The sequence below is a fragment of the Macrotis lagotis genome, chromosome 2 (assembly GCF_037893015.1).
Source record: "Macrotis lagotis isolate mMagLag1 chromosome 2, bilby.v1.9.chrom.fasta, whole genome shotgun sequence".
NCBI lineage: Eukaryota > Metazoa > Chordata > Mammalia > Peramelemorphia > Peramelidae > Macrotis > Macrotis lagotis.
The window spans coordinates 316,606,558-316,673,487 of NC_133659.1; the positions used below are offsets into that span (position 1 = coordinate 316,606,558).

A 66,930-nucleotide genomic window follows, 5' to 3' on the forward strand; every position below is an offset into this window, starting at 1 on the left:
AAAAAGCGCCCAAGTCAACAGGCCCTTTTTGTTAGAAAAAAATAATTTTTATTCCTATCTGAGAGTCCACCTGCAGTTTATGATTTCCTTGGTTAGAATCCTGGTATTGTACAGATTACAGGAGCCTGGAAGTTTCCCATGACCCTCCCTTGGATTCAGCTTTCCTGTGATTTCCCTTGAAATTTTAAAAATGAATAATTTTTTTAAAAACATACTTATATAACACCACCAAAAGCCTAAAAAAATGCCAACCCATCTTTCTATAGTCCTCCTGAGAACCCACTTTCTTTGCAAATGCATTACTGAGGAGCATTAGAATAATCATTTCTTATGAGCTATCTATATTACCACAGATTTTCCTGGCAGCTTACCCAGGACAATAGGGATGTTTCCTGTTCCCTGCCAGGTTTAACAAATGGCAAGGGAAAAAAAAAGGTGTCCCAACTTCCCCCCAAAAGTTTTTATAGAGAGCTCTACTCCTAACCTGAAGTGGATCAGACCTTACTGGGAGATTCCTAGGCATAGTCCTGAACCAGAAATGAACAAAGATCAAGCCAGATCCTCCCTGGATTGCTCCCCATCAAATCCCTGAAAACCAAACTGAATCAAATCAGGATCAGGTTCTCTAATCAACTAACACTCACATCAAATTGCCGCCACTCCCTCTCTGCTATAATTAATAAGCCAGTGGTAGCTCCTTGAAGCTGATAACTCACCCCCTTATATAAACATTCTCCACCCTTCTAGAATTTCCTGCCGTATGTACGTGGTGATTTAAAACACAGCCTACTCAAAGAAGAAAAATATGAAAAAGTATACCTTCTGTTTTCCTTGGAGAGGGATGGGACTACATTTTTAACAGCAAGATGATGGTAATGGATGCACTGATCGATGAGGAGGCAGTTCCTAGTCTGATGCATTCTACTGAGCTTGGACTCTACATGTCTCATTCTAATATATTGGTGAGCCAACCTCTAGCCTTCAGCCACTGATCACCTGGGTCTTCTTCGTATTGAGTTTTCCTACTGGTTGAGGAGCTGGAAGTACTAATGATTAGGAAAGGATGAGTTGGAACTAGAAGTGTCTACAAAAGGTTTAGAGGAGCCAGTCTGAGGACCACCATGATCTGCTCAATAGAAGAAGCTGCTTTTCCTCCCATCCGGCCATCATGTGTATCTGAGCACATGGTACCTCTGTTTCTTTTGTGATTATTCTTTACTGATCTTAGGCGTATGAGTATCCTGAGACAGAACCTACCAAATGAGCAGCAAGTTCAGGAAATCCACCAAAGCTAGAAGTAGTTGCAACAGGAATTTGAATTAGTAATTAAGTCAATTGGAGGAGTAGTTGGTAATTCAATATTTTTTTTTCTTCCAAATACATGGAAAAACAATTTTGGCATTCTTTTTTCAAATTTTGATTTCCATTATTCTATCTCCCTTGCCTTATCCCCCAGCCAGTGAGAAGTCAGGCAATTTGACATAGGATATACATGTGTAGACATATAAAACACATTTCCATGTTAAGTCATGCAATGAAAGAAAGGATAGAAAAAAAGAAAAAGAAAGAAAGTAAAGAAATCTTCGGTCTACATTCAAGTTCTAGCAATTCTTTCTCTGGAGAAAAGCACCTTTCACCACCCATCATCCAGAATTGTCTTCAATCATTGAATTCCTGAGAAAAGTTTAATTATTCAAAGCCAATAATCATATAATAGTGCTGTTACTATAGACAGTGTTCTCCTGGTTCTGTTTATTTCACTCTGTATCAGGGCATGTAAGGCTTTCCTGGTTTTTCTTTTTTTTTTTTTAGGTTTTTTTGCAAGGCAAATGGGGTTAAGTGGCTTGCCCATGGCCACACAGCTAGGTAATTATTAAGTGTCTGAGGCTGGATTTGAACCCAGGTACTCCTGACTCTAGGGCTGATGCTCTATCCACTGCTCACCACCTTTTCCTGGTTTTTCTGAGAGCATCCTGCTCATCACTCCTGGAAGCACAGTAGTATTCCAATCCAATCACATGTAACTATCTGTTCAGCTATTCCCAATTAAAGGAGTGGCCAGCAAGAGAGAAAGTACCTAAAGGTGGAGCTGGCAAGATTGTGCCCCAAGGGATGGGCGACAATTCCAGTCATCTTGATTTATATCTTTCCACTGGACCCAGTGGCTTCAGAGGAGAAAGTGAGGCTGGTAACTTTGCACAGCAGTAGATTCAGGGATCATGTCAGAGAGAAGTGTTGACTCTGTATTCTAGAAAAGGACTCAGAACCAAGCAGAGGTACAGCTAAGGAGACTCTCATAAGGACTCCCTGAAAAGAGAATTCCTTCAGGAACCAAGAGCTGAGAGGAATCCCTTGGCTTCATGACTTCCCTACATAGGAAGACTTTGGGTTGAGAGATAACAGAATTCTCTCTCTCGCTCTCTCTCTCTCCATATATATGTGTGTATATATATATATATATGTATACATATATAAATATATATATATATATATATATATATATATATATATATATATATATAAAAATAGATACAACACACATTCAGCCTCTAGCAGTTATTTCTCTGGAGATGGAAAGCACCTTTCATCACACATCATCCAGAATTATCTTCAATCATTGAATTGCTGAGAAAAGCTAAATTATTCAAATCAGATCATCATATAATAGTGGTTATATATAATACATATATATATGTATATGTATATAGCTGGAAATGACCTTAGAAGCACTGCAGTACAATCCTCTAATTTTATAGAAAAGGAAACTAAAATTGAGGTAAATCATTGACTTACTTGACTTACTTGCCAATAATCAAAGAGGTCATGGTTGAGTTGGTATTGGAATCCAGATGTTCAGGTTGTAGAACTATAGTTCTTAACCTTTTTTTAATCTTAGGTCCATTTGCTTATCCAGTGAAACCTATGTCAAAAATCACATTTGAAGGTCTACATTCATATTTAATGATAAATGCTAAATTTCAGTTAATCATTAAAACCATAAAGATGTGGGGGTTTTTTAACCACCATAATTCACAGACCCCCTGGAATCTATCTATAAACATCTTAGAGGTCTGTGGACCCTAGGTTAAAAATCCTTGCCCTAAAATCAGCATGCCTATCAATGGGTCACACTGAGTCAATTCCATAAATGCCAGTTTTTCCAGACATTTTGCCAAGCCATCAACTTAAATAAAAGTTAATTTAATTAATTCATTAATTTATTCATTAAATCAAGACCTTGAATGCAACCACCTTGGAAATGCTTTTGGTTGGATGCCATTGGCCATAATCCTGGGAAGAATAGGGAAAGGGAAAAAGCATTTATTAAGGATCAACTATATACTAAGTACTTTACAAAACTTCATTTGTACCCTGGAGAAATTCAATTTGGTAACTACTCCTTCAGATGTCCTAGCTACTGGGGCAGAAAAGAAAATACTTAATACCAAAGACTTTGGCATCTTATTGTCATAAAAGTCCTTGTCAGTTCCCACCCAAGATCTTTGGTCATTGAGACAGTGACCCAAATTATTGGTTTCTACAAGCCTAATTTTATAAAACCAATTGGGCAACTAGGGGACACAGCTCTAGACTTTAAGCCAGGAAGACCTGGATTCAATTGTGTTCTCTGACACTTATTAGAGGTGTGATCCTGGGCAAGTTGCTGAACTCTGTTTGTCTCTGTTTCCTCATCTGTAAATGAGCTGGAGAAGAAGGCAAATCACTCCCAGTATCTTTGCCAAGAAAACTCCAAGTGGAGTCACTAAGGGCCTGAAATGTGAACAACAGCTACAAACAACAATTAATAAATTGATTGTGCTCAGAACCAGGTTCAGTCGCCTACTCAGGAAACACAAAACAAAGGGCTCCAGGCATTAGGTAACCTAGCTGAGTCTTCCCTCTAATGAGGAGGATGACAGAACCCTGGAGGGAAGAGTCAAAACAAAGTGTTCTATGTGACACACAGGAGCATGGAAGTCAATAGGCCAAGCCAAAAGCTGTCTGAGCTATTAGCTGAGGGTTTCCACTGCCAGTGCCCCCTCACCCTCCCTTAGTTGAGGGAATATGTGGAGTGCCTACTCAGGGCTTATCACATCATTCTAAAGAGCAAAGTTCTATTGGTATGGGGGGGGGGGGCAGCTAGGTGACCCAGTGGATAAAGCACCAGCCCAGAATCAAGAGGACCTGAATTCAAATATAACACTTAATAATTACCTGTGTGACCTTGGGCAAGTCACTTAACCTTGCTGCCTTGAAAAAAAAGTTCTATCAGTACTAGATTACCAATGGCTCCAGAAGTCACTGGAATAGCAACTATGAGCATGCTCCATAGAGTTGATTTTCCTTTCTTTTTGTTTTTGCAAGGCAAATGGGGTTAAGTGGCTTGCCCAAGGCCACACAGCTAGGTAATTATTAAGTGTCTGAGACCAGATTTGAACCCAGGTACTCCTGACTCCAAGGTCGGTGCTTTATCCATTACACCACCTAGCTGCCCCTCATTTTCCTTTCTAATACATGTAAGAGGGGTCAGGCTAATCAGGGGTATATGAAATTATCTTTTTTAATATTTTTATTTTTAATTTAGTTGTTTCAGTTGTGTCCTACTCTTGAGGACCCCATTTGAGGGTTTTCTTAACAGATGCTAGAGTAGTCTACCATTTCCTTTTCCAGCTCATTTTACAGATGAGGGAATTAAAGCAAGCAGGGTTAAGTGACTTAACCAGGGTCATACAGTTAGTGTCTAAGGCTGGATTTGAATTCAGATCTTCTACGCCCAGTGCTTTATCCATTGCACCATCTAACTGACTCCTATAGTTTTATAATTGCATTTTAATTAGCCACATGAAGGGCAGTGGAGAGGTTAGTTCTAGGAGAATCATGATGATCTATAAGGGAAACCTTAGAGAATATGGAGTATTCATGGACATTTTATAATTGGTTCTGGTTAAGATAATTACATTTTGAAAGGGAGGCTCTTTGTTTGGCTTCTGAATAGTTTTAAGTCATATTCAACTCTTTGTGACCCCATTTGGGATTTTTTTGGCTAAGAATTCAAGACTGCCTTCAAAAACATTCTATTCATTTTTCAGCTTAGACTCCCAAGATCAGTACTTCCAAACTTCTTCCAAACCTGGTAACAAAAATCTTAGTGGTGACAGGTTACAAAATAGAGCAAAAAGGCCTACTTTTTTCACATGGAAGCAAATAAAATTAGCATTTATTGGGTGCCTATTATGTGCCGGTCACTGTGTTTACCACTACAAATATCTCATTAGATCCTCCCAAAAACCCTGGGAAGTAGGTTGCATTATTATTTTTATTATTATCACCCTCATCATTTCACAGATGGAGAAGCAGAAGTTAAATAACTTGTGCAGGATCACATAGACAGTTAAGTGATCCCCTTGCTTCCAAGCCCAGGACTCCTTGTACCACTTAGCTTCCTAGACTAGCTAATTTAAGAAGATCCTGGGGAGAATTAAGAATCTCAGGTAGCTCACATGCCCAGGTAGGTAGACTACATTTGGTCCATGAAGCTACATGTTAGAGAACCAAATGTAATCCATGCTTTATACACATGATGAACTTTGGGCCCAAAATAAAAAGAATCACGCAGCTGGGTGGTGCAGTGGATAGGGGCCTGGAGTCAGAAAGACCTGAGTTCAAATCCAGCTGCAGATATTTACTAGTTGTGAGATCCTGAACAAGTCACTTCACCCTGTCTGTCTCCATTTCTTCATCTGAAAAACGAGCTGAACAAAGAAATGGCAAACCACTCCTGTATCTTTGGCAAGAAATCCCCAACTGGGGTCATAAAAAGTTAGAATCGCTAAAAAATTTACTCCAGGGGCAAATCTGACCCTCTGGCCTCTTGATTTCCAATATTTCACTTAATATTAGATTTTCCAGGTCTCTCTAGCTTCAAAAATCTATGATCGTGTGCTAATACCACTCTACCAGCCCCGCTAAATTCTACTTTATTTCCATTTCATTCAATCTTTCAAGTAAGTTATTGACTTTATTTTACCCCAATGCAATCTTTCTCTAATACTTCTGTAGTAAAAATGAGACTTTTCCAGTCACTAAAATACAGCACTTCTATCAGGTGGATAGACATAATAAAGAAGGGTCAAGTACAGAGGAACACTGAGAGAAATAATAAAAACCAACACAAACTTAACTCCCTCCACTTGACTTGGAGGTGAACTTGGGCTCTCAAAGCAAAGTACAAAGACTATGTTGTCTCTACCAAGCTAGTGAGGTTTTAAGTTATAGGCATAGAAAAGGACTGTCATAAATTTAGAGATGTCTCTGCTCCAAATGTACAAATGTGCCTGCCCTGGGGTGGAGTCTTCCCATTGCTGACTGGTTTCATCAGCCACCGTGGGACACTGTTTGTCACTGTCTGACCCTGTGCCCTGACCCCAACACCAAGATGTTATTTTGGGTCTCTCTTGGAACAAAGGACAACAGTCAATTATCCTAGGACCGAGTCCTAAGGGCAGAGTTCAGAAAGGCTCCCTTTGGTGAGATGCCACTAAATGAGGATTTTAATTCATTTTTCAACTTAGACTCCCAAGATCTGAGCTCATAGCTTCACTTTGTGTGAACTCGCCCAAAGACCCATCCTCTGGGTCTCATCTGTAAAATGAGGAGGGGATGGGGCTTGACAGAGAGGGGATGAGCCCGAGAGACAAAAGGAGGCAGCCAAAGTAAGAAGAATTTGTTTTCCTTTGCTCTATTTTTGTCACAAATTTTTTTTTTCATTCTCTGAGAGAAGAGTGGGTGGGCAAAGAGGGATAGGTAAGGGGTGGAAGACAAGCAGGAAAGGACAGGGGCATGGAGGAGGCTGACGTCATGGATACTTGTCTTCACCTTCAATTTGGGCTCAATTGTGGGTTGATCAATGCTTATTTTAAAAACACGATCACACTCCTCTCCTCCATTGATTATTTCTCCCAAGAAATCAACCCCGAGGCCTGCGATGGAGGCCTCTGAGCTCTGGCTTCCAGACATGCTAACCCTGAGTTAGTCCTGGCTCTCCATGGAGTCTTTGTTCCCTTTGCATTCGTACACACACACTTTGGCCGCAAGAGGGAGCTGGGAAGGCTAGCATTTTTCAAATCTTAAACCAATGAAAAAACGGAGAAAACAGTCAGACATGTGGAGTGGGAGGGGGGGGCCGTTGTGGCATACACCGCTTTACTACAGTGGAAGATGGATTATTATGTTTTTAAGGACCTAGAAATAGGAAACTACTCAGCAAGAACTCAGTTTCAGCTCAGTCAACCACTGGGGCCTGTTAGAAGACCAGGGCCTGGGGAAGGGGTCACAGCCATGGCCAAGGGCCCCCCGTTCTCCCTGCCCCCCCCAGACCGTACCAATCACCCAGCAAGCAGGCCTTGGGAAGCAAGTGGGACCATATGCTGTGTGTGTGTGTGAATAAACAGAAGGGATTGCTGGAGGTGTCATTTTATTTTTTTCCCAAGATACAGGCCTGGAATTTTACACTAAGAACATGCCAGAAATAGTATCATGGGGCATGGAGTCAGAAGAAAAGTTGGAGGTCATTGAGACCAACATCCTTCATTAATTTTATTATTGGTGGTCTTATGATTATTGCTAAATTGTTGTTTTCATTTGGGAGTTTTATTGTTGGTCTTCAGATCTATGATAACACCACGATGGGGAAATCCAGGTGCATAAACTCCCTACGCCGATGGAAGTCTGTATCTCCTCAGCAATAATTCCTCCAAGCAGGAATGTTAACTATGCAAGATTTGGACTACAGTATAAATTTATTTTCACTACTTCAAAGCAATTTTAAATAAATCACCACAGCAGGGGGGAAAAAGTGGGATTTTAGTTGAGAGGCAAAGCCTTAGATGGATAAACAGTCTGTGATTCTGTGATCTTGTGCTCCAGTAGGGTTGTTGAAAACATATGTTCCTTTCCAGCCTAATGTGCCATCAGTGTCATTAAGTTATGTAGGTTTGAGATCTGATCACCCTAGCCAAAAACAAGCTTTCATTAGGTGTATAACATATGCTTGGCTCTGTGCTAGTGCTGAGAATACCAAAAAAAGGGGGGGAGAAAGAGAAAAAAAAGTTCCTCCCTTCCAGAAATATTCCACTGAATTTAGAATATATGGGAAAGAAAATATGGGATAAGGCTAATGTAATAGTAACCTGCATTAAGAGAAGCCCAGGGTCTACTGTGAATGAATAAGAACCTTGCTGCATGGGTTCAAAGCCACTTTGAGAAACTTAAGAACTCTGATCAAAGCAATGGCTAGGCAGGATCCCAGAGGACCAAGAAGGACGCATGTTACCAGCCTTCTGACAACCTGGCAAAGGATTCAGGGGCTGAATAAGGCAAACATTTTCAGACCCAATCAATGTGGGAATCTGTTTTGCTTGACTGTGCAATTTGCTTCAAAGCTTTTGCTTTTGTTTTTAGAAAGAGAAAAAAAGGAAGGAAGGAAGGAAGGAAGAGAGAAAAAAAGAGAAAACAAGGAAGAAAAGAAGGAAGAGTGGAAGGCAGAAAGTCACTAATTCATTTTTTAATATACAGAAGATCAGAAAAAAATTACAAAAAGGATACCTTTGAAAGAAACATGTTGACTTTGTTATATACTTAAAAACAAAAGCAAACTCTTCATAATAGTCACTGTTTCATGTACAATCATTTCTTTGTTCTTTCATATATATGAAAATCATTTTAAGTTTGTTAATGAATTAATGAATCTTAATGAAAGAATTTTTAAAATAGAAAAAAAAAACAAATAAATAGAGAAGTTAAAAAAAAAAAGGTTTGCATTGGGTCCAGCTCTGAATGCCACATTTTATGGATCACATCTAGAGGATGGGGACCAAAATAATAAAAAATGCTCTCAATCAGGCCATGAGAATTAGGGTAAGGAAACAGCAATATTTAGGCTATGAAGAGAAGCCTGGAGTCTTGGTGGGTTTCAAGTATCTGGAGAATTATCATGTGGAAGAGGGACTATATATTTTTTTTCTTTTGGGCCCCAGAGGGCACGATTACAGGAAATGGGAGTAAGTTACAAAAGGGACGTTTACTTAGGCTTGATGTCAAAAAAAATTTCCTAACAATTTTAACTTTATCAGGAACATTCCAGCACAGCCTGGATGAACTTTTGTCTAGGGTATCCCACAGGGGAAGCTGATTCAGAAAAAGGGCTGGAGTTGGCATCTTCTGAGGACCCTCAGAACACTGAGATTCTGTAATTCTGTGATTCTTGAGATCACTTTGTTGGATTCTCTGATTTCTCACTTCTCTCTCCTCTGAATGTTGCTAGCACTGGACTGGGAAATGGGAAATCCGACCTCCTCCATGGATTCACCCAAACCTCATTTCTATGGGCTTTGGTTTCCTGAACATTAAAAATGAATTTTGGACCCCAAGTTCTCTCAGAGATCTCTTCCAGCTTTGATATTCTGGTACCACTGTGGCCTGAGAGCTGACCTAATCTAGGAGGCAAAATGATGAAGAGGCAAAAGAGCTCTCCTGGAAGTGAAGAAGGCCTGGGTTTGAAACCTGCCTCTGACTCATGCGACTCGGAGCAAATTATTTAATCTCTCAGAGTCCCCAGGAAAGTCTCCGAAATTCTAACTTACAGAAAAGTTGCTGATCTTGGGGAAGCCAAGACCAGTTGCTGATCAAATTAGGAGAGTTCCTCCCTACCTGTAAATCTTGAATCTCCTGTCAACTTGATCTCTCTGGGCCTCAGTTTCTTCAACTGTAAAATGAGCATAAAAGAAATACTGTAGTCCAAATCTTGCATAGTTAAAATTCTTGTTTGGGGTGACATTTGGAATGACTAAGAAGTGACATTCCAGCTCTAAATCCATGATCCGGTAGACTGTTTAGAGTAAATTAATCAATTCATTTATCTAAAATAGTCAAAGTAAAACTTGTTTAATTGTTGAAATAATTATAATTCCAAGATCCAACTAGTCCCAGGCTGACAATGGGGTGGCCCTAGGGATGTCCAGAGCTTTTCCTAGGCGGGCCGCCCATATTTTCTGAGCTCACCACAAAACACCAAAAGAGAGCCAGGTTCCAGCTCCCCAGTGCTCCAGTGGGCGGCCTCCTGATTTAGTCCCAACCACTCCTTGATGAGAAACACCCTGATCATGAAGTTGTTTTTGAGTTCTTTTTTGGATTGCCGTGTCTTTGTTCCAAACAGGGAGTCTGAAATCTTAAATTATTGCACAGCATCTGGTCTAAAGAAGGTGCTTGCTGAACTAGATGGGGGTTGCATTATGGTGCATTGGCTGCAGAATTGGTAGACCTGAATTTGAATTATATTTCTGTTATTACTGATGTGATCTTGGGCACAACCTCCCTTGGATGTGAGCTTCATCTGTGGACTAGAAGGTCTCTGATGTCCCTGTCATCTGAAATCAAACTGAATTTTGAGGACAGCCTAAGTCCTTGAACGACTTCCAAGAAATGTTTCGTTAATTTTTTTTTTGTATTTTTTTCTTTGTGTAAGGCAATGAGCTTAAGTGACTTGCCCAAGGTTAACAGGTAGGTAATTAGTAAGTGTCTGAGATCGAATCTGAACTCTGGTCCTCCTGATTCCAGGGCTGGTGTTCTATCCACTGCACCACCTAGCTGCCCCTCATTAATTTATTGAATTAAAAGGGAGAAGGAAGAGAAGAGAGGACTTCATACAATAAACATTCCTTCCTGGGGTTGGCTATGCAAAAATCATTTTTTCTTTTTAATATTTCATTTTTTTTGCTCAATTGCATGTTTAAAAACAGTTTTTAACATTTGTGGGGTTTTTAATTTTGAGTTAAATTTTTCCCCTCCCACCTCTTGGAGGTGGTGAACAATATGAGAGAGGTGATGCATGCGCAATCATGTAAACCATTTCCATATTGGTCATCTTGACGGTTCTTCCAGACTATCCCAGATCATTGGCTCATGGACAAGAGCCAAGTCATTCCTGGGTTATCATCACTTCTAGGTTGCTGTTCCTGGGGATAACTTCCCCTAGTTCTGCTCATTGCACTTTGTATCAGCTCAAATCTTCCCAAAACATCATTTATTTTTAATGTTCTCTGAGCCTCAGTTCACTCACCTACATAATGGAGGCAATAACACTTGATCCTTAGTCATTCACAAGCAGATGATGAAAAAGCATTGAATTTAAAGTTGGGGAGCCCAGGGTTCAAATACTACAACTCTGCTTCTTAGGACTTGTATGATCTTGGTTAAGTCTCCCAATATCTCTGGGCCTCAAGGCTCCCCTGCAGAAGATTATGCAAGGCTGTGGAAAGAGACTGGATCTTGGAATAATAGGGCTTGAGTTCAAATCCCTACTCTGCTACTTACTGCTCATGTGACCCATCCTCTCCCTGCCCCCCCATATAGAAGTCATCTCATCTCTTTGATTCTGAGGAGCTGGGTTCGATGACTTCTCTCATAGAAAGAGAAAAGTGTGGTCCAGAGAGGTGGTGGTAACTCTGGCAGGTCATATGGGCAGTAAGTGTCCAAGGGGGCATCTGGAAGGGAAGGGCAGAGGTGGCTCAGATGCAGGAGCGACATTCTACCCACCAGAGCATGCTTGGGGAGGGGTAAGGATTAGATCTGTTCTTTCCCTTTTGACTCTAAATCTATAAACTTTTGATCCCCTCCCCCACAACACCCTCACACATTGACTAGCTGAACAATTCTAGGCCTCTCAGTTGAGGTGGTTAATATTTGACCTCCCCATCCTTACTAGATTCCAATGAACAAAACCTTTTGTAACCCTTAGAGCGGCACAAAAGTGTGAGCCCAGGATTACCACCAAACACGAATGTAAGATGACCTTCTTCCCCTAATCGCCTTCGTGTTATTTTTCCCCTAAATATAGCACTGTGTCCTCGGAGCCTGAGATAGATATTCCAACTTAGCCTATCATTGGCTGATGGTGGATTCATTTCACCCCTGATCCTAAACGCAATAAGTCTCTCTTTCTCCTTCCTTTTTAGGAAGAAGAGTGACAGGTGGGTGATGTCCGTGTTCCCTGCTGCTGATACAGGCCTCTCCGGAGGTCCCCTGGGTGCTAGAGATCATACTTCCACACACATCTTCAGGATGGTATAGGGTTGCCAGTTCTTAGTCTGCAGAATACAAGCCTTTCCAGAGATTCCCTTCCCTCAGCCCCACTGCCACCTCTGAAATTGGGTGCTTTCCCCCTCCGCAAATGGTCCACCTGAAATGCACCTTTTATCTCCATGGTTTTCTACCTGGTGATATTTATCTTAGAGCCGGTTAGGTGGTGCAGTGCATGCATGGACAGAGTGCTGAACCTGGGAAAATCAGAATTCAAATCTAATTTGAGATGCTTATTATGTGACCCCTGTGCCATCACTTCCTCTCATGTTTCAGTTTCCCCATCTGTAAAATAAGGATAATATATGCCCTAAGCTTCCAGGGATGTCATAAAGAAAAAATGAGATATTTGCAAAGGGTCTGGAATAGAGTAAGCACTTAATAAATGCTAATTCCCTTCCTCTTATCTGGGTCTACTCGTGGAATTTGTCACCTGTTTCTACCTTCCAAGTAAAATGTAAACACTTGAGAGTGTAGGAACTGAATTTTTTTTTAATTGTAGTAACTGGGTCTTCAATGCCCTAGGAGTATCTTGTTTAAAGTAGGTAATAAATTATCGTGATCTAGTGGAAAACATGATTGTGGGTTTATCAAATCAGAGGGCCCCAGATTTAAATACAGCTCACTTTGGAATTCAGTTTCCTGAATTGTAAAGGTGGGGAGTGTCACGTTCAATGGCCTTTAAGTCTCTTTTATCTCTAAATGAATACCAAATATATATATATATATATATATATATATATATATATATATATACATATATATATATGTATATATATATATGTATGCTGTATGTAGATATCTATGTACAGAAAGAGAAGAGAGACAGAGACACTTTTTTCTCCCCTTTAGTGCCCTGGAGAACTAAAAGTTGGCTTCTTTTCACTGCTTTCAGAGGGATGTATCTAACTGAACTCAGATACTGGAACATTCTATTTCTTGGGGTCAAAAGCAGAAAAACACATTGAAATATGAAGTAGGTACTGGATCTATCCTCTGAAGAGATGTTGAAAAGGGCAAAAACATCGATTGTACAAAACTATTCTTAGTAGCCCTGTTTGTGGTGAAAAAAGAACTGGATCAATTTGGGAATGACTGAATAAACTGTGGTCTATGTATGTGATGGAACACGATTGTTCCATTAGAAACCAGGAGGGACGGGATTTCAGGGAAGCCTGGAGGGATTGGCATGAACTGATTGAGATGAGCAGAACCAGAAGAACACTGTGCACCCTAACAGCAACATGGGGGTGATGATCAACTTTGATGGACTCACTCCAGTGCAACAACCAGGGACAATGTTGGGTGATCTGTGATGGAGAACGGCTGTCTGTATCCAGAGAACGTATCCTGGAGTTTGAAAAAAGACCAAACCAACATGTTATGTTATTATTTAAATTTACTATGTCTTATACTTTATAAGATTTCTCTCTTATAACATTCAACTTGGATCAATGTATACCGTGGAAGCAATGTACACACTAACAGACGGCCTTCTGTGGGGAGGGGGACATTGTAAAATTCTAAATAAATTTTTCAAAAACATCAAGTAGACCTATGCCTGATACAGGGTAGGCGGGAGAACACTGTTCCGTTCCTCGCTGGGTGCTCGGCCGACCCCCTTACAGTCTCCCCGAAGCCTGGCCCCGGAGGAGCCTGCAGCAGGGTCTTCCAGGGCCGTGATCCCTGTTTTGACAGGTCAGGAAACTGAGGCTGGCGTCCGAGTCAGAATGAGCCGGTCCGCTCCAGGTGCGCCGCGGGGGGGCAGGGCGGTCTCCGTCTTGTCGGGGTTTGGGGAGGAGGGGCACGCGGCGGCCCGAGGCCGGGTGGCACCCCGCGGCGGGCCCGAGGCCGGGTGGCACCCCGCGGCGGGCCCGAGGCCGGGTGGCACCCCGCGGCACGCGCCGGGCACGAGGCCGGGTGGCACCCCGCGGCACGCGGCGGGCCCGAGGCCGGGTGGCACCCCGCGGCACGCGGCGGGCACGAGGCCGGCCGGGGCCCTCACAGCCCGAAGCGCCGCTGCGCCTCGTCCGCGATCACCTCGCCGATGGCCAGGGCCGCCGTGGCGGCCGGCGAGGGCGCGTTGCGCACGTGCAGCACCCGCGCGCCCAGCGGGCCCGCGCCGCCCTCGAACACGAAGTCGTCCAGCAGGTGCCCGCTCGGGGCCAGCGCCTGGGCCCGCACCCCCGAGGGCCCGCGCGCCACGTCGGCCACGGCCAGCTCGGGCACCAGGCGCCGCAGCTGGCGCACGGCGGCGGGCAGCCACAGCGCGCGGTGCAGCTCGCCCAGCCCCGCGGCCAGGTGCGCCCGGGCCAGGCGCAGCACGCCGCTGTGGCGCAGCGCCTGCCAGGCGTCGCGGGCCGAGAAGTCCAGCCGGCCGTAGCCCTCGCGCTTCCAGGCCAGCACGGCGCTGGGGCCCAGCCACACGCTGCCGTCCACGCGCGGCGTCAGGTGCGCGCCCAGGAAGGGCAGCGCCGGGTCGGGCACCGGGTAGATGTGGCCGCGCACCAGGTGCGCGCGCTCGGGCCGCAGCCGCAGGTAGTCGCCGCGGAAGGGCACAATGGCGGGCTGCGCGCTGCCGCCGCTGAGGCGCGCCACGCGGTCCGCCTGCAGGCCGGCGCAGGCCACGGCGCAGCGGGCGCGCAGCGCGGGCCCGCGGGCGGGCAGCAGCAGCAGCGGCGCGCCGGGCAGCTCGGGCGCCAGGCGCAGGCCGCGCAGCTCGAAGCCCGTCAGCACGGCGGCGCCGGCGCGCGCCAGGTCCTCGGCCAGCGCGGCGGCCACGCGGCCGTAGTCCACGCTGCCGGTGCCCGGGCACCAGAGCGCCTGCAGGCCGCGGCAGTGCGGCTCGCGCGCGCGGATGTCGGCGGGCGCCAGCAGGCGCAGGCCGGGCACGCCGTTGCGCAGGCCGCGCTCGTACAGCGCGCGCAGGCGCGGCAGCTCGGCGCGCGCGGCCGCCACCACCAGCTTGCCGCAGCGGCGCACGGGCACGCCGCGCCGCTCGCAGTAGGCGTACAGCAGCGCGGCGCCGCGCACGCACAGGCGCGCGCGCAGCGAGCCGGGCGCGTAGTACAGGCCGCTGTGGATGACGCCGCTGTTGTGGCCCGTCTGGTGGCGCGCCACGCCCGCCTCCTTCTCCAGCACGGCCAGGCGCAGGCCGGGCCGCCGCAGCAGCAGCGCCCGCGCGGCCGCCAGCCCCACGATGCCGGCGCCCACCACCGCCACGTCGTAAGCGTCGGCCCGGCCGGCCGAGCCCCGCGCCCCGAGGCGCGCCAGCAGGCCCCGGCCCCGGCCGGCCCCCGGGAGCAGCGGCATCGTGGCGGCGACCGGAAGGAGGCGGCCCGACTTCCGGCGGCGGCGGCGGCGGCGGGGGGGGGGGGCGGGGGGGCGGCGCCGGCCGCGGCTCCTCGCTAGTCTTAGTGGTCAGTATCCCCGCCTGTCACGCGGGAGCCCGGGGTTCCGCTCCCGGACGGGGAGAGCGGGCCCCGCCTTTTGGGGGGGCGGGGGAAACGAGCATGCGCGGGCGGGCGGCGGCTTGTAAGCGCCCGCGCGCGCCTCAGCCCAGCAGGACCTCGTGGCGCAACGGTAGCGCGTCTGACTCCAGATCAGAAGGCTGCGTGTTCGAATCACGTCGGGGTCACGGCTCTTTTTGGCGCGTCCTTTTGGCCGGCCTTGTTGCTGTGAGGAAGACTCGGGTGCGGCGGCGAGCACGGCAGCCTTGGGGCCCGGAATGCTGACACGGATGAAACTCAACCCGCTCACTTTTAGGGGAAAAACCATGAAAAGGAGCCATTGACCTCACTGAGGAGTGAGAACGCCCCGTGACCCCTTATAACGGGAAAAACGGCGCCCCCCCCCCGAGATTGGGGGGACTGCACGGCCCGGCAAGGCCCGCCTTGTTGAAACCGCAAAGTTTAAACTTTCTCTTCCTAGGCTCTGTTTCAACATTGATTTGAGGGGGGACAAAGGAATCCATTCAGAAATGGTGATATGTAAATGAAGGAGACTAATAACTTTTTAAGAGCAAAGGCCTGTGGGAATAGGGGAGAGAGGGGGTTCAAAAGAAATCAATGATGCTGAAGGCGGCAAATTGTGCTTTTGGAGGAGCGAAAGAGCAGACAGGAAGAACAGAATCCAATGACAGTTTACTCCTTTTCTTCAAAGGAAGCAAACGTAAAAAGCGGAGTCCGACTACAGACCGAAGCACAATTGTTTTCTTTTTCTCTCACTTTTCACGAGGTCTATCTTTATGGGGGAGGGGCAGTGGTGTTTTCTTTTACAAGACTATTGTAAAAATGAGGGAATACATTTTTAAAAAACACTTCATCATACAGAATTTTAAAAAAGAAGCTCTGTTGGACATCAGCTACTTTGCCCTGGCCATCTTTGAGAAGGAAGGACAAACGTCATCCCCATAAGTAAAATTTCTCCTTCCTATCTTGCAACATGTATTACTCTATTAAACTACCTCAATATCATAAAATAAAATTAAAAATAATCAGTTGGATTCCTTTTTTTCTATTTGTTTTTGCAAGGCAATAGGGTTAAGTGGCTTGCCCAAGGCCACACAGCTAGGTCATTATTAAGTGTCTGAGGCCAGATTTGAACTCAGGTCCTCCCGACTCCAGGGCCAGTGCTCTATGGATTACTTTTTCTCATTAAAATAACAAACTTTTCTTTTGATTTATGACATAAAAATCTTGTTCTTGTCATTATATTGTTTTGGGTAGCATCTAAAATTTTCTCAACCAAGAAATTTGTGAGAGGCCTAATGCATATGTATGCTTTGCAAACAATAAAGAGGCTGGTATGGTGCCAAACACTGACAAGTGCCAAAGCCAGACCTATAGTTAGGGATACCCCTTTGGCAGTTAGGTAGAGGATGCATTCATGGTGAGCTGGAAAGCCAGCTAAGGCACCATTTCAATTTGGAGGCCATTTCAGTATTCCAAGAGAAAAGAGTTAAAAGCTTGAACTAAAGGACTTTATGAGTTAAAGGGAAAGGTAATGATTGCTAGAATCAATAAGAATTTGCAACTGATTTGATACAGACATTATATATTAGGTGATAGAATCAATTTACAGGGTGTCCCGTCTTAAACTATATATAGACTATTAAAGCTTAAAACTTCACTAAGACTTTGGGGACACTGTATATTAGATTGATAATCCATCTTTTATTCTCAGAGCTTAGCCCAGTCCTTACTCACAGTATGGACTTAGTTCATTCTTATACTGTATGAGAAAAAGAGAAAAGTTAATGAGAATTCCATAGTTATGAAAGGAAAATGTTGAAGTTTTATGTAAACTGAGAATTTAGGGAGAAGAGTGTGCTTTGGATAAAGATAAGGAAAGATGCCTATTGTAACTGGGATGCCCAGTTAGAAATGTCCAAAAAGCAAATGTCAGGGGAAAGACAAAATCTTGTTCAGACTAGATGTAGGTGCAATCTCCAAAGACACTACAAGCTTACCGAGATCACTGGGAGAGAAGAGGAGTGAAGGTGTAAGAGAGCCTTGGGCTGACTGGTGAGGATTCAGCTAGAGACCAAGAAAGAACAACCAGAGAGGGAGAAGGAGAGTAGGCATGAACAGAGGTGTCCACAAGGAGAAGCAGGTCCACAATGTCAAAAGGGAATGAGGATTGACTGATAGGAGATTTGGAGACAGCAGCTTCATTGGAGTGATAAGATCAGAAGCCAGACTTCTGATTGAGGGATTGAGAAGAGAGGGAGGCAAGAAAATGGAGACAAGCAGAAACAGCTTTTTTTCCCAAGTATGTCTGGAAAAAGGAAGAAGAGGGATTTGGGAGTGTGCTGGAGCCAGCAGAAAACTGGCTAAGTTAAACTGTCAGTGTGAGCATTTACACCTTAAAAATTGGAAAATTGCCTTTATGGTTTTGTTGGCTCAAGACAATAATAGAAAAAATGTGAATAATGCAAATTAAACTCAAAAGTGTATCCTGCCATACATTTCCCTCTCTGCCTCTCTTAAAAAAATCTATCAGCACACTCCTATGACAACTTCAAGGGATGGTAGGATCAAGTCCTGAAAGTTGGCTTTTCTGTTTGTTTTTTTAAAAGTTTGGAGACGCATGTTTGTACGGTGGAGGGAAGAAACTGAAAGTAGGGAAGGGTTGAAAACAGGGATATGAGGCAGATTCTCAGAGCAGGCAGCCAGAGGAGACAGGAGGGGATGGCATCAAGAGTACAAATAGTAGAGCCGTCATTGCCAAAACTGGATAATTAGCAGAATGTCTCTTATCGTGCAAGGCAAGCTGGCAGAAAGACCTGCTCACAATTACCAAAGGCTCATGATTACCAGGAAACAGTCAATTAGAAGTTAAAGATAAAAGCGCTCCCAAGACCTAATTCCACAAACTAAGAATTGGGACATATATATACATACACACACACACACACACATACATATATACATATATATATATATTCTCATAACATAGATAATCCCTTTTGAAAAACCTGTGCTATGTTTTCTCAGAATTAATACTCTCCTAGGAAATGTGGGACCTATGGTGTCTACAGCTATGGTTGGTTGAAATATAGAATCATACTATAAATTTACTGGTGAAAGATAAGATTGAACTTGAAGAGCTGGAGAAATCTAACCATAATGCTGGAGATGCTGGGAATTCCTGGCATAGCCCTGCAGGGCAGCATCTGTGCCAGAGGGGAAATGAGTTTCTATTGGCCAGAGGCAAAGGTCCAGGATCCTCACCAAAGGATCAGGTTGTCTCCCTGCATGGGGGAACACCCTGGCAGAGCAAGAGAACCCTGTGTCCGCTGGAAAAATGGGGCAGGGCCTCCTGAAGAGTCTCTTCTTGGAGGGGGAGAAGTGGGCGATTATGGGTTGTCATCAAGACTACAATTTTCTTGGATACTTAACTCATTCAGCTGTTGGACTGAATCTCATTTATTTGGTTGCCTCTCCCAGGCCATTTGCATTTAAATGTTTATCTCTAGTTGTGCAATTAAAAAAAACCTGGTTTTATGAGAAAGGAACAGATTTGAAGCCTGTGGGAATATTGAGGGAAATGGGCAGGGGACCAGGAGGCCCTGGGAGGCCTTTTCCTTCTTCCTAAAACCATAATACAAAACTCTGGAAGTAGAGTCAGGAAGACACCCTGACACATTACAGTGTCTGATATATACTGTTTTAATTCATGCCTTTTTTTTTTCTTTTTTACAAGGCAATGGGGTTAAGTGGCTTACTCAAGGCCCCACTACAAGGTAATTATTAAGTGTCTAAGGCCAGATTTGAACCCAGGTACTCTTGACTCCAGGGCCGGTGCTCACTCTATCCACTTTGCTTTTTTTTCCTGTTTACTCATTCCTAGCTATGTGATCATGGATAAGTCCCTTCTTTTTAAGCATCAGTTTCCCCAAGAGTAAAGTAATATCACCTATCTTACAAGGCTGATAGGAGAATCGTATGAAATAATATATATTAAAAGCTTCACAAAACTCAAAGAGTTAAATAAATGTGACCTACAATGACAATAGTAATTAGGAATGATCCTCAAAGTAACATTCTAATTTTTTTATTTTTTTAATATTAAACTCTTACTTTCAGTTAAACAGCATTTATCTTCTCTCCCTCCTACCTGCCTCCATTGAGAAAAGAAAAACAAAACCTTTGTAATAAATACACATAGCCAGGCAAAGCAGTTTTTTTTTTGTTCAAAATGATATGTTCAAAAATTGCTGTCTTATGTTGAGTCCATGGCCTCACTGTCAAGAAATGGATAGCATGTGGTCCTCTGGAATTATAGTGGGTCATTGCACCGATTAATTGCTCTACAATCTTTATAAGTTGTTTTTCTCTATAATATTATTGTTTTTATATATTATTCTTCTGGATATAGTCACTTTATTTTACATAAGTTCATATAAATTTAACCAGATTTGAAACAATTCCTTGTGTTGCAATATTTCTTTATGTTCACATGCCATAATTTTTCCAAAATTCCCCAATTGATGGGATCCCCACATTTTCTGATTCTTTGCTACCACGAAAATAATTTTTTTTCTTTTGTAAAATCTCTGGGATATATGCCCAATGGATCAAAGGGTTTCTGCAATTTATTCATTTAGGAGATTCAGTTCCAAATTGCTTTTTACTATTGAACTGATTCATTACTCCATCAGCAGATTAGTATACCTGTCTTCCCACAGGCCCTCAAACATGTCATTTTCATTTTTTTTTTTTTTAGGTTTTTGCTAGGCAATGGGGTTAAGTGGCTTGCCCAAGGTCACACAGCTAGATAATTATTAAGTGTCTGAGGAAGAATTTGAACTCAGGTACTCCTGACTCCAGGGCCAGTGCTCTACTGCGCCACCTAGCCGCCCCCATTTTCATTTTTTTATCATCTTTTCCAGGCTTATGCTTCTGAAGCAAATTATCATTTTATTTAATCTGCCATTTCTCTTAATTCTTAGCAATTGGACCATTTTAATATGGTTATTGATAACTTGAATTTTTCTTTTGAAAACTGTTCATGTTTTTTTGATTGTCTTATCCATTGGTGAATGGCTCTTGTTTTTATACATCTGAATCAGTTCAATGGCTTAAAACTTCCTTTAGACTTTTGGTATACTGAATATCTTGGATAGAAGATCTTAAGCTTGCCACACAGATTTTTTTTTCCATCATTACCTTTTACATATAATTCTTTCTGGTTACTTCTAATTTTAATTTCAATTTCATTAGTGCAAAAACATTTTAATTATATGTAAAAAGAGTTGTCCATTTTATTTTCTCTGATCCTCTATCTTTTTTTGTTGTGAATTCCTTCCTTATCCATAATTGCAAAAGACTTATTCCATCTTGTCCCTTTAATTTGTTTATGATGTGACTAAGGGAAAGTCAGCTCAAGAAGCACTGGAGGACATTTAGTTCTCCAGAACTAAATTCTGACAAGAATGACAAGTAATTTTGATGCAGAAGAAGATGGGAATATGCCTAAAGAATCCAATGAACTGCACACAGAAGTTACAAGTGAGGTCACGTTTCTAAAACCAATAAGCAAGAGACAAATGAAGGCAAGGACAGATAACGAATGATAAATATAGAACATTGGCCAGGTCCCAAAGAGATCTAAGGTCTATATGAGTTTCTGTTAAAGACAATGATGAGGGCTTCTAAAATTGGGATTGAGGACACGATCAAGAAAAGGCTAAGATCCTTGCTTGGAATACCTAGAAAGATGATGAACCATTTAGCCAAGGAAGAAGTCCTAGGTTCATCTTTTGCTTCTCTTTTCTCCACCAAGGAGATTGATTTCAGGTTAGAAAGGATGGAAAGGATAACCATTTTAATAAGTTCAGATTCCCTTAGAAAAAGTGCTTATAGATGGTAGGTACTTGATAAATATTTATGGACTATCTCTGAGGGCCCTAGAGGAAAATATGATGTGATTACTAAACTAATTCTCAGGTATTCTCTCTTGGAAGAATCCTGGAGAAAAGGGTTGCCTTGAGACCAGAGGTGAGCAAATATTTCATTTTTTAAAATGAGAAAGAAGGTAGATGCTTCAAAATATTGTATAGACTGATGAGTCTGATTTATATTCCTGATAGAAATTCTAAATATTGTCAAAAGATGGTATGTTAGTAATAAGAACTAAAGTGGTCATGAGTGAGGAAAGAAAAACTATTAAGTGCCTATTTTGGCAGCAGGATGGAGCAGTGGATAGCGTTGGACATGAAATCAATAAAACATGAGTTCTGTCTCATATTCTGTGTGACCCTGGATATGTCTCTTGGCCGATTTCTTCACCTGTAAAACGATAATAATCATTACCCCTAGCTTGCAGTGTTGTTGTGAGGATCAGACCTGGTAGAATATTTATTAAGCATTTATTGAGTTTGCTATAAATATAAATACAAGCAAGAGGGATAGTTGTTACCCTCAAAGAGCTTACCTCCTAATGGTCAAAGATAACTCACCAAGCCTTCTGGAAAGCAGTAGTGTTGGGAAGAAGAATGGGGGGGGGATTATAAATACTATATTTATAGTATTACTAAACCCTGAGAATACAAATAATAAAATTGAGACAAACCCAGTTCTCTAGAAGCTTCACTGGGAGAAACAATAGAAAGATAGAGTGGAAAAACTGAGGTTTGAAGGGCAAAGTCAGAGCTGATAAAGACTTGGTGTGAATAATTTGGATACCTCTACAATATTTAATCAGCATTTATTCAACTTACGGTGATTTATGGGTACCAGTGATTGTCTCTTACTTATGACAAATTGAACTGAGTTTGGTTTAGTAAACAGAATAATTGTGTAAGGTGGGATTAATTAACCCGCTGTGTATTGATGATTATGTTGTTTTTAATTGATTGTAGATTTATTCATACAGACCTGTTACAGAGATTCATTTCAACTTGTGTATCAGTCTTTGTACTGCAAGAGCTGTGTTCCAAAAAAACCTTTGTTTCCCTATTTTCTATATTCTTTCACACCTCATAACTGCTTGTGGAAAAAAAATAAAAAATAAAAAAATAAAAAAAAAGGGGACGCTTAGGTGGCACAGTGGATAAAGCACCGGCCCAGGAGTCAGGAGTACCTGGGTTCAAATCTGGTTTCAGACATTTAATAATTACCTAGTCGTGTGGCCTCGGGCAAGCCACTTAACCCAAATTGCCTTGCAAAAACGTAAAAAAAAAAAAAAAATAACTGCTTGTGGAAAGTCCCATAGTCCTGATGACTAAATATTGATGAAATACTGGTGATTTATGGACGTGTCCCTGAGTTCTCTGCTACCCCCCCCTTTCTAGAATTGACTGATTATGATTTGAATTTCCTCATTCCATTTTTAGTAATCTGTCAATATTTATAAAAACTGGAAGAATTCAAGAAGGTTCCTAGACTGCAGAGGAGAATCTTGGATCCAGTTGCTTAGGTATCCTTAAAAAATTGATTAGTTCTCAGAGCTCTGCCTTTGTTTGCTGTAAATTGGATTTTGGGGGCCACATTGGTGACTTCCAGAGGGGTGACCTTTGGGGTGCAAATCATCAGCATCAGGTCATCTAGAAACTAAAGTTGTTAATAATTTATTAAACTATCAAATGTTGGTTGCAACCAGGAAACATGCTAGACAAAATTGGAAATATAAAGGCAGAAATGAAAACACATTTTATTAATGAAGTTCAGGAAGGACAATATGGCACAACAGACAGTTTGCTGAACTTGGCCTCCCAAAGACTTAGGTTCAAATTCTGCCTCTATCACTTAAAAAATTCACTGTGGGATCATGGGGAATGTTGACCACTTCAACTTTGATTTCCACATCTGTAACTTGGTGATAATACAGCTGAGGTTCATCATTCTGCAGGGTTGTTGTACTTCTTAAATAAGAATATTTGAGATTTGTAAAAGGACATGGCAAATCCTAAAGGACCATCTAGATGTCAGCTTTACTTTCTCCCTTTGGAATGCACTTATTAAATTAATGGAAAGGCATCTGATAATTTCTCACCATATCCTTGTAGGACATTTGGGAAAGATGTCACCTTGATGGTGGTATAGTTGAGTAAATTCAGAGCTGTTTAACATATAGAATCAAAGATGTAAAATGATGATTCAACATCAGAGTAGTCTCAAAGCACTATTGGTCTTTGATCATTTTCTGGTTAACATCCTTTCTCAGTTACAGGCATATTTCAGAGATATGGGGATTTTCCACAGTGATATTGTTCAGCTCTAGATCACTGCCATAAAGCAAATATCACAAAGTGAGCCACACATTTTTTTTGGTTTCCCAGTATGTATAAAAGTTATATTTACAGTATTATGACTAAAAAGACAGTATGCCTAGCTTAATTTAAAAATGCTTTATTGCTAAAAAAAAAAGCCAACCATCATGTGAACCTTTGCTGGTGGAGGGTCTTGCCTTGATGTTGATGGCTGCTGAGATAGGGTGACGGTTGCTGAAGGCTGGGAGGCTGTGGCAATGTCTTAAATAAGACAGCAATGCCATATCAATTGACTCTTCCTTTCACTTGAACACTTAAAGGCCACTGTATGTTATTAACTGGCCTAATTTCAATACTGTTGTGTCTCAGGGAATAAGGGAAGCCAGAGGAAGGGGGAACAGCTGGTAGCTGAAGCAGTCAGAACAATATACAACATTTATTGATTATATTCAACATGTTATATGGTCCTTTTTAGTGGCACTCCAAAACAATCACAATAGCAGCATCAAAGATCACTGGTCATAGATCATCATAACAGACATAGTAATGAAAAATTTTGAAATGTGTAGAAAATTACCAGAATGTGACAGAGACACGATGTTGAGAACATGAAATGGCACTGATTGGTTTCCTTGAGTCAGAGTTGCCACAAATCTTCAATTTCTTTAACAATAAAACAAAAACAAAGCCCTCCAAACAAACAAAAAAGTCACAATGTCTTCAAAGCACAATAAAGCAGAACACTGTACAGACTAGAAAAGTGGGTGGATCTCATTAATCTGAAGTAAGATAAGATCTTTCACCATCTGTGTCCTTAGTAGAGGCTGGACAACTAAGAAGAAGAGGTTGTGAAAGAACAGTTTGGGTCTGGCAGGATCAGTCTTGAGAAGGCAAAAGTCACGGAATGATGGTAAAGGATATTGAAGGGCATGTGATGGTGGTTGAAGCCAGCCTGCATTATGAACAAGTGGTGGGCCTGGTATGGGCTTGTCAGCTGGTATGACCGTGCTTTTCAGAAACAGTAGGGACCCTCTGCCTGGGATAGCAGGTTGGGTAAATAACCCTTTGGGGTGCCTGCTCCTAACACCTCACACCAAAACTCTGCCCTGTTGTGATCTCTGAGAACTGCAGTCATGGTCGTCCCTGAGAAGATGACATTGTTCATTTGTGTTAACCACATCTGTGATTTCATCGGTACAGGGAGTGCAGGGTCAGAATGTTCTATCGACATCGAGCAATCTTAAATTATAAATTGTGAAATTTATATCTGAGAATTTCTAGGGACAGAGAAGTGAAGTCACTTCCTCAGAGTCACACAAGCCAGTGTAAAGGCAAGGCTTGAACCCAGGGCCACTTGGTCCAGAGATCATTTCTCTGTGTCAATAGATGGTCTCTCTCATGTTAGTATTGTGAGAGTTTTACCAGGGAAAGCTCCCTGTATACTGATTCTGGTTACCTACCATCCTCTGGATAATTTGTTGATCTTCATTAAAATTACTAGTGTAACTAAGTAGTGCACTAGGCCTGGAGTCAGAAACACTCACTTTCATTATTTCAAATTGGACCTCAGAGGCTTACCAAACTGGTTGGTATAGTGAATAGAGTTCCTTCTCTGTAGTCTGGAGAACCTGAATTCAAATCCAGCTTCAGACACTTACTAGCTGTAGGACCCTGGGCAAGTCTCTTAATCCTGTTTGCCTCAGTTTCCTCATCTGTAAAACAAGCAAAAGAAATAACCCCTCCAGATCTTTACCAAGAAAATTCCCAAATGGTGTCATGAAGAGTCCAACTCAAGAACAAAATTACAAGTCTGAAGCCAGAAAAAAAAAAAAGACTTAGCTATTATGAAACCACAGAGGTTTAGAAGCTAAAGCCTTTGTCTTGAATGCTCTTTGATTTTTTAAAATACTTCCATCATGTCCTAATAATCCCACTTTTTACAACCTGGCCTTTTCCTACTTTTTTTAGTCTTCTTACAAATTACTTTCCTTCACATCCCCTCCAGTCATGGGGTCTTATTTGCCTTTCTCACATCTCATTTCTTTATTCTGGCTGCCCCCATGCCCTGGATGTTTTTATTCCTCGTCTCTCCTTTTGGGAGTCTCTGGTTTCCTTCTAAATTCAGCTCAAATACTGCCTTTCCCATGAAGACATTGTGATCCACCCAGCTGTTGGTCCCCTCTCTTCCCTTGTATAGATTTTGTATATATACCTTGCCTTCCTCATTAGAATGTAATCTCCTTCAGAGCTGAAACCAATTCACTTTTGTATCTCCCAAATGTAACATGGCTCCAAATATATTCTAGGTACTTAATACTTATTCTGATCTTTGTCTTTAATTTTGGTGTTATTCTTGAAAATTAATATTCATTGAAATTGTATGTCTATCTATTCCTGAAGGTTTAGATAAGTATCACAAGGGAAGAATGGCCAGAGAAGAAGATTGTTCTCCAACCGTTCTACTAGGGGAAGTCTTCATATGGGGAAGACGTCTCCCTAATTCACTGACAGGTTTTAGGCCTGCTGATTACCTTCAGCCTAATTTAGCCTGTCTGCCGAGATGGTTTTACTGGTGTGTGGCTGCTTTGGATGCTGCAGCTTCTCGGGGCCACAGGTGAAGACAGAATCCAAAGGTGGCTAAGCAGCTCTCACAGGAAAGGTGCTAGTCCTCCTTGAAAACACAAAAACCCCACCTGTCAGACTAGGATAAAGATTAAAAAGTTTTTAAAAAAAAATCTATCAATTTTAAAAACCTGGGAGAGTTTTTTAGCATTCCAACTCTTTTCTACAGAAATTCCTAGAGCGACTTATTTTGAAGATGGATAACCACAAAAGGCTGTAGCTAAGCAAGCATGGGGACGCCTGTGTGGTAACATTTTAAATGATCTCAGACGTGAGAATGAGCTTTTACTTAGGTCATGAAGAGACCTGGGGGACAGCTGTTCCATGTTTACACAGCTAAACTATATTTTTCCTTTGTGTTCTGTAGACCTTGACGGTTGGCCTTACGGGCATTCTATTGAATATCTATTCAGAGAAATCTCTGGCTCAGTAGGTGCGGGTTACCCTATGGGTGTAGCAGGATAAAGCATGTTCCCTGGGGATTAACCAGCTGGCAAAGGAGAGTCCTTGTGAAACATTAGTAGATACTTTGTCACTGCAGGACCAAATTATTCTATCAAAAGAGTTTGGGCAGGTTAGTAAGTGCAGTCAGTGAATAGTGCATCCGCCCTGGACTCAGGAGTTCAAATCCAGCCTCAGACATTTGGCCCTAGCTGTTGTCACCGCCTCGCATCCAGGACCATCTCTAGCATTCTGATTCAAGCCAGCCCCCTGACACGCATGATGGCTCTGGAGGAGAAGTTGGGGCTGGTGACTTAGCACAGCTCTATAATTCAATTCATACATCACCTCCTGGATGTCATCACCTTCCTTGAGAATGACGGACGAGCGTCATCATATCAAAACAGTAGAGGATTAGGATTCTGGGAGGGTTATCAAGCTTTAGCAAAAATTATACTATCATCACAATAGCACTGTGGCATTCCAGCAATCCTATAAATAGTGCAAGTGTTATTCTTATTTTACAAAACACAGAAATAAGTCTCAGGGATTAAATGATTTACCCACAGTCAAACAGTTAATAAGTACTAAACTTAAACCAGATATACTGTATATAAATGCCAGACTCTATACCAGATATCCTATCTAAAGCCACCACATGGCCTCTCCCCCACCTTGACCAGGAGCCTCATTCTCTATGACCTGTCCTCCTGCCGGATGCCTTTGGGATATCCATCAGATAACACAAAGTAGGGCCCCTATTTTGGCAGTGCAGACCAGTCTGATTAAATCTTTAGAGACTAATTGGGGTCAGAAGTTAAGTGGATGATCTTCCAAAGAGGAACATGGTGGATCACACAGGACAAAGAGTTGTTACACAGCGGTTCCAGTATAAAGGATGTCATCAGATATGACCACATACAAATGGGCCCGTCTCTTACCAGCAGTGAGTCACAACCGTGGTCTACATGCACACATGCTCCCTTGGTATCCTCGGGATGACAAGAGAATGTGCAGAAGGCCCCAGCACACATACTTCGGGTAGATCCCAAAGAGTTCTAGAAAAGAGTATGGGCAAGAGTCATAATGGATGTGAGGGTGTAAAAGGGCATCTCTGGTCCTGACACATCTACAGGTCTTTTGCATTTGATCTGGCCTGGCTGAGCTTCTGTTCCCTGAGCTCAGGTTTAAAGGAAGAAAATTCCTTTCAACTTCTTTCCATTCTTACCATGAGAATTTTAGTCCACATAAATTACCCTAGTGGAACTGGTAATTTTGTCCAGCTGCCTGCCCTGCCTATAACATAATGGATGGCCATCTCCATATGATCATTATCACTTGTTTGCCCATATAACTTTTAAAAATAGATCTTTTTTTTGTTCCTTCACGAGATTTATATTCTGGATTAAGAGTTTCATAAGGATCCATGTTTATAACCTGGTTTTCTCCAGGCTGTGTAGGGTATTAGACTTAGTAATCAAGTCAGTTAACTATGCTTTTAATGGGCCTTGGATTCTGTAATTCTTTTTTTTAAAAAACTTGTGCTCTTCAAACTTTCTGTGGCCTACATAGAACTTATGCTGTCATTCTGTGGTGGTGGGATACACAGGAAATGAGATTGCAGCCCAACTGCTGCCTTTTTTTTTAAAGGAGGCTTTGTTCTGAATCATCAATGGTTCAAAACAATTATATTTGAGGAAAATTAGTAATGTCCTGTTCAAAGTTGAAGAGTACTTAGAAGGCTTTATGCGGAAAGTCACAATTTTTCAAGTGATTTTTTCTTTCAAAAATGTTTCGTTGAAGTTTAAAAAAAAACCATTCTGATACCATATCCCACAGAACCCTGCTTTGTGATCAAGTATAATTAATGATACCTAACAAAGTGCTTTACACATCCTCCCCTTTCTTTTTCTTTTTCTTTTTTTGGCTAGGCAATGGGGTTAAGTGGCTTGCCCAAGGCCACACAGCTAGGTCATTATTAAGTGTCTGAGGTCGAATTTGAACTCAGGTCCTCCTGACTCCAAGGCCAGTGCTCTATCCACTGCTCCACCTAGCTGCCCCATCCTACAATTCCAAGGCACTTAACTTCCTCTGCCTTGGTTTCCTCATCTGGAAAATTGCCTTCAGGGTCACTTCAACTCTGCCAAGGCGGGGACCAGTTCCCTACCCAGGATGTCATCTGCCCTCCTTGAAGTGACCCTAAGTACCTAAGTCCCCCAAACTGTGTGCCTTGGTTTCTTCTTCTGTAAAAGGGACCTCAGCCAATTTTTTTTAATGTTTTCAATTACACGTAAAGATAATTTTCAATGTTTTCTGTAAGACTTTGAGTTCCTGCTCATTCCATCGGTGCAACAATCGGGGACAATTTGGGGCTGTCTGCGATGGAGAATACCATCTGTATCTGGAGTATGAACAAAGACCAAGGACTATTAACTTTAATTTAGAAAGAAAAAAACCTGATATCCTATTGTCTGATCTTGCTCTCTCTCATACTTTCTGTTTCTTCCTTAAGGATATGATTTCTCTCTCATCACGCTCCATTTGGATCAATGTATCCATGGAAACAATGTAAAGACTATCAGACTGCCTTCTGTGGGGGGGGGAGCAAAGTAAGATTGGGGGGGGGAAAATTTCAAAACTCAAAATCTTTAAGAAAAAAACCCCATTTTCTATCTCACCTTGAGGATCCCCACCATGACAGTAATACAGGCTATATATATGTATATATATATAATGTGTATATATATATATATGTATAGTATGTGTATATATATGTATAGTATATATATGTATAGTATGTGTATATATGTATAGTATATATGCATAGTAGTGTATAGTATATATGTATATGTATAGTACGTGTATATGTGTGTAGTATATATATATGTCTAGTACGTGTATATATATGTATAGTACGTGTATATGTGTAGAGTATATATATATCTATATGTCTAGTACGTATATATATGTATAGTATATATATGTATAGTATGTGTGTATATATGTATAGTATGTGCATATGTGTGTGTGTGAACACATTTCCATCTTCGCCCTATTGTACAAGAATGAATCGGGACACGACGCGAGGAGGGAGAAGCAGCACAAAGGGTCGGCCATCTCCCATGACAAGGCTCTCTGCGGCGGCCGGCGGCGCTGGCGCTGCCCCCGGCCCGGCATCGGCTCTGGCACTGCCCGCTCCGGGCCGCCCACCCTGCGCCGGCCTCGGGCCCCCTCGGGCCCCCGCACGGGGGGCTCCTCGCCGCTCCGGGGAGCTCCCCGGGCCCCCGCGGGCGCAGCCGCGGACCGTCCGCCGGGCCCGGCCGGCGCGGGCAGGAGCCCCGGGGCCCAGCGGCCGCTCCCGCCCCAGCGCCTTTCAAACTGCGTGTGCGGCGGGGGGAGCCGCGCCCCCGGCGGGCCCCGCGCGCGGCGGCGGGCCAATGAGCGCCGCGCTTCCTGCCGCCGCCGGCCAACGGCGAGGCGCGTTCTTGGGGCGTGGGCGCGGGGGCCGAGAGCGCGCGCGCGCCGGCGGGAGGCAGAGCGCGGGGCGGCGGGCTGGGCGCACCTCTGGCTCCTGCGGCCTGCGGCTCCGGCGGCCCGTCCCGGCTCGCGAGGCCCCGCGGCGGCGGGAGGAGGAGCGGGCGGGCGTGCTGGGCCGGGGACGGAACGCGGGGCGCGCTCGCGGCGCGGCCGCCGAGGCCATGCCCGAGTTCCTGGAGGACCCGTCGGTGCTGACCAAGGAGCGGCTCAAGAGCGAGCTGCTGGCCCACCATGTGGCGCTGCCGGCGGGCGAGCAGCGCAAGGACGTGTACGTGCAGCTCTACCTGCAGCACCTGACGGCGCGCAACCGCCCGCCGCCGCCCGCGCCGCCGCCGCCCGCCAACAGCCGCGCGCCGCCCGACTTCTCCAGCGACGACGAGCGGGAGCCCACGCCGGTGCCGGGCCGCGGCCGCGGAGGCGCCGCCGCCGGAAGGGTAGGCCCCGCCGCCGGACAAAGCCCCCGCCCCTCCCCCGGGGCGCCTTCCCGCCCTCGCCACGGCCGCGGAGCGCGCCCTGGAGGCGGCTTCCCGCCTTTTTGGCGGGGCGCGGGAACCCCGAGCCCCCCCCCCCCCCAGCCGCGCCCGAGTGCGGGGCGACGGAGACCGAAGCGGCCCCGGCGCGCGGGCTCTCGTGGTTAGCGGCATGTTCAAAATGAGCGAGTGCTCCTCCTGGACCAAGCGCTTCCCTCCCTCCCGGCGCCGCGGGCTTGGGCACTCGTGATTGGCTGCGAGCGGGAAAGTGGCCGCCCGGGCCCGAAGCGCTTTGGCGCGGTCCTTGCGGAAAGAGCTGCACGTGGGCAGCGGTCTTCAGAGACCAGGGGTGGGGAAGGCCGGGGGAAGCCTTTCCGGCGGCCCTTGAGGTGATGACGCGCCCGGACCCGCTGCCGCTGGCGAAGCTCTAGGAGTAGCAGGAACGCTTCGGGGCGCGCTACATTGTAGCGCGCTGGCGCGGCCCCGGCCCGGTTCGGGAAAAACTCACCCAAAAGCCAGGGCGCCCGGGAGGAGTGGAGGCGAGGAGGGTCGGGAAGGGCTGAAATGAGCCAGAAAGATGAGAAACGGGGGCTGCAGCCTGGCCGCGGCTACCTCTCCCGTTACAGCTAGCTAGTTCTTCCCCAACCTCATCTGCCACAGAGGAACCAGAAATTGCACTTATTTTTGTCTCCGGTCCTGGAAACCGGCACGCATAGGAGTGTCTTCTTAAGTTGGAAGACAGTCTTAGAGGCGATATGTGTAAAGGGCTACTTTTACAAGTTTTATATATATACATTTATGAAGAGAAGGAAGGAAACATTTATTGAACATCTATTATGTGCCCAGCACTTGGCTTTTGTTCTTTTGAGCATGATGACCGTCCTTGGGGCTATGGAATAATCTCCATTTCATAGTTAAGAAACTGAGGTCTACCGTAGATGCATACACACAAGTAGTGCCTGGGACCCGAGGTGACTTCAGGGCAGCCTAAGGGGCACAGTTCTGACTGGCACTGACTGATGAGGGACATAGCAGGGTTTTGTCCGGCATTATCAATGAACTGGAGGTGGTTACTTTTGACAGATAAACATTGGACCTCCTTTTTGATTGGCAGTGTCTTAAAACACGACTTCCTAATTAGCGTGTTTTATAGATTCTTTTCAAAGTTTGAAAAAAGAAATGGTACAGTTTATTTTGGAGGACTGAGTATTTACAATTCATGTTTCAAAAGAAACATTATGTGCTTGCTAGGTACAAAGCAATGTGCCAGAAACAAGATGAAAAGTTGAGAGAAAACACTACATCCCTCCTGAAGCCTACCAGCTAATTGGGGTATTTTATGCAAGCTTAAATGTGTCACGGATACTCCCTCTACTGGCACATTGTGTCATCCGCTATAAGTCCTTTTTCTTCCTGTGGTGACAGGACTGTTTCTCCTAAAAAGCAAAGACAAACAGAAGCATTCGTGAGCATCCACACAATCTACTAAATTTGAGTTTGCAACTGTTTATTTAAATGAATGAATTTTAACCCAGACTATAGTTTGTCCCTCCCAAGTCATTAGAATTCTTTGTTCATTGCCTCTTCACTTTTCCTTATATGTAGTTCTAGTTGGTTAGACCATGCTATTCCTGCTATTGTTTTTATTTGCTATAAAATTTTTTATTTGCATTGTAGGTCCCATTAAAATAGTATAATTTATAACACTTTCAGGATATGTTCCCAATAATGAAATTAAGTGAATTAAAGAGGCATATGTATTGTGCTGCTTGTCAAATTGATCTCTGAGGGTGCTTCGTTGATAATTCCATCAGCAACTCAATAAAGATGGTTGTTTTTCATTACTTAGTTTTGCCAGTTAGTTGAATGATTGTTAACTGGTTTCTCAGTACATAAAGTGCAACTCTTTAATTATTAGTAGTTATTTTTCAAGTGAGTATGACATGTTTCCTTTTGAAAAACTGTCCCTTGACCATTTTAACCATTGGGGACTGGGACTGGACTTTGTGAATTTTCACTTATATAGTTGAGATGTCAAGTATTTCATATGTGTTACATATATTTACTCAATTTTTCTTTTTTTTATCCTTTTTTTGTACAGAAATTTTTTATTTTGAAATGACTAAACATATATCTCTTGTGTACTTATTGATCCCTTCTCTGGGTTTAATAGAAAGTCATCTATTGTCTTCTAATCATGTTTATGTTGCTTTGGGAGACTGACGTTATGCTGAAGTTGGTTATTATACTTAATTTTAAAATATATTAGAAATGCTGAAATATTACATATTTCATTCAGAATTAGTAACAGAAAATGAATTTTCACAAATTTAAAAAAATTTTCCTAGAACTGTCTTAAATTTAATTTTATCTGTGTTTTGTGGGAATGGGTGGTATGAATGGAAAGGGCACAAAACTTGGAGGTCATTATGTGGGGGCTGTCTCTTATTTGACTTTAGGTAAATCCATACATTCTCATTGGCTGTGTGTGTGTGTGTGTGTGTGTGTGTGTGTGCGTGCGTGTATGCACACACACACACACACATATATATATAATGGAGATAGTGAAGAAAGCATTTTATAAACTATGAAGTACCATGTAAAACTAAACTTTTTGTCAACTGAGTATCCTTGACTTATATTTAAAATACAAATAAACAGACTCAGAGTGAAAGCCTGAGGTGTGGGCAGTAAGATCATAGATTTAGAGGTCATCAAAGCCAATCCCCTCAAATTATAAGGCCCATAGAAGTTAACAGAAAGCTCATTAATTAGCAAGGTGTACATAGATCACGTTTTTAAAACTCTTTAATTCTTTTTTTTAACAAGTATTAATTTCCTGTTCCTTCCTACCCCCACCCCCCACTCCCGGTAGTTGGAAAAAAGAAAAACAAAATTATTGTATTACATAACCATAGTCAACAAAACAAATTCCATGGTGGCCACCTCCAAAAATGAATATCTCCTTTGCTTCCATCACTGATCCTCTGGAATCTTGACTGGTCACTACATTGGTCAGTTCTTAAGTCTATATAAATTGTTTTCTTAGTTCTCCTTTCACTCCAATTCAGTTCTTTCAAGTCCCTTCAAATTTCTCTTTAATAATTTCCCTTTTTTGCACTTTATGCTTGCCCTTGGGGATCTAATAGGGGTGACTTAGGCTACATTTTTCCTAATTCCCAGAACTCTGGTTGTTGTTGTTGGTTGTAACAATACAATAGGCTTTCTGATACAAATAAATATGTGGACACTCAGGCAAAAGAATTCACTTGGTACATTCTGGAGAGACATCTGACATCAGAGAACCAGGGTTTCAAATCGAACTTTCATAAACTTAATTTTGTGACCTTGGGCAAATCATTGAACTTTACTGGGTTTAGTTTGCACATCTATAAAAGATGAGAGGATTGTATTTGATGTCCCCTAGAGTCTCTTAATTTTAAGTCGGTGATCCTAATGTTTAAAATTATAAATCTGCAAATGACTTTTAAAAAAAGAATGCCTACAAATTAGTGGTGGTGGGGTTAAGTTTTAGAATGGTTTTATTTAAGTTAGAAGTTTTCCCCCAATCTTGCTCCCCTGCCCCCCAAGGAAGGCAGTTTGTTAGTCTTTATATTGTTTCCATGGTATGCATTGATCTAAGTTGAATGTGATGAGAGAGAAACCAAATCCTTAAGGAAGAAACACAATTTACTGTTTTTTTAAGACAATCCCTCCTTTTTTGCTAACTAATGTTTAACCTTGTTGTGAGCTTTCTTATTAATAATATCAGTGAATAAAAATTAATTTTCTCTCCTCACAGAGGGGTGGGGAAGGGGAGAGGAAAATCCTGTTACAGATATGTATAGGCAAGCAAAATAAATTCCTAGTCTTCGTATTCCTTTGAATATTCTTTCATTAAAAATAGTGTGTCTTGGGGTGGCTAGGTAGTGCAATGGATAGAGCACTGGCCCTGGAGTCAGGAGGCAAATCTGGCCTCAGACACACTTACTAATGACCTAGCTGTGTGGCCTTGGGTGAACCACTTTACCCCATTGCCTTGCAAAAAAAAAATAATAATTTGTCTTGGGCTGCAAGGTGGCAAATAGTGAATAGAGCGCCAACCCTGGAGTCAGGAAAACCTGAGTACAAAGCTCCTCAGACACTTAATAATTACTTGACTGTGTGAACTTGGGCAAGTCACTTAACCCCATTACCTTGCAAAAACATTAAAAAAAATTTAAAAAAGTTTCTTTCAGTTTAGAAGTTAAGTTAATCTGATAAATGAGATGACTTTGCAGGATCAGAGAGTTAGAGCTAGAAGAGACTTTTTTAAGTCCAATTCCCTTATTTTACAGATAAAGGAAAATGAGGCACAACGAAATTAAATGACTTACCCTGAATCACACAGCTAGTAAATGTATGGATAGGATTTGAACTCAGCACATGATTCCACTGTCATCTTGATGTCTAATACCAACAGCCATCATTTATTTAGTGTTTTTTAAAGTTATTAGTGAAGTTTATTATTATTTATTATTTCAGTGTTACAAGTGAGAAAACAGATTTAGTTGACTTGCCTAGGACCGCACAACAATAAATATCTAACACATATCTTAACTCCTGGTCTAGTCTTTTCTAACTCCTACACCACCTTGGTATTTCAAGGTGGTTTGTAATCTTTTGTTAAAATGATATGTGATTGGGGCGGCTAGGTGGCGTAGTGGATAAAGCACCGGCCTTGGAGTCAGGAGTACCTGGGGTCAAATTCTGTCTCAGACACTTAATAATTACCTAGCTGTGTGGCCTTGGGCAAGCCACTTAACCCCATTTGCCTTGCAAAAAAAACCTAAAAAAATAAAATGATATGTGATGTTAAAATCCTCAGGTACCTTTTCCATCAAGTCAGGAAAAAGAGGTAATAGGATAGTTTTTCAAAATAGAAACATGAGGAATGTTTTCAGCAATTATTGCATTATTGGAATAAAGATGCAAACTTTCACAGAGGGGAGGGGATTCATTTAGCTCTATCAGTTCTATCACATTGGACAGGTCACTGAACATTTCTGCTGTATTGTATGTAGGTCCCAAGGTCTGTGGGCTTCCCCACCTTCCTTTTTTAGGCTCATTTGTTTATAATCACAACATATCAGCCAGTAGCACATTTAGTATTTCCTCTGTGCCAAGCAAGCTTGCACCTGTGCGCGCGCGCGCACACACACACACACACACACAACATCACCCTACCTACATTTATGCTAATTAAGCTCTGAGGATACAAAGAAAGGTAAAACTCCCACAGAGCCCATTGTCAAATGGGGGAGACAAAACGGCAACAACCACGTAAAGACAAACTCTAGACAGGATCACTGGGTGTTTGTCACCAACACAGCCACATATATATTAGATTGTACTGGGAGATCAAGTTCTAATAATGATCCAGCTTCCTCAGACTAAAGACCCATGTTCAGTGGTTTTCTTACCTTTAATAGGAGCTGCCAGATTTTCTTTCTAGTGCATTCATAGTTGATTGAAGGAAAATATATAGGCCCATTCTGTGACTGTTGACATATTTCTGGTGTGTCTTCCCATGTTTGTCATGTTGTTATTCAGTCCTGTCTGACTCTCTGTGACCGCATGGCCCAGACACTTTTTTTATCTACTATCTCTCCAAGTCCAAGATCATGTTCATTATTTCCATGACCTATTTCATCCTCTGCTGACCCTTCTTTTGCCTTCATTCTTTTCCCAGCATCGGAATCATTTCCAGTGAGTTTCATCTTCTCAGTTTATGGACCAAAGTAGTTTAAGCTTCAGTATTTGATCTTCTAGTGATTAACCCGAATTATATTCTTCAAGTATTGACTGATTTGATCTCCTTGCTGTCTTCTATAGCACCAGAATTTGAAGGCATCAGTTCTGTGGCTCTCAACCTTCCTTAAATAGTTCAGTTTTCACAGACATAGGAAAAAAATCATAGTTTTGCCTATATGGACCTTTGTCAGGAAAATGTTTCTGCTTTTTAATATGCTGCTCAAATCTACCATAATCCAGCCAATTGGGCAATTTGGTCTCTAGTTCCTCTGCCTCTTGGAAAACCATCCTACTCTTCTAGGTATTTCTCAGTTCACATTTGGTAGAAATATAATCTTTCTAGTATTTGAAATGAACATTTCTTTAGGATTAAGACCGAAACTGATCTTTTCCAATCCATAAGACTAATTGATGACCATTTTGACTAAGAGTTTGCCAACTTAATAGCAGAGTATGTATACTCAAATATTAAAAAAAATCTTAGTCAAAATGATCAATTAATCTTATGACAGAAGTTTGTTTTTTAAATCATTGCTAAAACATGAGTTACTTTAAAAGCTTATTTTCACTTTTAATATAATTTTGTACAAAATAGGCTGACTATCAAAATAAATTGGTATCTTATTAATTTATGTGGGAAAGCATTACAGATATTCATAGAGAATTATTGTTGTTTACAGAAAGCCACAAAGAAAACTGACAAACCCAGATCAGAGGAAAAAGAAGATCTTGATGTAACTGAACTCACAAATGAAGAGCTGTTGTCTCAACTTGTGAAATATGGAGTGAATCCTGGCCCTATTGTAGGTAGGTTAATTTAATTTTTTTTTTTCCATTTTTCAGGAGTTCCAAATTGTTAAGTATTAAGGTTTCATTTGAGTTAGGTTTAGACAATGCTTCCTGATCTCATTACATCAATAAAGATTTAGTAATTTTTAACACGTGAGTTTGAAGAGGTGTTGGAAATAGAAAAGCAAACTGCATCTGTCTTCATGATTACATTCTAGTGAGGAGGGGCAGCTAGATGGCACAGTGGAGAGAGCACTGGCCCTAGAGTCAGGAGGACCTGAGTTCAAATTTGACCTCAGACACTTAATAATTGCCTAGCTTTGTGGCCTTGGGCAAGTCACTTAACCCTATTGCCTTTTGGGGGTGGGGGGGTCGTTCTAGTGAGAGAGATCTGTAAATTGTGTGTGTGTGTGTGTTAATCAGTCAACAAATATTAATTATTATGCATAGTTATGAAAACAGTAAAACAGTGCAATGTTTTACCTAAAATCTGGCCATTTTATACTAGAGATACTCCTTCATCACTTCCCTTTATTTTCTCAAATGACTTAGAGTTGTGTCCCAAATTTTCTTCTGGTCTCCCAAATCATGTAGTATCCAGATGTGATGAGACTCCTTTACCTTAGCTGAACTTCAGATAACAAAAAATAGTCTGTCATCAGTCCTGAATTTAAACCTTTTTCAAATTTATAAGACCCCATTAGGTTGTAGTGGAGAAGTAATTTCTGTAATGCTTTTTATTATCTGAGATACTTTTCCGTGTGATATCTAGACTTGGAGTAAGAAGAATTCTAGTCTTGATTCTGCCGAGTAACTTTTAGCTGGGTGCCATAGGATCAGTTCTGTGAGACTCAGTTGTTTCCTCTGTAAAATCACTATAATGACATTTCAATTACACTCTTATAATTGTGAAGAAAAGTATTGAGGCACATTTGGATGTGTGCCATCAACAAAGATAATAACCTTTCAGCTGATTCCTTGCAGCCATGTCCCACTTCATCTGACACCCTGGGAAACACACAGGGTACATGTATCATCAGAATGCAGATTTCAGTGGAGATTTGTAGAAAAGGAACCCAAGACTAAGGGGCTAAAAGAAGTTGCCCACATGGGGTCATGCAGGAGGAGGCAGGAGGGCGTCCTCTTCACTCAATTATTTAATAATTATGACTCAAATAAAGACCTACCATCAATCCCTTGTGTTCTGCTGGTTATAAAGCCCCACTGACTACTATTGTAACTAGTATCATTTATCAACTCCTGTGTTTGTTAGTAAAAGCCCTTCATAATTTGATTCCAGGCTACCTTTTTTGGGTTCATTAAATGTTAGTCTTCACACACTGTACCTTCCAGTTAATTTGACCTCCACAGCTCTGGATATCTTGTCTATCTGCCTTTGTGCCTGTGGGTTGGCCGCATCTTTTAACCTCTGCCTCAAAGGATCCTGTCCTACATGAGCCCTTTCCTGACCACCCTTTCCTCTCCTCATGTCTGTTCTGCATCTGTATATATTTTATGGGTACATTCTTTCCCTTCAGTAGAATGAAACCTTGAGGGAAGGGGCTATTTCATTTTTGTCCCTGTATTGAGCATCTAACAGCATCTGTGACAAAGTAGACCTTTAATAAATAAATGCCCGTTAAGTAATTAAAATAAGTAAGATCAATCATAAGTTTGATTCCCCTTCATTTCAATGTAAATGACTTGAAAGGAATAGTAATTATACTTCACACTGGGCAATAATTTTGTTCCTAAGGCAAATAGTTAAAATTTATTTTCATAAAGATCCACCTTCTTTCCCTACCACTCCTATTCACTGAGAAAGAAAGAAAAGCAGAACTGTTGCAAATGGGAAGTCAAGCAGTACAAATTCCCATCTTTGTTCTCTCCCAATTTGTGTCATTTTTCAGGCTGAATCCATCAGCCCTTTCATGAGCTAAGTTTCATCATGAATGCTCTGAAATTGTGATTGGTTCTTATGTTCATCAGGTTTTTTTTTTAAGGCAGTGGGGTTTGAGTGCCTTGCCCCAAGGTCACATAACTAGGTAATTATTATTAAGTGTCTGAATCCAAATTTGAACTCAGACCCTCCTGACTCGAGGACTGGTGCTCTATGCATTGTACCATCTAGCTGATGATTTTAGGGATTCTTGTAGGAAAATCTAGTATGGGTATTAGATTTCCTGAAACAAATTTGTTAGAATCAGTACTAAGCTAGAAAGTAATATTACAGGAAGGCAAGATTGTTGTAAAATATGGGGACAGACCATTTTATTTATTTACTTATTTCCCAACTGCTTGTCTTTGTCGCAGCATGTTTATATATCAGGTTTATTTTTAACTATATAGATCAGTTACATTTGAAGCTAATTACTAGTAGGAAAAAGAAGTGTGAAAAACAAGCAGAAGTATTAAATCAGGAACTACTTGGCAACAGCTAATAAACAAGTTATATTTCAATATAGGAACTACCAGGAAGCTATATGAGAAAAAACTGCTGAAATTGAGAGAACATGGTCCAGAATCAAGATCTTCTACACCTCTGCCAACAGTTTCTTCAGCAACAGAAAATGCTAAACAGAATGGAAATGACGACTCAGATAGATACAGTGACAACGAAGAAGGTAATCTTAGAAGTATCTGTGACAGAGCATGTAACTTTTGTTTGGGATTTGGGTAAATTAGCCCTACCAGGTAAAATTATTTGAGGGGAACCCAAAAGCAGATCTTTTATCCCTACTCTTAATGAAGTTATGCTGTGATGTGGAAGAGTTCTTCCTCATGACTATTGCAACTTGAGTCTAAAATCATTCTAATTATTAGGTACTTTTCAATTAATCTGATAGTTCCAGATATGAATAAAAAGTTAATTCTGATACTTTTTTTAAAGAGGGATAAGATTATGAGGAAGGACAATCTTAATATCTAGTTTAAATATAATGGTGTTTAATATAGCTCCTTTTTCCTGATTTGTAATTTGACCCAGATATCCCATGTAATAATTAACTTAACAGGATATAGAAAGCCAAAACATTTCTGTGGATTTGGAAACAAAAAAAAAGGCTTTTCTTTCCACAACATCACTTTAGCAAGGAGGCAAAAAAGAGCACCAGATCATCCACCAATTATACTTAAATTTCCTGCCTCTTTTGCTTCTACAGGGAAGAAGAAAGAACACAAGAAAGTGAAGTCCACTAGGGAGACTGTCCGTATTTCTGAACTTCCAACATCTCCCTCTGGTGGATTTTTTCAGGCAGTTTCTTTTCCTGAAATTCGTGCCCGTCCTCCCTTGGGCTGGACTGAATTACAGGCAGCTAAAAGAGGACGTAGTTCTGATAGAGACCCATTCAGGGAACCTCTGAGTGCCTCAAGCTCACTTGGTGTAGAACAAGCAGGAAAAGTAGTTTCAGGAGATGATATTTTCAATTCTCCTAAGTATGGCCAGGATAGATCCTTGGGGAAAAGTTCGTTATCTTCCAGATCTGAACCATTTGCCACATTGGCCCCAGCTGCGGCTAGGCCCTCATGTTCTCCTGCACTCATGGACCCCGCCCTCAAGAACCTCAGAGACCACTTAGAAAACATTTGTGGTAAAAATAAATATGAGTTTGTTTCTTCATTTACTGAGAGGGCATGTAGTTCAGGGCAATCAGCTTTCTCCGAAAGTAGTGAAAAGCTAGACATTTTAGAGAGCTCAGAAGTAATTACTCCACCTCTAGCTCAAGCCATCAGAGATTATGTGGATTCTCTGTTAATGAAGGCAGGAGTAAGTAAATTACCTGGAATTTCTAACTCCGGTTTAACTGGTGTAGAAAGCCCACATAAAGAGGTTGGCCCATCTCAGTTTCAAAAAACTGAATTCACATGTTCTCCCAAAAAATTCCCCAGACTTCATGAGACTTCAGCTAAGGAAAGAGACTCAGCTTCTCTTGATGCCTCTCAAGATCATGTAGCACCTTCTGCTTTTGCAAAGGCTGTCATTGCCCAGTCACTCAGGTCCTTGGGCATAGAAGCTCCTAAGGAATGTCAGCATGACACATTCAACAATCCAGAACCATCTTTTCCCCTCCATGAATCTATTTTAAAGATAATTGATGAGGAATGGAGTCACATTGATAGGCCGATCCCTTCAGTGGCTAGCAAATATCCAATTTCTTCTAGTGAGAAACCCCACATGCTGTCGGTTCCCAAAGTGGATGATGAAATCCTAGAGTTGACCTCTGGAGTCACTTCCTCAGCATCCACTCAGGCTTGCAATGAGCAACTTGATCTTGCCTTTTGTAGAACATATGAAGCAGGAGCAGGAGCCCTGCAGATTGCAGCCCATACTGCTTTTGTTGCTCGGGCCTTACAAACAGATATTGGTCGGGTAGCACACATTCTCAGCTCTGATCTCAGTCAGATACCGGAGGCACTTGGGACTCTGAGCAAGGCATACAATGCAGCCTCATTTCTCTGTGATGCCGCCTTTGATGAAGTAAGGATGACAGCTTGTGCCATGGGATCGTCTACTGTGGGGCGCCGGCACCTCTGGCTGAATAATGACAAAGTCAGCCCCACTCATAAGAACAAGCTATTGGCCCTTCCTCTGAAAGGGGGAACACTCTTTGGAGGGGAAGTACAGAAAGTTATTAAAAAGCGTGGGAAGAGACAATGATGCAGTCATAAGGAGAGGTCTTTCCCATCCTGTTAAGGCATGAAAAGCACTAGAGGCTTGGCTAGTAGTGATTTTTACCCGATAGAGGCTAAGCTCAATTCAATCTGTGCTTTTTCTTTACAATGGTAAAAAACCATATTCCTAAAGCATTCAAAATACACGAGTTGGCATTTTTATGGTTTATCATTTATAAAACAATACTATTACTTTCAAAATTTAGTGCATTTTCTTCAGTACTTTCTATTTGAGACTTTATATTTCTATAAGATTATGAAACACTTAATCGATTACATGTTTATCACCTTTCACAATTGTGTGTACATTCCAATTTTTACAACTAAAAAGGAAAATAAAAAATCTTAGGAGCATATTAATACTTGTCTAGGTCTGTAATTTCACTGCTGTCAGTACATTTTCTGCCAAAGCAAATTATAACTCCTCCACACCTTATATGCTTTAATAGTTATAATGGCCTGCTAGGGCTAAGCTAGTCCTTTGGAAACTAGTTTGTCTCTGGACCTGATAGAAGTCCTACCTACTTTTATTAACACCTTGCAAAGCTTGTACCTTGTTAGGATAGCTTTGGAGAAATCCTTCCTTCCTTCCCCTCCAGTCACAATGAGACATATGAATGGGAATTTAATGCTAAATAGAAGGATAGATATTCTCAGATATCACCTATCTCAAAACACTTCCCATTCCCCAAACCCTCTTTTCTTCCATTCCCCTTTATCTTATCCCCTTGTACCACATGACTTGGAAGCCCTTTCTTAGAACAGAAAAAAAGGTAATTTAGGTAGTCATAGATTTTCTTTGAATAATTTCCCATAATAGTATGTCTTTTCAACAGCTGTTTTGTGCTAGAAAGAACAGTATTACTATTTTTAATTATTTCTTTTTCCTTAATCCTGTTTTGTGTTTCATAAGTAAAACTTTGTAATTAGAGCTAAAATTAATTTCTAAAATAAATTTGAAATATTTGATATGTGAAATGATGGTAGTGCCATAAGTATGTTTATGTAGCTAGTTCTACAGGAGCATGATATCTTTTCTCATGTTTTGCTTTTTGGAAGTATGTATTTAGTAATTGGATCCCCTATTTTTCTGTTTTCTGGGAAATGTAAAGGATTATCTGTAGAATAAGATAATAGCAGATGGAGTGCCGACCTATCAAAAGTGCCTAGAATTTTTTATTGAACAATCTAAAATACTTGTATACAGAAGAATATATAAAACAATATATAAAAATTTAATTACTACCAAATAATAATCACCTGGGCATTTGCTGTCCCAGAACCCAGGCAATCTTAGATTTTTAAAATATGTTTATATCTCTTATCTGTCTATGGACTTTGTAAGGAATGTTTTTGTTCGTTTTTGTCTCTTCTGAAATGCTGTATGTGCTACTTATAGAGCGCTGTGCAATTGTGATCATGTAGAGTGCCTCCACAAATTCAATAAAGTTTTTTTAACTTGAAAAATATCGTGTGGCCTTCAAAACCATGTAGCTTGTGTGTTTATTCTTGGAACTTCATCAAATGATTTCTTATTCAAAATGGATCCCTTTCCCAATTGCATGGAGTAAATTTGACATCTTATGGTATTATAATTGAAAATTTATGTTGCCCGATTCACATTATTGTCATCACTTTTGATTTCCCAGTTGGAAGGGCCTGTCTTCATTACTCCTTTAAGCTTTTCCCAAAAGTCTCAATGAATTTTGTGAGGACTTAAATATATTTGAATCCATTTAGGTTCTTTATATACATTCTGAATCCTACTTGGCTGTTTTGTTGTTTTTTTAACTGCTTTACAGTTCTTAAATTTCTGTTCTACTTCCTGTCCAGTCAAACAGAAACAAATATCTAAAACTTTAAAAATCTAAAGCAACTGTTTATTAGAGTTTAAATTTTATAGATGGAAAAAACTACACCCAGGAAAGATTGTGTCACCCAGGCATTAAGGGGAAAAAGCCAAGATTCAGATCCAGGGCATCCAAATCTGTTTGTTTCTTTTCCCACTTCACTACACTCCCTCAGTTCAAATAGCTCTTGTCCAGAAATAAAATCTTCACCACTATTGGGGAGGGAACAAATTGGCCCCGCAAACTGAAATAAAAGTAGAATTGCTGCGGTAAAATCAGGGTTTCGTTTCTAATTTTGACTTAACATTTAAGATCCAGAGAGCTTAAGATGACTTTCTGCAACTGCACTTATTTTCAGGGATGGGCAAGAGGTTATAACAACCTTGATATTATCCCAGCAAACACAGACATAGCTGATAATTGAACAAGTAGTCACATAAGTTTTTTCCATTTGCTTAAGTAATAGTCCTGTTTGTTAATTTTTCATTATTTTATTAAGGGGCCAGAGAAGGAAATAAGAGCTGAGTATGTCAATAGAACTTCAGTTTGCCGATTCCTTAAGCAATATGACTAGAGGAATGGACTTTTGTCTAGTTCTTTCGGAAAAATTTGTTGCAGTTATCAGAAGAATCCCTATGGCTAGGAAGCTAATGATCCAATCAGCATCTTGATAGATTATAAAAACTCCTTGAGGAAAGAAATTTACCTTACACATATATCCTATTAGTAATATTCCTAATAGCTAACAGTGATACTTAACAAATATTTTTTAATTAATTTTTCAAGGTATTGATAGAACAATGTTCCATGAATGGTTTTGTTTGTCATTGTGTACAATTTGTCTCCCATCCCCCACCCCACCCCCCAGTGCCTTATAGTCATAAGGTTATAATTTTGGTTTCTCCCTTCATTTGCTGGTTCTGAAGGAATGAGTAAAATCATTTTTTCTGTAACATCTATTTCTTGAGTTTGCAGAATGACATGGTTTTTAAACTTTCCTTAAAGTTACAATTTCTAGGCTACTCCAAAGTTACTGTTTCAATTAAAGTACTTAATAGAGCACTTCAGAATACAGAGCTGACTTGTTATAAATAGGAGTTTGATCCCAGAGAAAATGGGGGGGAGATGAAGAAAATAAACAGCATGAAGAAATGGTTCTTTTCTTGAGAAAGAAATAGGACACAATCACATGGACATTTGAGTTGCATTTTGGACTTTTGTATTTATAGGTATAGGAATAAAATGGTTGAATTTTTAATATCAATTAGACTGATTTCAAAGCGCAACAGTAAGATGAATTAAGAGTTAATTATTTTATGTGTCAAAGAGTAATGGTGTTTTTTGTTATTTCCAGAGCTCAAACTTGAGAAGAGAGAGCCACTAAAAGGCAAGGCAAAGACCCCACTAACACTCAAGCAAAGAAGAGTTGAACATAATCAGGTAAGTAACTTTAGTCTGAGGATGTTGCCATAGTTATTTAGCTGTATAATTTTTTCCAGGTGTTCTGACTTAATTTTCCTTTAATGGATGATATACACGTCTTACCAAATGCCATAACCTGTTGACAGCCATTTTACTACTAATATGTTGTCCAGTTAAATAGCATTAGAAGTTTGAATTCTTATCACATGTGCATCAGACAGTAATAGCTCATGATTTCCCTGGGAACATGTTCAGTGTCTTCTCCATAAAGTTCTGTCATATTTTAAAGCAAAGCAATTGACAGTCCACCCTATGGTGTTGAAAAACATGAAAAAATATGATTGACTGAACCATAACACAGAGCGCAAGCAGTCCTCTACTGTCTGTCTGGCTTGGAGGCCACCTTGGAAAAGCTGACCTAGGAACGATAAGAGTTCCCATTCATTGGGAAGGTTATCTTCCTTCTGCCTTGTTGCCTCAAACCTTTCCTTTGGTCAGCTCTTAACACTGCTCTTTTTCTCCACCCCATTGTCCCCCCTTGCTGATGCAGCTCTGGTCATCACCTCCTGAGGCGAGGTTCCCTTTCTCCAGGCACATTTTTTTCCATCTTCACCTCAGAGCTCTCACCTTCACCCATCTCCAGGGGGAAAATGCCTAATATTGCCAGTTACTGGAGTTTACCCAGAATGACTGAAGTCGACTCAGCACCTGAAAGTATCTTCCAGATTTGATAGTGGCCCAAGGCCTTTTTCCTCAAAACCCTCGCCCCCCCCCCCCTTCCCCACCTCTTTCCCAACCCTGAGTCCATTTTCCATTTCTTACCCCAGAGTTTTTCACCACCTCTAGTGGAAGAACATCCACTTTATGTTCCTGGGATCCCACAGTGCTTGATTCCCCCCTACCCCCTCCACACCATTGCATGTGGCAGGTCACAGAGTCTGGGTCCTTGAGCTTGTCCTGCCACTCTGAGCCTCTTGTCTTTTTCATCTGTAAAATAAAAGCTATTAGAAGGATTAGATGAAGCCATCCAGGTTAAGCAAATGGGCGCTGCTGCTAGAATGAGTGAGATAATGCATTTCAGCTATATTTGTGTTAAGATGTTTGTGGGAGTCTGCCCTGCAAGCACACTGGGATTAGAGAATGGCAGCTATCTTGTTGGGGTCAGGGGTTCAAATCCTGTCTCACTACGCACTGGCTGTATGTCCTTGGGCGAGTCACTTAACCCTGCTGCCTTACAGGGGAAATAATCATCTAGTCTAGCTTTCTCATTTTACAGTTGAAGAAACTGAGGCCCAAAGATTGATTAAGGGTTTTTTTGCCTGAGGTTACAGAGTCACTAAGTACAAGAGGCAGGATGTGAACCTAAGTCATCTTGATGCCAAGACCAATATAATATTTAAAGACTTAACTTACATTCTTGGAATATCACCCACTTAAAATGTAGAGATCTTTTGCATTAGAGAAGGGACCAAGGTGTCCAGGTGGCTCCCCCTTCCATCCCTCTTGGGGCGCTCACCATCTTCTCTGGTTCCAACAATTGTCTGCCTGTCTCTCAGCTGATGCTGACCCAGAGCAACTTAAAAGAGAGTAGGAGGAAAACATCCTGAAGGCCACTGAAGCAAGTTCAGGGTGCAGACTACTCATCCTGAGTTCAGTGTCTAGCACAAGATAACTTAAATACAGTTTATAGTTTTCTTTCCCTTGACTCAAGTCATCTCGACTTAAGATAAATCTGAATGAGTACTGCCTGCAGTCTGGGGGGCCCTGCATCTCCTCCATCCTGGCCCATCCTTTGTAAACCAATGAAGAGGGTGCTTCTGTCCTCCTTTCCCTCTTTTCTCAGGCCCTGTTGCTAGCTTGCTTGTAGATGTTGTTCATTCGCTTCAGCTTATCCCTCTCTCCTCATTCTTACCTGAATATTTACGATCTGGTCTGGTAGGGTCACATGTAAATTCTTTTTTTATTCCTGACCTGACTCCAAACATGCCTTTCTAGCCCCATGGTCCATTCTTCCCCTTCCTTGATGCTGACTTTCCTTCCCTTCCTTCCATGACAAACCATCCTCTGTCCTTAACCTAGCTCTGGGACCAGGGAATGCATCACACCTTTCCTTATGCTCCCGACTATTGGCACCCTCCCTTCCAGACTACAGACTTGTCTTTCTCATAGAATTTGAACTCACCACCCCATAGCCATCCAACTCAGTAGATGCTTTTCTCTGAAGTTGATGGGGAAGCTGAGGCCCTCCCCTGTTGTTGTCCAGCAGTCATGTGACCGTTAGAGCCAATGCCATGTTGTCTTAACTCTAAAATTTTCATTTTGCACCAACTTCTGTTTCCTGCTTAAGGGAAAACTCCAATTCTCAGGTCATTGACAGAGTTGATGAGATAAGCCATCGGACCTAATAATTCAGTGATCGAGCTCATGTTAATTAGCTCATTTAATTCCTCCTAATGACCTATTATTTAGATGCTCCTAAAGAGAAGAGAGGTCTTTTGATATGTCAGTGTGGGGATTTCTAGTTTGAAACTCTTAATTCATCAAGACTGCAAACTATCTATAAATTAGTCCTTTTTTTTCTTTTTAATTTATGGAATATAGCAAATATCCATGCACAACTTGCTATTTCTTTCAAATATACAGCAAAATTAACACAAATTTCTCCCTTCCCCCTTCTCTCTTCTCCCCATCGCCCACCATGGCTACATTAGGGACGCGCACCTGTGTGTGTGGTGAGATCATCATTTCTTTCTCTGGTTGAAAAGATCATCTTTTTCATATGTCCTTTATAATTAATTTGGGTATTTATCATAGAAAAATAACTTAATTCGCTCAAAGTTAAAATAGTTTTGCTGTTACTCTATACAGTGTTCTTTTATTTTTTATTTATTTATTTGGGGGGGGGTTGCAAGGCAATGGGGTTGTGTCTTGCCCAAGGCCACACAGCTGAGCAATTATTAAGTGTCTGAGGCCGAATTTGAACTCAGGCACTCCTGACTCCAGGGCCAATGCTGTATCCACTGTGCTACCTAGCCGCCCCTATATACAAAGTTCTTAGTGTCCTTAGTCTTAAGCAGCTGTCAGAAGCAAATAGGACTTGAATGAAGATCTTCTGGATTCCCAAGGTTGAGCTGAATAAAGTGGCCAACAAACCATTTAAATCTTTCTCTGGTAAAAGACCAGCTAGAAGAAGGGAAGAGTATGGGCTATCAGGCAGTATGACAAATGAAATAGGCAATTTGAGAAATTTGTTTTTGAAAATTAGATAATTGAAACAGTTTCATACAAAAAGGAAATTGTCATAATTCATGGACATTTTTATAAGATCTTGTCTTAAAAATGAAAGAAGTGATAGATTTTGGAAGTGAGAGGAGACAATTTGTTCATAGACTTTATAAAGCAAAAACAATTAAAATCACTTTTAGTTTTTTGACTTGAGAAGTTATATCTATGTACTTAATCCTTTCTGTTGTGCTTAATGTACTTCCCTGTTGTACTATGTACTTAATCCTTACTGTTGGCTAGCTAATTAACTATCTCAATTTGTAAGTTTCTATCCTATGAGTTTTTCCCCCATTAATTTCTGTATTCAGAATTTTGGTTTTTCCCCAATGATATGTAAAGACAGTTTTGGGGGGGGGGGTGTTTGGTTTTTTAGTTTTTGCAAGGCAAATGGGGTTAAGTGGCTTGCCCAAGGCCACACAATTATTAAGTGTCTGAGGCTGGATCTGAACTCAGGTACACCTGATTCCAGGGCCGGTGCTTTATTCACTGCGCCACCTAGCTGCCCCGTAAAGACAGTTTTTAACATTCAGTTTTTAATTTTGAGTTCCAAATTTTCATCTTCTCTCACCCCTTTCTGAGACATAAGCAGTTTGATATACATATTCAATCATGTAAAACATATATCTAGTCATGTTGTTAAGGCACAGGTCCAAAGCAGGGGAAAACATGAAAGTGAAAAATCGGTATGCTTCAACTCCATCACTTTGGAGGTAGGATGATAGCATTTTTCATCTTGAGTCCTTTGAAATTGTTTTGTATCATTGTATTACTGAAAAGAGCCAAGTTATTCCCAGGTGATCATATAGATTGTATAATGTTCTGGTTCTGCTCACTTCCCATGGCATCAGATCAGGTTTTTCTGAAATCAACCTGCTCATTTTTTCTAACACAATAGTATTCCATTGTATTCATATCCCACACCTTGTTCTGCCATTCCCCATTTGATGAGCATCTCCTTAATTTCCAATTCTTAGCCACTTTAAAAAGAGCTATATTTTTGTACAAATATGTCCTTTTTCCTTTTTTTTAAATCTCTTTGGAATAGTTCCAAATTGCTCTCTAGAGTGATTGGATCACTTCATAACTCCAACAGTACATTAGTATTCCAATATTCTCCAATACACCCTTCAAAATTTTTCTCTGCACTTTATCTTAAAGAATTTTAGGTAGGTTATTTTATGGTTGAGATCATCCCATTTTGCTACTTTTCACTTATTATAACCTTGTGCCATACAATAAATCACACTATGTGAGTTGAGTTTTGAATTCTATCTTGGCATATTGTGAGACTTTACCATTGTGTTGATAGGAAGATCATAAGCTTCAGAGTAATCTCGCCCACATATCCCTAACCCAGTACAGAGCAGAATTCTCATGGCAGTGTTCTTGAAAAATAGACATCCAGGGCTAAAGAGTTTTCCCTTTTGATTTTTGGAAAGTTCATTGTTAGGAAACTTTCCTTAAACTGGGCCAGAATTGGCCTCCTTGTACCTTTTACCATTAGTACTCTTTCAGCCTTTCTAGGCTGAGCCCAACACATAAAATTGCTTTTCTATTCAAGACTTTTAGTAAGTTACCACTGTCTTCATTCACCTTTCTTTGCTAAACAAAATTCTTAATTCTAATTTGCCTGTTTTTCTATGGCTTGATTTTGAGTCTTCCCATCATACTTCCCTTGCAAGTCACTGGTAAAATTTGGGACTTGTCAGGTCACAACTCAGCAATGCTATTAGCACTTTCATTTTGAGTTTTTTATTTTTTATTAATTCAGTTTAAGATCAGTTGGGTATTTTTGGCTGCCACATGGCATTGTTAATATGTTTGAAGCTTGAATTCCATTAAAGCCTTGAGATCTTTATATATTCCTACCCCTTTAAGCCAGGGGATCCTACTTCTCCTTTTCCTTCACTTTTAGAAATCTATCCATCAGCAGCTCAGCTTTCAATAGTTAACAAAATCCCTACTTGCTTCAGTGGTATTTTTATTATCTGTTTCTGCAACTCCTCTGTTTGCTCCTTCTGGCCTGATAAGTCTGTAATTCCACAATATGGATTCTATTTTTTCTTTCTTTCATCTTTGTCCCAGTTTCAGATATTATGCTTTTTTCTTTTTGGTGAGTCCTATGAGATCACAGTTATCCTTGCCTTAGAGTCTTTAGTTCAGTTACCATGAGGAAACAAAGAAACAAAAAACTTTTTAATAGGTAATACCATTAAAGAACAGTTTTCAGACTTTGTTAGTGTAGACATTATTTCTAAGAACAAGGTGAACTTTTTTTTTAGTGGTGAATCTTTTAAAAGATAGAAATGTTTTTACACTCACTAGTCTATTAATAAAAGTACATACTTATTAGCTTTTACTATATATAGTTAAACTTTAAAAAATTTGAACATAACAGCAGTAGAATTAAAAAAGAAAAAATACTGGGGTAAATGTTTATAGTGGATAAATGGTGAAATGAAACAATTACAATCTTCAAAAAAGAAGAAACATAATAGTTACTTGAAACAATGTATACCTTACTATTTATCAGATATGTGATAAATGAAAATGATATTGAAGAAGCACTGGAAACCCATCAAATTTATGAAAATGAATTTTTAAAATGAAACTCAGTGATGGTAGAGTTATGGAAATAGATATGTTTATTATTAGTGGAATTGTAAAGCAGTAGAATCTTTGGAAAACATTGTAATGGGACAAAGGAAAAGTTAAAATAAAAAAAATTATACCCTTTGTCCCATTGTTGGAAATATTTTTTTTTTTTGTTTTTAGGTTTTTGCAAGGCAAATGGGGTTAAGTGGCTTGCCCAAGGCCACACAGCTAGGTGATTATTAAGTGTCTGAGACCAGATTTGAACCCAGGTACTCCTGACTCCAAGGCTGGTGCTTTATCCACTATGCCACCTAGCTGCCCCCCATTGTTGGAAATATTACCTGAGACTATAGTTAAGAAGAAAAAAAGAGAGGTTATGTGTTCAAAATTTTCATAACTGCAAAATGGAAGCTGCACAATATCTAGTAATAAATATATTGTAGTATGTTATTGTAATGAAATGCTAAAATGCAATTCAGGTTATGTATATGAAAAAATATAAAGAAATATTGGAGAGAGTGAAAAATATGGGTAAATATTGTGAAATAAAACAAACTGGAAAAAAAGCAGAACCAGAAGAACAATGGAGTGTAGCTTAACTGTGACCAAGGAAGAAGAAAAACAAGTGAAAATGGAGCAAAAAAAGCCTCAGTAATACACCTTGTATATGAAAATGCAAAATAACATTTGGTGAGCTTTTTTTTTTTTAAATAATATGCAAGGGGCAGCTAGGTGGTGCAGTGGATAGAGCACTGGCCCTAGAGTCAGGAGGACCTGAGTTCAAATATGACCTCAGACACTTAATAATGACCTAGCTGTGTGGCCTTGGGCAAGGCACTTAACCCCATTGCCTTTCTCACACACACACACACACACACACACACACACACACACACACACACACACCACAGACATGCATGCCCCTTTTGATTAAGTTGTTTAATTTAGAGTGACTAGTTGTCTAGAAATTTAGAGTGACTCTTCCATTTCTTTCCCCAGGGTGAGTCACTTCTTGATTGTGAGGGAGTGACCCAGCTCAGTTCCCTCAGCAGTATTATAGACATAACAGCACTTCCCCTCCTAGTGTTGGCGTAAAGATCAAATGAGATGATCTTTGTAAAGCTCTTAGAAGCCCAGGGCCTGGCAAGTAGGAGGTGCTTAATAAACATTTGTTTCCTCTGCCAATATCAAAGGAGGGGACCAGTTTTGAATGAAATTCAATCAATCACTTTTCCTGAACTGAGGGTGAAAAGAATATGAATGACCTTAGAGAACAATTGTCTTAATCCTTCATTCCACAAAGAAACTGAGACCTAGAAAGTTAAGATGAAATGTGACAAATATTTAAGTGCTTTTATATCCTTTAAAAACCTTTGTAAGTTAATAAAAATAAAAAAAAACCTTTGTGTTAGTTGTGATCATCAGATAGCAATGCCACAACTAGAACCCAGCTTTCCCTTCACTTGTACAGAGCTAGCTTTTCCAGGTATTCCAACCTGAGGACTTCAAAAGGAGATTCTTATTCCAAACCCTGGAGCCAGCAGCCCACTTTTTAAAAACCTAGACACCAGAGTACTCTACTTAAGCCCTAGATGATTTTTTTTCCTAAAGTATTTTTTTTAACCTCCTTTATCTTAGTTGGGTTTCAGAAGGATACTAGATGTCAAGGATCTGTAGTTTGATCAGGGTGTGGATGCCCCCTGCACTGAGGAAGCTTGCAAATTTTCTGTGTCTCTCAGTACATGTTCTGATTAAAAGCCACCTTTGGATGATGTGGCAGAAGACAGGTGATGTTCTCCTTTTCAGGACAGTGTGGTTTTAGTGAATGATGTAGAAGTCCTGCACTTAGAGTCTGGGAATCTGGGTTTGAATCACCTCACATACCTACTAGCTATGTGATCATTGATCGACAAATGAATGATTTCCGTATCTATAAGATAGGGATGGACATTATTTGCACTACCTTCTTTACAAGGTTATTATAACAAATGAACTTTGCAAAGTGTTAAAGCACTATGTAAAATTGCTATTATTATTATTATTATTATTATTATTATTATTATTATTATGAGGGATAAGCAGTCATTTTTTAAATTTAGATCTGATTTTATTTGGGTGAGAACTTTTAAAAAATTTTTTTTGAATTTTACAATTTTTCCCCTAATCTCACTTCCCTTCCTCCACAGAAGGCAGTCTGATAGTTTTTACATTGTTTCCATGCCATACATTGATCAAAATTGAATGTGTTGAGAGAGAACTCATATCCTTGAGGAAGAAATAAATATTAGGCAGCAAAATTGAATAATAAGATAACTTTTTAAAAAATTAAAAGTAATACTTTGGGCTTTGTTTAAAGTACACAGTTTTTTCTTTGGATACAGATGGTATTTTCCATTGCAGATAGAGGGATAAGCAATCTGATACAAAAGCTATCACATAGCTAGTTATTGAGAAAGCAAGAATGAGAACCCACTTTTGTGGTTTCCATATTTCCATAGCTTAGCTTATCTTCTGTTGATTAGTTTCTTTATCTTTAAATTAGACCTCTCAGAGTTGTGAAGATCCAATGAGTTAAGGTCTTTGCAAACCTTAAAGGAATAGAATATATGTGAACTTTTATTAATACTGATGCCTAATATCAGAACCTCTCAGAAATGCTGTCATCTATAGAATGTCGTAAGGAGTAGATTTGCTTTAGCTGTAAAGTAACAGAATAAGGAAGGGAGACAATTTACAGCTACTCTAGAATTAGGGCTTCATTTTTTTTTTTTTATTTGAAGCAGACTCTTAAACTAGTAGATAAATATTCCATATTCAGATTGAAAGTCAAAATGTCTTTAACTGTATTTTGTTTGTGGCTACAGGCAAAAAAAAATTGACTTGCCTAATTTAACTTATGTTCTATTTGTATACCTGTGCTCTCAGTTGAGGATGGCAGATATTAGTTATCTAAATATGGACACTTCACAATATAAGCAGACACTACTAAAATTTTCTGCTCTTTTGTGGATATTATTTGATGACATTGGATAAATTCTGCTGAATTTCTTTTTTTTTTATTTTTTCAAGGCAGTGGGGTTAAGTGGCTTGCCCAAGGCCACACGGCTAAGTAATTATTAAGTGTCTGAGGTCGTATTTGAACCCAAGTCTGACTCCAAGCTGGTGCTCTATTCACTGCGCCACCTAAGCTGCCCTTCTGCTGAATTTCAAACAGTAATTTTCCCTAGAGGGAGAATTTAAATTGCTGATTAACCATTGAGGAATAGCATTGAGCATTACTTCTGTATCTTACATATGTCAGGGATACTTGAAGTTTGGCCACAACATATTTGAAACCTCACCCACCCAAATGTGTGTCTGGGCCTGTTTGGGTTATGCTGTACCACTTCAGGATTTATTTCCATGAACAGTTGGAAACCTTTTAAAAGAAGTTTTTATGTATTATAACTAGATATGTATCAGTTGTGCTTAACTGCTGAATACAGACAAAATCAGGTGTAGTCTGAAAATATTCTCAAAAGTTTAATGATAAAACTTGGTTTTTAATTGGAAATTTACAGGAAATTTTCTCCTGTGGAAGACATGGGGTTTGGTGGTTTGGTTTGGTTTGGGGTTTGTTTTTTTGGTTGTTGTTGTTATTGTTGTTTTTAGTTGTTGAGAATTGAAGTTGAACTTTGATGTCAAAGATTAAAAACAAAAATAACACCATATTTCCATTAGTGAGCTGAATTAGTTACTTATAATGTCCATGATTACTTCTGTCATATTTTCCCACTCCTCCTTACTTGAGAATGCTTGGTTATCAGACTTTTAAATAATAGAGTTGGGCTTTTCAATTTATTCTAAAATGTTTTCTTATAATATGATGTTTATCAATATAATAAATGGAGGAATTTTTCTATAAATGTGAAAATATTCTAAAAGTGTAACTTAGTGCTCACAAATGTTGGTATAGCCAATGATGACTATATGTTGATCAATAGCATACATTGCTTTGGAAACCAGATGGCTTGGGAATTTTTTTTCTTGAGTGATAATATAGCCATTGTTAAGGTATTTGGTATTTAAAGTTGATAATATGGCTTTCTAACTTGTTGATACTTGAAATAGAGCTATTCTCAAACTGGACTTACTGAGACTTTCTGGACAAGTGGATCTTCAAAAGGCGGACACCTGCAGGGATTAACTAGGGAGCCTACAAGAGGGTCAAGAAGAACTCCAAGGAAAAGGGTGATGAAAGGCTTATTTTTTAGAATGGTTTGTCAGATTGGCAGGGCTTTTAGTGATTATTTTTACATTTATTGTTTTTGTTTTGTTTTCAAACTAACAGGTGGAAACTGCAGAACAGTTGCGTGTAGATGGTGCAGTAATTTCAGAGAGTCTTCCTATAGCTGAAACTATAATGGCTTCAAGCAACGAGACCTTAGTAAATATGTTTCATAAGTTGTACAAGTGACATATATCTATAAAGTGACTAATGATTAAAAATGGGGAGGTGGTATATCTTGACAAATTTCAAATTTATATGTTGTTGAAGATACTGTCTCCCAATCTGAGTTTATTTCTTAAAACATATTCCTTAAAGAAGTAAGTAAGCAGTGATGAACAGCTTTAGCTGGACATGTGCCATGCTTTTAAAATTAAAATTATTTCATGGCTGCAATGCCTGTTTTTACTTTTTAAAGAGTTCTTAGCATTTAACTGTTACAAACCTTACAACTTTGATTTTATTTATTTTTTAAACTATGTTGTGCTTGGCTAATTCTGAGTCTGAATAATTTGAATCTTGGCAGGTTGTCAATAGGGTGACTGGAGATTTCAAGCATGCAGCTCCTATTCTGCCAATCAGTGAATTCTCAGACATACCCAGAAGAACACCAAAGAAACCATTGACAAGAACTGAAGTAAATGATTAAAGTTTAGATGAAATGTTGTCATTCCTCTTTTTCGGAGGAAATATTTATATTTGTAACCTGAAGTGGGAGGGAACCAGGGCTTTACTCATTGGGTTGCACCAGTTAGTGTTTTATGAAGAGATTATGCATACAAACAATGCAACAGATTTTCAAAGACAACTCTGAATTTTACTAGTAACTAAGGTAGTTAAACTAGTCTTCCAGTCTCATGACAAAACTAATAGCACTCTCTTGCTGCTTTATGCTTCTGAAGGGTCTGTTTTATGGGAGAGGGAGAAGTGAGCATCCTGGTTCTGTGTAGACTTTCTCTTTGTTCTCTCTGCTGTGGATAGAAGTTGACATTGTGATAGATGGGTGCCTTAATATGGATGATCTTATTTATTAGCTGGTGCTGTAAAGAAACTTGGATGGCTTTCAAGTTGTTTAATACCTCTTTCATCCAGCTTTAATATCTTCTGTAACTGTACTAACATGCATGGTATCTTAACATTATTTTCCTGTCCTTTTTCTTTTATTTTATATCTACTACTAGAGAAAACCAAGTATGCTTTATCTTGGTCTGTGACCTTCAAGTTGTAAACAGTAGCAAGTGAAAGAAATCTTTTCTTATTTGTTCATGAGCACATTTGTATGTTGCCTAAAAGGGGGGAGTCTGGGATTGATCACTACTTTTCCCTCATAGCTTAAGAAAACTTCAGTATGTGTGTTTTTAAATTACTTTTTGAGACTTAGAATTCATCTGTCTAAAATGTTTATGTAATATGAAGCAAGAGAAAACAAATTTTCTTCCCTCTCATTGTGGGTGATTTTACCAGATTGAATGATATGCTCAATGCAGCTATGTGAATCTTGATTGTTTGGTTTGGAGAAGAAGGTTGTGTGGTTTTGTTTTTATTTGTGAAATAATTTTCTTAAGTAGTCACATAAAGATTTCTTTATAACTAAACTATCCATGCATGGGCAAACAAGAATTCTATCACTCTGAGTCCTTGAATATATATATATATATATATATATGTGTGTGTTTTAATTATCCAAATTATATGTAAAAGATTTTTACTTTTTTTCTATAGGTGGGAGAAATTTCCTTAACAGAAGAAAGAAGAGTTGAAAGAGATATTCTTAAAGAAATGTTTCCCTTTGAAGCAGCTACACCAACAGGAATTAGGTACTTAGATATCTACTACCTGAGAATTTCTTTGTATTCACACATGGTCCAACTGACAGCAATAGGAAAAAAGCTCAGCCTTCAGTCTTAATTTTATCTCTAGGGAAACAATCACAGTCTGTAATTTACTAGTGTACTGAAGAGTTATTTATGGAATTTTTTAGAGACCAAAATTATCTAGTTTTCACTTTGAAAAGGTAAGCAGTCAATCCTTATTTTGAGGAGGATGTAGGTTTTTCTCCTTTTTTTTGTTTTAATTAAGAAAAAATGGTCTTCCTTTTATTCTAGTAACAGAAAAGTTTAACTTTTATTTGTATTGAGTTTCTGCTCTTGGTCAGATAGCTTGATTTTTCCTCTTATTCTAATGTCACACTTAAGTACTAGAAATTTTACTGGTGTGATTTTCAGATTATGAAAGCAAATAATATTGCTAGTTTTTAAAAGATACCAAACTTCATGCAACATTTATTGATATACAATATTTTCCTCTTAGAAAAATAAAGCCTGAATTTTTTCCTCAAAGGGAAAAGTTCTTTAAAAGTTTTTTTAATTATGATAGAAAATATACTTTTTCCCAAACTGAACTGTTTTTCGTCTCTAATTTGCTATAGTGCCATTTTGCTAAATGAATGAAATTACTTGAAAGTACAGAAAAGAAAGAAATGAGCTGTGTGTTTGTGTGTGTGTGTGTGTGTGTGTGTGTGTGTGTGTGTAAAATTTTAGAAAATTTGTCTTCTGTTTTTAAAAGTCTTAGGGAACTGATGATGTAAGTTATTTATGTCAGTTGTGACTTACATTCTATTTTTTTTGTTCTCTCCCTTTATAGTGCTAGTTGTCGCAGACCTATCAAAGGGGCTGCTGGCAGACCATTAGAACATGGTGACTTCAGGATGGAGGGAACCTTTTCATCAAAATATGTCCCCAAATATGCTCCCTTGGCTGATGACAAGACAGAAAAGACAAGAAAAAGATGCTCCATTCCTATGTGGATAAAGATTTTGCTTTTTGTTGTTGTGGCAGTTTTCTTGTTTTTGGTCTATCAAGCTATGGAAACCAACCAAGGAAATCCCTTTTCTCCTGTTGGTGAAAGGTCTGTGCCCCTTCAGGCAAAGACCAACTGAGTGTTATCTCGATGGCACACCCAACCAACTTGGTCTCCTATTTTTAGTAACTATAAGAAAGAACTCTTGTTGGCTCAAGAACTACTTTTAAAAATAATGTGATTTCAACTTCTTAAATTTAATTTTGCATTGCAAATGAACAGGACAGTACAAATGGACTTCATTTTAAATGTTTTGGACCTTGGACCTAGTAGGAGATCACTTTGTGCCATACGAGTAATCATTTTTTAGCACTCTGGAACTTTTTTGTAGGCTTTATTTTTTTAATGTGAGCATTTTAATTCTTTTTTGAGAAAATTGTATATTTGTTTGTGTTGTGGGGGAATGAGAAGGGCAAAACATGGTAAAAATAATGTGAAGCTAAATGTTTTAATGCTCTGAATTCATGCAGAAAAGATTTTTAAAAATTATTTCTCCTGGACAGAATACTTAAAGAAGAAATGTGAAACATAATCTAATACAGGATAAAGGGAAATTCATTGGAGGTTGTGTTTTCTATAATTGCAGCCAAGTATTTGACATTGTTTATTTGAAAAAGTACAGCAATAATCACTTGTAACTTTTTAGTAGCGTTACTGTAACCCTGTTGTACTTATTTTATAACAGATTTCTAGTATCATGAGTTCTTTTAGCAAATTCATCTAAGCATAGAGTCAGGTTTTTACCTAAAGATCATTTTTTAGCATTACATTTACATGTTTGAGAAACCTGTTAGTACATCACCATAGTTCAAAACTTAATCCTTGTTTTCCCTAGAAACATCTGTTTCTTACTGATTTCTTGATTGATTTAATCAATTCCAGTTTACTACTAAAATAACATTTAAAGATCTGTGTATTTGTGTGTGTGTGTGTGTGCGAAGAATTTAGGAAATTTATAGCATCATGCTTAAATTTCTTCCACCCATTTGACTTAAATTTACAACAAATTGTTACAACTAGACTCATTTCATTCAGAAAATTTTGCCAGTTCTTTTTTGCCCTATATGTAATGAAATCTGATTATTAATGTTTCATTAATGTTTATTTTTGAGTTGCATTGTTGCTTTCTTGGATACTCCATCCTTTACTCATGAAGTTCTATACTCTTGATGTGAGGAGGGCATTATAATGCTATGTATTCACTCTTTGTAGTTGTCTTATTTTTTAAATTGAAATTTACCTCATATATAACTTGGTTTAGTAGACAGCCGAGATTTGGGTAGAATCAAGTGAAATGTGTAAAAAATTAAAACTTGTGCTTTTTGAATTTGAAATATGCAGCTATTTGATCATATAGTATACTTTATACAAATAAGTTATTTTAAAATACCATGTCTTATAAAGACTGACATTTCTAATAAAAGATTAAACTAAAGACATATGTTTAGATGGGCACTAAATTTTGATCTGAACTAGACATATTCTAATGTTTAGTTTGTACATAACCTGTAGACATTTCACCTCTTGTAGTCAAGGCCAAGCACTCTAATTTTAGAGTAAAGGGGCTGAAATCCCAACTCTCAAGCTAGAAATATTTGCTAGAAATTACTTCTTTCTGTTAAGCACATCACTTCAAGAGAGGGCATGTCCTACCCTTTCCTACCAGGACATGACTTGATATTTGGCTGTAACCGTAGTCTTACTTAGTTCTTAAATTTTTCTCTTAGTTATTACGTGTTTTAAGTCTTATGTTCTTCCTTTAGAAATTGTTAAGAAGCCACATCTGATGTTTTAAAACCTAGGAAAATTAATATGACTTAGTGTTGTATATAACATATGCTCTCTCATAGGAAAAATGTGGTCCAAAATAACATAGGTAGGACTCAGTTAAAAATCTAGTCATTTTCCAAAAACAAAAAAAACAAAAAAAAACCCCATGTACTCTGTTTTGTCTTTGTCTGTTTTGTCTGTTTTATGCCACTAGACTAAATGTGTCTGAGCAGTAAATTCAAAGCATTTCTTTTGATTAAATTGTAGAAGTAGTAATTAATACTTTACAATATAATCTGATTAATAAAAAAATAAATAACCTCTAGTTTTGTCATTGTAGTAAGTGCTTTTCAGATAGCATAGGCAAGTTCCTTAAACAATCCCTAGATAATAAATATTCTCATGAGATATTTGTGAATTGTGATATAATAAAATCCTTGAATTTTTTTTCAGTTCGTACATTAATTAATGATATCACTCCACATTTCATTTCTAATGTTTAAATAAGACAGTTCCGTCCTTGGAACTGAACACTTCACTCTTTTTACTATGAAACTTTTCAGGGGAAACCTCATGAGAGCTGGTTTCAGCTGTATCTTAAATGGTGTAGATTCAAAGCTGGGGAACCTTGGGGCGTGAAGGTCACAGTCATTTATTAGATTATGAATAAGCGGTATGTATTGGTGGTATACTCCAAGCTGTCATCGGAAGTACTGTCAGTCTCCACCAGTAGTACTTTTTTCCATTATTTTTCCTTTCTTGGGGGCTTAGACCTATTAGTAGAACCTATAAGCTTTCTTAAATCTTCTTGGTATTCCTAGAAACTAAAATAGTTTTTTTTTTATCTTTATTTGTAATTTCCTAGTTCCCACTCAAATTGCCACTGGGCAGCTGTACTGATAGCCTTCGGTATGTCCTTTATTTGGTTTTGCCTTTGAGGTTGAGAAAATCTCACCAGGAGTTAGTCAGCAGAGAGTATTTGAAAACTTTTACCGTAATGCATTAAGACTTATCTCCTTGCCAATGTGCTATTAAAAGTAGTTAATTTGGGGGGCAGCTGTGGCGCAGTGGATAGAGCACGGGCCCTGGAGTCAAGTACTTGAGTTCAAATGTGGCCTCAGACACTTCATAATTACCTAGCTGTGTGGCCTTGGGCAAGCCACTTAACCCCATTTGCCTTGCAAAAAACCCTTAAAAAAAAAGTAGTTAATTTTCTTTAACCCTAAAAAAAACAAAAATTAGTCATAATCTGTGCATTTACAGGAAAAGAAACAAAAGTCTGAATTTCAAACTTGATCTTTTCATTAGGGATCTGAATTCAACAAAACCAACAGCAGCACAGAGATCATGATGAGCTTCTGAACTTTAAATCCAGTCATATGCCTTTTCATTTGTCTTTGTCATGGAAAATACTCCTAAGACAAATTCATCTTGTTAAACTGTAATACAATGAATTATGATAAACGAAATGGGGAGGAAGATTACATTCTAATGAACTTTTTGTGTATGTTTTCTTGATTTTAAATGAAATGGGAACTTAGAGATGAAGCAGAAGTATGCACGTTTTTATTGGATCATTACTTTTGATCACCTTTGATTAGAAAAAATTTTTTTTAGGGCATCTTCAGGCTTCTCTTTGGAACTGACAGTGACATGGTCAAGATATATCTTCCTGTAGCAGATGTGCCAGCAGGATGTAATGAGTTATGAGGATATGTAGACAGATTGGAGTTCTTTTAAAACTTAAGATTTTTTTGGTAAAACTAAATTTTGCTTTTAAAGAGTCAGTGCAGTGTTGTTGAAGAGACTGTAGAGTAGAAATCAAGATTCTAAACATAATTTATCAATAACTATATAACTGGTCATTGGGCTTCAGTTCCTTATAAAATGTGAGGGGTCTAAATTTACTAGATTTGTTAAATGACTTGTCCACAGTCACACAGGTAGATCATTATTATTATTATAATATCATTTCAGAATTGGAAAGAATGTCAGATTATCTTTTCCATACTATATCAAAATTGTAAATATGGCATCTACATCTTCCCCCACAAATGCTTCCACTTTTAAGTCAATGCATTTTAAATTGGCAGCTCTAAAGCAGATGGGAGGTATTTCTTTAAAATCTGCCTTTCTGTAACTTCCATTTTTATACTGGTTATATTTGTTTTCATTATTACATCTATTTACCAGTTATTGCTTCGGAAGCTGAAGGTTACTTCTAGCACCTCTTTTCCGTGTGATAATTCTTATTATTTTAAACTTGTCAATTAAGAAAAATTATTCTTTCTCCTTTTCCACCTGGTCCCCTTTTTGAGGTCCCATTTTTGGGGAGAATCCCTGTAATAGACATAGTCAAGTGAAAGATTGCTTTGTCCATTCAGCACTCAGGTCCTCTGGAATTATGGTTGATCATTTTGTTGATCAGAATTTTGCCAAGACTTTAAAAGTTTTTTGTTAACAATGTTGCTGGGGTATACTTGACTGTGTCAGCTCATGGAAGTCTTCCCAAGTTTCTCTAAAACCACTCTCCTTGTTTCATACTGTGAAGAGGTATTCCATCACATTCATTGCCTTCTACTCTGATCAGTAATTCCCCATGGCAGTTCTTAGAGTACTTGAAGATAGTTGTCCTGTCCCTATCAGATCTTTTTCCCCCCCAAGCTTAAATATCCTCAAACCTCATAGTAAATTTTCCTGGAACCTTAGGAGCCCTGCTTACTTTACTTTAGATGTATCCCAGCTTATCAGTATCCTTCCTTCTCCAAGAATTAAACACAGACTACTGATGTCTACCTGAGTAAAGCATCACTTTGGATACCATGGTGTTTTTTTTTTAATGCTTCTCAAAATCATAGGATAGGAAGTCACTAAAGCTTTTCTTCTCTTAGATTTTCCCAAGCTTTTCTTGCCTTAATGACTACTTCTATTTAGTTTAAATTTTCTCTCAGTTCCACTATTCCAGTTTGTTCTTTTACCAATTTTGTGTCACCAACAAACCTCATTATTCTAGCTATGCCTTCATCCAAATCAACCACAAAAATCTTGGAACATCACAGTCATTAAAAAAAATTGTACAACCCTTTACTGGAGACTTCTCTCTTCAAACTGATCTTATAATAATCACCTTTGAATTTACTTGGTCAATCAGGTACAAACCCCATGTGATTTTATTATCATCATCTTAGCATTTAATTCACATTATCATGAGAAATTTGTCAGCTGCCTTGGCAAACTCTAGATACACTTTTCCTCATTTTTCAGTAAATATTAATTATATATTTGTACATAGAGATGTGTTAGCAAGTGTTTCGGGAGGTTATTCTTGCAGTGTTCTAAACAGGTCTGTGCTGACTCCTTCACAAACTATCCTTTTTAATGCCCTTTTAGAATTTTCCTAACAATAAAAGTCATTCTCAACAATTTATAGTTCCCTTTTTTGAAATACTGAAGAGATTGCTTATCTATAGATTGAGGGCACCACTCCTTTCCAAGATTATTCTGAGATCAGCAAAATTGTTCACTCAAATCTCCAAACTCTGTCTTGCATGTAGTTGATTATATTCTGGTGACTTGAACTCAATGAAAGAAAATAGGCGCTTTCCATCTCCTCAATTATCCCTAATCTGATTTCCCTAAAAATGATTTTTGTATCCTCTAGCTTGAAGTGGATTATTCATGGGAAAAAAAGTAATTTAGTAGTTCTACCTTCCATTCCTCAATTACCAATTTTCCATTCAGGCCAAGGAGGTTGTATATTTACACAGACTATATAAACACACCAACACACTGTCTCTTTAGTAGAATATAAACTTGAGAGCAATGATTTCTTCATGCGGAGTTTTTCTTCCTATTGCCTAGGACAGTGTCTAGCATATTGTGGATTTAATCAATATTGCCTTTCATCCCTTTCTTGGTTTTCTTGCCATGTTTATTTTTAAACTATTGCCTCGAGTATTTCTTGAAAGCTTTACCTCATCTAGTTTAGCCTTCCTCACTCTCTCTTTATTCATATACTCATATATTCATTTTCAGATACCTGACCTTATAGATCCTTTTGACTTCACCGGTCCCTTTAAACACCTCTTTTTATTTATCAAAGTAGATTGTGAGTGTGTCCTGTAATCTCATTCCTGAGCCTCATTCCTGATTCTTAGACATATTTCCCTTTTGGAACCTCTGCTATGAGGATCTTGAAGATTTATAGCTGAAAAGGACCTTAGAGACCCTCTAGATCAACCCCTACATTTTCACAATTGAGACCCAGAGAAGTAGTGACTTAGCCAAGATCAGTCACGTTGTTTCTGAGAAAAGTCTTGAATTCAGCTTCTCTGCCTCTAGACCCAGAGCTCTTTCCTCATCACATTGCCTCCTTTCGTTTATTTGTTTAGTTGTTTGCTTGTTTATTTATTGGCTAACTTTTTTTTGCCACCCATTTCAATGAACACAGTATAGCAATATAAAGTTCTCATTTCTGTTTTATTTTCTGTTTTTTTGTATGTTCTGTGAAATGATCAAATCAACCATTTTCAATAAAAATTAATCTTTTAATTCATTTAGCCCCAAATACAGAAAACCAATGAGTAAATAAGGTAAGTCATCCAGGGCAATATAACTCAAGGTATATTATTTTGTTTTAAGACCACATATATCGGGACAGCTAGGTGGCACAGTGATAGAGCACTGGCCCTGGAGTCAGGAGTACCTGAGTTCAAATCTGGCCTCAGACACTTAATAATGACCTAGCTGTGTGGGCTTGGGCAAACCACTTAACCCCACTGCCTTGCAAAAACCCTTAAAAAAAAAAAAAAGACCACATATATTGAAATGTTTTATTAAGTACTTTTACAATGAAAACATAATGTGGAGATGACCTTGTTGGCCATGGAAGCACAGTTTGCACACTCCCTTGTCCTGAGATAGAAGAAACAGTGTTGACTTTATCACCGAGTTGGCTGCCAAACTAAGTATAGCAGCCAAACTAAGCCTGAGAGGTTTGCCACTTCATAGAGGTGTCATTCAGGGGGTCAGCAGTGGAATAACCACCAGAAAATTGCAGATCCTAGACATATAAAAACACATAAACAATATACAGACACATGTCTGTCTTATATGTGGATACATATTTACAGTTGTATATAAACACATCTATAAATATTTCACTGATGTGTTTTTATATTCCCTGCATTTTTATTTTTAGGTTTTTTTTTTAGTTTTTGCAATGGCAGTCGGGTTAAGTGACTTGCCCCCAAGGTCACAACTAGGTAATTATTGTCTGAGGCTGAATTTGAGCTCAGGTCCTCCTGACTCCAGGGCTGGTGCACTTACCTTGCTGCCCCTTTCCCCACATTTTCTAAAAGAATCCTACCTCACTCCTCAGAAAATCACCTATCAATAATTTTTTTTAAGAGATGGAAAAGTTTAGCAAAAATAACCAATTTTGATTTTTTTAAAAAACTTTTTCCTTCTGTTGCTATTTTGGGTTCTGTTTCCTTGGTTCATATAAGTTCCCCATGCTTCTCTATTATCTTCATTTCTCAATTCAATAATATTGCATTCAGTAACCATAATTTGTTTAGCCATTCCCCAATCAATAGACATCTTTGTTACTACAAAAAATAATTCTGATGTAAACATTTTGCTGTATATGGGAACCTTTTTTATATCTTTGATATTTTTGGTCAAGTATATATAGGTGTTGAGTGCCTATATTTCAATAGAATTGAATCCTTTTTTGCACATACAATCTAAGAAGGGGTCCGTGGGCTTTGCTAGCCTGCCACAGGGATTCATGACAGACAATTAGCCTTGACATAAGATAACCTTATTTGAAGTCAATGGTATAGGTTGCAAATGTTCATACCAAGATTTCCCTTTTGATCAGCAAGACTTAAATGTAGTTCAGGGAAAAAAAGATTTAAAAAAATAGTTCAGTTCAGGCTGAAATAGGTTCTTATGCATCTATAAGACAGGAACAGCTATCGCACCCTTTTTGCACTTTGATCACCCATTTTCATATGAACTGAGAAGCTATATCATTTCAGACCCTTTCATGGGAGATCTAAGTCTCTTGAGGGTCAGTGATTTGCTGAGAGGGGTGTTACAACTGAAGTTGGACTGGGTTCAAATCCCAGCTTTAATACTTGACTGGTGGAATGGCTAATGGAAAATCACCTGTTTTCACTTTCTTCATTCATGAAATAAGGGTAGGCCCCCTGTGGGGAATGGCTCACAAGATGATTAGGTAACTACCGAACCCTGGTTGTCGCTCTCCTAACTGCTGTGGGGGGGAGGTAATGGGAGTCACATACCTCATAGGGCTTTTGTGAGGATCAAAAGAATCAAAAATAGATCACTGCTTCACATATTAGTAGGTGCTGTAGCAGTGTTGCCTATTTTCTATGAAGGCAGCCTTCAGTCAAAAAGAATCTGGGTTCAAATCGTACTAATAGCTATGCAGACCTGCTTTGTGACCCTGGGCAAGTCAACGTCTAAGACCTTGCAGAACAGGAGCCCATGTAGATATTCTGGTAGGTGGTGAAGATGCAAGAACAAAGAATGAAACTGTTCCAACTTATTGGAAATAAGCTTGTGATAGGGATTGTTTCTTTTTTTTGTTAAATGATGGATGATATACAAGAAAATGTTGATTGCAAGTTCCCATACCAGTGAAATCACAAATCCAGTTTCCAAAAACCAGAACAAATC

The 66,930-nt window shown here is 39.8% G+C and overlaps 2 protein-coding genes and 1 non-coding gene across 5 annotated transcripts; 2 read left to right on the forward strand and 1 right to left on the reverse strand.

Moving 5' to 3' along the window:
* Positions 1 to 14,106: 14,106 nt before the first annotated feature.
* Positions 14,107 to 15,463, reverse strand: L2HGDH (L-2-hydroxyglutarate dehydrogenase). Its single transcript, XM_074220820.1, has one exon. It carries the CDS (start codon positions 15,445 to 15,447, stop codon positions 14,137 to 14,139), a length of 1,311 nt encoding a protein of 436 aa, XP_074076921.1. The 5' UTR covers positions 15,448 to 15,463; the 3' UTR covers positions 14,107 to 14,136.
* A 237-nt stretch (positions 15,464 to 15,700) lies between these two features.
* Positions 15,701 to 15,772, forward strand: TRNAW-CCA (transfer RNA tryptophan (anticodon CCA)). The gene has a single exon. It is a non-coding gene; the product is annotated as a tRNA-Trp (tRNA).
* Positions 15,773 to 30,571: 14,799 nt separating this feature from the next.
* Positions 30,572 to 60,669, forward strand: TMPO (thymopoietin). 3 transcript variants are annotated; one of them, XM_074226642.1, is made up of 9 exons: positions 30,598 to 30,885; positions 37,395 to 37,521; positions 39,969 to 40,127; positions 45,379 to 45,464; positions 55,437 to 55,556; positions 55,657 to 55,752; positions 56,120 to 56,230; positions 57,316 to 57,410; positions 58,237 to 60,669. In XM_074226642.1, the coding sequence occupies exons 1-9, from the start codon at positions 30,613 to 30,615 to the stop codon at positions 58,529 to 58,531; spliced, it is 1,362 nt and encodes a 453-aa protein (XP_074082743.1). In that variant the 5' UTR covers positions 30,598 to 30,612; the 3' UTR covers positions 58,532 to 60,669. The 3 variants fall into 3 exon arrangements, with proteins under 3 accessions (XP_074082742.1, XP_074082743.1, XP_074082744.1); XM_074226643.1 differs by lacking the exons at positions 55,437 to 55,556; positions 55,657 to 55,752; positions 56,120 to 56,230; XM_074226641.1 differs by lacking the exons at positions 45,379 to 45,464; positions 55,437 to 55,556; positions 55,657 to 55,752; ... (1 more) ...; positions 57,316 to 57,410; positions 58,237 to 60,669 and adding an exon at positions 40,665 to 45,350 and having other exon boundaries at positions 30,572 to 30,885.
* Positions 60,670 to 66,930: the final 6,261 nt, after the last annotated feature.

What these genes read in the sequence shown, in the direction of transcription:
- TMPO (XM_074226641.1), top strand. Translation starts at nt 30,613, where the DNA reads ATGCCCGAGTTCCTGGAGGACCCGTCGGTGCTGACCAAGGAGCGGCTC. An exon ending in GAGGCGCCGCCGCCGGAAGG is followed by an intron (nt 30,886 to 37,394) that starts GTAGGCCCCGCC and finishes TGTTGTTTACAG; the next exon opens with AAAGCCACAAAGAAAACTGA. An exon ending in GAATCCTGGCCCTATTGTAG is followed by an intron (nt 37,522 to 39,968) that starts GTAGGTTAATTT and finishes ATTTCAATATAG; the next exon opens with GAACTACCAGGAAGCTATAT.
- L2HGDH (XM_074220820.1), bottom strand. Translation starts at nt 15,447, where the DNA reads ATGCCGCTGCTCCCGGGGGCCGGCCGGGGCCGGGGCCTGCTGGCGCGC.